At 47.6% G+C, this 66,087-nt stretch overlaps 10 protein-coding genes across 16 annotated transcripts; 4 read left to right on the top strand and 6 right to left on the bottom strand.

Moving 5' to 3' along the window:
* Nucleotides 1-611: 611 nt before the first annotated feature.
* LOC112874248 (tryptophan synthase alpha chain-like) lies at nt 612-4,550 on the bottom strand. Its single transcript, XM_025937469.1, has 9 exons — nt 4,339-4,550; nt 3,423-3,569; nt 3,156-3,330; nt 2,908-2,984; nt 2,398-2,475; nt 1,959-2,036; nt 1,788-1,847; nt 961-1,706; nt 612-866 (listed from the first exon to the last, which is right to left on the bottom strand). Exons 1-8 carry the CDS (start codon nt 4,411-4,413, stop codon nt 1,566-1,568), a joined length of 831 nt encoding a protein of 276 aa, XP_025793254.1. The 5' UTR covers nt 4,414-4,550; the 3' UTR covers nt 612-866; nt 961-1,565.
* Nucleotides 4,551-6,135: 1,585 nt separating this feature from the next.
* LOC112875875 (indole-3-glycerol phosphate lyase, chloroplastic-like) lies at nt 6,136-8,314 on the bottom strand. Of its 2 annotated transcripts, XM_025939876.1 has the most exons (5): nt 7,964-8,314; nt 7,470-7,868; nt 7,245-7,322; nt 7,017-7,154; nt 6,136-6,891 (listed from the first exon to the last, which is right to left on the bottom strand). In XM_025939876.1, exons 1-5 carry the CDS (start codon nt 8,201-8,203, stop codon nt 6,757-6,759), a joined length of 990 nt encoding a protein of 329 aa, XP_025795661.1. In that variant the 5' UTR covers nt 8,204-8,314; the 3' UTR covers nt 6,136-6,756. The 2 variants fall into 2 exon arrangements, with proteins under 2 accessions (XP_025795661.1, XP_025795660.1); XM_025939875.1 differs by having other exon boundaries at nt 7,017-7,322.
* A 2,224-nt stretch (nt 8,315-10,538) lies between these two features.
* Nucleotides 10,539-12,661, bottom strand: LOC112875946 (indole-3-glycerol phosphate lyase, chloroplastic-like). Its single transcript, XM_025939957.1, has 7 exons — nt 12,227-12,661; nt 11,984-12,130; nt 11,627-11,878; nt 11,429-11,506; nt 11,242-11,319; nt 11,051-11,110; nt 10,539-10,924 (listed from the first exon to the last, which is right to left on the bottom strand). Exons 1-7 carry the CDS (start codon nt 12,503-12,505, stop codon nt 10,790-10,792), a joined length of 1,029 nt encoding a protein of 342 aa, XP_025795742.1. The 5' UTR covers nt 12,506-12,661; the 3' UTR covers nt 10,539-10,789.
* A 5,645-nt stretch (nt 12,662-18,306) lies between these two features.
* Nucleotides 18,307-20,217, bottom strand: LOC112876216 (indole-3-glycerol phosphate lyase, chloroplastic-like). The gene is made up of 7 exons (XM_025940273.1): nt 19,972-20,217; nt 19,722-19,868; nt 19,361-19,612; nt 19,164-19,241; nt 18,974-19,051; nt 18,816-18,875; nt 18,307-18,733 (listed from the first exon to the last, which is right to left on the bottom strand). The coding sequence occupies exons 1-7, from the start codon at nt 20,215-20,217 to the stop codon at nt 18,563-18,565; spliced, it is 1,032 nt and encodes a 343-aa protein (XP_025796058.1). The 3' UTR covers nt 18,307-18,562.
* A 3,490-nt stretch (nt 20,218-23,707) lies between these two features.
* LOC112874148 (transcription factor UNE12-like) lies at nt 23,708-27,767 on the top strand. 2 transcript variants are annotated; one of them, XM_025937324.1, is made up of 7 exons: nt 23,708-24,048; nt 24,172-24,264; nt 24,383-24,502; nt 25,180-25,245; nt 25,630-25,695; nt 25,782-25,856; nt 26,874-27,767. In XM_025937324.1, exons 1-7 carry the CDS (start codon nt 23,851-23,853, stop codon nt 27,102-27,104), a joined length of 849 nt encoding a protein of 282 aa, XP_025793109.1. In that variant the 5' UTR covers nt 23,708-23,850; the 3' UTR covers nt 27,105-27,767. The 2 variants fall into 2 exon arrangements, with proteins under 2 accessions (XP_025793109.1, XP_025793108.1); XM_025937323.1 differs by having other exon boundaries at nt 23,708-24,069.
* Nucleotides 27,768-29,771: 2,004 nt separating this feature from the next.
* LOC112874149 (cytochrome b5 domain-containing protein RLF-like) lies at nt 29,772-33,154 on the top strand. 5 transcript variants are annotated; one of them, XM_025937330.1, is made up of 7 exons: nt 29,772-30,427; nt 30,509-30,556; nt 30,697-30,780; nt 31,042-31,352; nt 32,285-32,419; nt 32,565-32,615; nt 32,936-33,154. In XM_025937330.1, exons 3-7 carry the CDS (start codon nt 30,749-30,751, stop codon nt 33,010-33,012), a joined length of 606 nt encoding a protein of 201 aa, XP_025793115.1. In that variant the 5' UTR covers nt 29,772-30,427; nt 30,509-30,556; nt 30,697-30,748; the 3' UTR covers nt 33,013-33,154. The 5 variants fall into 5 exon arrangements, with proteins under 5 accessions (XP_025793115.1, XP_025793113.1, XP_025793114.1 ...); XM_025937328.1 differs by having other exon boundaries at nt 29,773-30,427; nt 31,037-31,352; XM_025937329.1 differs by lacking the exon at nt 30,509-30,556 and having other exon boundaries at nt 29,773-30,427.
* Nucleotides 33,155-33,722: 568 nt separating this feature from the next.
* LOC112874147 (rRNA-processing protein EFG1-like) lies at nt 33,723-36,881 on the top strand. Its single transcript, XM_025937322.1, has 8 exons — nt 33,723-33,982; nt 34,625-34,754; nt 34,857-34,969; nt 35,085-35,223; nt 35,341-35,449; nt 35,645-35,708; nt 35,808-36,047; nt 36,604-36,881. Exons 1-8 carry the CDS (start codon nt 33,824-33,826, stop codon nt 36,607-36,609), a joined length of 960 nt encoding a protein of 319 aa, XP_025793107.1. The 5' UTR covers nt 33,723-33,823; the 3' UTR covers nt 36,610-36,881.
* A 1,035-nt stretch (nt 36,882-37,916) lies between these two features.
* On the bottom strand, nt 37,917-39,339 carry LOC112875855 (auxin-responsive protein IAA14-like). Its single transcript, XM_025939855.1, has 3 exons — nt 39,074-39,339; nt 38,669-38,977; nt 37,917-38,553 (listed from the first exon to the last, which is right to left on the bottom strand). Exons 1-3 carry the CDS (start codon nt 39,235-39,237, stop codon nt 38,496-38,498), a joined length of 531 nt encoding a protein of 176 aa, XP_025795640.1. The 5' UTR covers nt 39,238-39,339; the 3' UTR covers nt 37,917-38,495.
* A 3,603-nt stretch (nt 39,340-42,942) lies between these two features.
* Nucleotides 42,943-45,254, bottom strand: LOC112876199 (transcription factor MYB41-like). Its single transcript, XM_025940253.1, has 3 exons — nt 44,827-45,254; nt 44,587-44,713; nt 42,943-43,695 (listed from the first exon to the last, which is right to left on the bottom strand). Exons 1-3 carry the CDS (start codon nt 45,252-45,254, stop codon nt 42,943-42,945), a joined length of 1,308 nt encoding a protein of 435 aa, XP_025796038.1.
* Nucleotides 45,255-59,335: 14,081 nt separating this feature from the next.
* On the top strand, nt 59,336-61,511 carry LOC112875973 (translation initiation factor IF-2-like). The gene is made up of 7 exons (XM_025939987.1): nt 59,336-59,393; nt 59,465-59,727; nt 59,798-60,136; nt 60,214-60,419; nt 60,481-60,650; nt 60,721-60,868; nt 61,016-61,511. The coding sequence occupies exons 2-7, from the start codon at nt 59,690-59,692 to the stop codon at nt 61,438-61,440; spliced, it is 1,326 nt and encodes a 441-aa protein (XP_025795772.1). The 5' UTR covers nt 59,336-59,393; nt 59,465-59,689; the 3' UTR covers nt 61,441-61,511.
* The last annotated feature ends 4,576 nt before the right edge of the window (nt 61,512-66,087 follow it).

Raw genomic sequence — 66,087 nt, 5'->3', positions numbered from 1 at the left:
CACTCAAAAAAAAAAAGTGCACATACACAGATTCTCGGATGGGCCCTTTCCCGTTTCCGGATGGAGGGATATCCTTGTTATTTGCCGGATTGAGATCGCAGTCTCATCCAAAAAGCCGAGGCCATTGAATTCTTTCCAAGGATAAAAGACTCGCTTATAGTATCCTCCATTTGCACGTGGCCGGATCCTCTCTCTTTTTTTTCTCATTGGTTGGAGTCTCGATATCAGATCAATGTGGAAAATTAAATGCTTATTGATGCATTTTTACTATTTAATCTAAGTATACGTTTTTTTTTATCAGGGGAGTCTTTTGTTCATTACAAAAATAAGTTGGGCTACAACTACCCAAAAGAAATTTGATTCTCTACAAGATTCTTCGGTTTACTTTTTAGGAAAAAAATATTCAATATTTCTCTGTTCTTGCGTGTAAATGCTTCTTGAGCGCCTGCCCAAACATGTGCCACTTTTGAAGCCGTATGTTTTGATACTAACCCAAGGAAAACTTGTACTCATTTTCTCTTTATATATTTTTTATTAAAAAATCCAAGAAAAAACGTCGGAGTCAAACCTCACATGATGATCCACGCTGTTCATCATCCTTTTTTTCTCCCTTTCTAGGCGGAGTTTTGGGATCCACTTGAACGTGAGAAGATTGCGCAGCGTCGCTTCCCCGATGCGTCTTGGCGCACGCAATTGACTTTTCACGGGCCCTAGACCCTTGCCCTCAACTTTGGCTGTGCACTTACATTGCTGCACAAATGCAGGAGCACAAGTCATACGCAGCTACCTGTACATGGGCAGTTCAATATCAACACTGCTTCTTCACATCCAGATATGCTTCATCTCTTTCGTGCCACCATGACAAGCTACAAAACATACATAATCAACTCATCAACATGTTAATAGTAACATGATAAGTGCCAGAAAGGCTTCAATGATATAGATTAAAAAGGTGCCAACCTTCGAGACTGAATTTGCAACTCAGCATCCGGGACTGAATTGACAATAATAGAGATTAAAAGGGTACCGACACAAGAAGAGACCGGAATTGACTCTTCGTTATCCAAAAACCCAACATCTGGGACCAGTGGGATCATTCTCTGCCCCTAATATTCTTCCAGAAGAGAGCAAGAGACATACTCTGAAGGCAATGTCATTTTCAGAGCAGCCCATTATGCTGTCTCATCCATGGACATCAACTGCCGGGTTCAAATCACAAGCCAGCCATATAAATCAGCATGACCTTATCCTCTCTTATTCCTATCCTCTAAGGAGTCAGGGCAGCCTCATTCTAATATTCCATCTTTCAGAGAAAAAGGATCAGCATATGAAATTTTAGAATCCTTTCCCTCAAAACCATGATAAAATATCACAATCTTATACTTCAGACAATTAACGAACTACCACCTTTATTCGAATTAGAATTCTAGGCAGGGATAGAGTTCCAGCACGGCGGAAGCACCAAACAACACTAGCTGAACAATGGGTGCCCTAATCCTTGACCAGACTACCACTGAAACTGGTATTCTGTTGTGTTCTAATCAGCTTGCTCATGATGGGCGTGATCACCTCAATGGCATAGCGGCCTTTATATTCCTGGTGTACTCCTCTAGCCTTTTCAGCCCTTCTTCAGGAGTAGCAGCTTCACATAACTGTCTAACAATTGCGCTCCCAATAATCACACCATCTGCTCCCCAGCCTGCGATCTGTTTAGTACTGAAGATATCAAAAATCTGTAACACAGATAATAGTAGACTCATGTTTAGCAAGAAAGTTATCTAATTCACCTGTTTCACATGCTCTGGAGTTGATACACCAAAGCCAACAGCTACAGGTTTGTCTGTAACCTATAAAGTCAGGAAGATAAACATTCTTGAACACAAATTTCCACAGAGATGTTATTGTGCTAAAACTAATTCACAGTTTACTTTATGATAAACAGGTTGCAGTTTCCTAACCTTCTTGATCTCCCTAAGAAGATGTTCCACACGTAAGTTTACATTTGAGCGTGCACCTGTAACTCCAACAGCACTCACCTGCATAACATACAGGTTAGTAATGCCACTAATCACTAAATCAAATTAGAGAGCAGAGACGAGTATAATGGTGAAATAGAATGACCAGGCGTATGTTCTAGGTGCCATAATTCCCACCTGACCTAAAAAAATTCTACTTTCCATTATATTTTTCTGTACAAACATGTGTGACGAAATGAATTTCATTAATGTATGGATGTGATGTAATAGTTCACAGTTAGTATTCCCTATGCTATATACTTGTATGTCCTACTTCAGGATGTAAACTTTCACCTAGGGCAGATATAAAACATATCCGGAATATATAACGATGTCCAGGACTTCTAGCTAGGAAAACAGCTGGGATCATCTAGACACTCACAAGATAAAGAAATCCTTCTGAAGCTTTTGCAATTTCCATCATCCTCTCTGTTGGCGTGGTTGGTGTTGTAAGCAGCACCTGTGGGCAATCATGCAAAAATATAAATGACAAATGGCTGGTAGTCAAGCTATCTCTTCTTAGTCCACCATCATGACTAATATGCAAAGGTATACTGCTGTCACACCAGCCCGAGTTATCCATAATATACTTTAAAATGGCCTTATCCTTAGCCTATCCTGGATTTCTGAAAGTGAGCTGGACAAACCCACCTGACATGTGTGAGCCAAGTAGACTAGATCTTGCTTCTAGGGCCAGGCTGATACCAAGGCCTAGAAAATCTTTTACAACTGTGTATTTTTGGAGGCCTAAACTGGACCTAGCCCAAGCTGAAGATAGGTAGGTCTCATCTCGAGCGAGAATTTTGTTAGGAACTAGATAGCAATACAACTACGGGAAAATACAACAAATTTTGTGTGAGCAGTATATGAAAAGATGAGAGTGAGGATGAACCAGCTCTATGTTGTGGATAATGGCCTCGCTCCTCAGCAACACTGTCTCCTCCAAAGGAAGATCAGGTACTACAAGTCCTACAACATATAGTGTGAGTCAACAGATCTGACTGACAGAACAACATAATGTCTGAATCAAGTGTAAAACATGTTTACGCCATACAGAAGATGCAAGAACAAGAAACATCTTATAGTAACAAAGTATAAAACAATCATAGTCCATATGACTCACTATGTAAGGAAATTTACCATTTACACCAGCTTGTCTGATAGTAGCCATGAAGTTTCGCACCCCACGCTTCAGAATTGGGTTGTAGTATGTGAAGAGAACTATAGGGCAAGACAGCTCACGTATAACCCCTTTCAGCATCCCTATGACAGAATCAAATGTAGTTCCTTTCTTAAGTGCCCGTGTTGCAGATGCCTGGAAATGATGTGAAGTTAATAAAGCTGTAAAAAGCAATATGAAATCAAATATATTGCGGCTGCTGGAGAAAAAGACCATCACATGCCTACCTGAATGACCGGTCCATCAGCCAGTGGATCCGAGTATGGTACGCCAACCTCAATCACATCCGAACCGCAGGAATCAAGGATCTTCAACGCTTTCGATGTCGTTGCTAAATCAGGATCACCCGCGGTGATGAACGGGATGAATGCAGTCTGAAAATTTCCAAGGTTAGAAAGGCCTCTTAAACTAAATTTCTACTCCGTAAAAGCTAAATGACACACTAAGACACAGCATAAGGCAAGATCATTGCAACTAAAGTTGCCCTCCACTTGGCGTCTGACACACCACCAACTTCCTAATGCAGTTAATTTGCTGAAAACGAGCAGACTACACAAAAAGACACACTGCTTTTGCAGATACTAAGTTCAGTGATGCACATCCAGACAATCTTGCGGGCAAAACCAAACTTTTCACTGAAGATTAAGATAGGTTCAGAGTGCGCCTACAATGGAGAATCACTGCATCTCAACAGATACAGAAGATTATCAACTCTTCCCTACAGTTTTGATGAGCGGCCTACAGTTTGTACTCTGTATGCTTTTTAGTATTTAATTGAATGTGGGCTATAGTTTTCTAGAACAAATTAACATAAATCCCAACAGTTTTATCAAATTGCCAACAACAAAATTCCCTACAAACTCATCGCCCACACTTGTAGTAGTCAGTTAACCAAATATGCTATAAACAGCTGGCCACTTGCAAGGAAACTATGGTGAAATGTTGTTGGTTTTGTAGTGAATGCACAGGTTTGTTTTAAAAAAAAAGGGGGGGGGGGGGGGGCAACATTGGCCTCCGCCATCGCTGCACCACCAATTCAACCTTGCAACTGCAACTTGATCGGAAATATCAAGAGATACAGAGTTGGGCAAATTGCTCCGCAGGGGTTGCGACGAAGCGAAGGGCGAGGTCGAACGCACGCACCTTGCCCTGCTCCCTGAGCCTGGAGAAGGTCTCCGCGATGCTGCGCTTGCCGGTGACCACGCCATAGTAGGTCATGGGCACCGTGACGGCAGCCCTGGCCGAGAACCCTGCCGCGCGCTAACCCCGCTGGGGCAACGGAGCAGCCGGCGACGCGGCGGCGGCAGTGAATCCTTGACTGAGATTTGCAAAGGTCATACGTGACGTGTACCGGTCACCGGTGGGTGGGTGGGTCTATCTTACGGATACGGACACCGCGACTACACGCACAGTTTTTTTTTTAACAAACAACTACACGCACAGGTAGAAGCCCCAAAACCGGCGGCCCACTACTGACTTCGGCCCATTACGCAGAGGTTTTTTCTTTTCCTTTTAAGGAGGTGCCGAAGCCCAAAAGAACGGCCGGTTCATTCCTGATTTCGGCCCATTATAAGATGTTCTAGTTTTATTTTGTTTCTTTCCTTTTATTCTCGTTTCCTATACTTTTCAAAAATTCTGGTTTCCTATCCATTTCATTCTTGCTTTTTGGTTGTCTGTCTTGCACTTCCAGCCTGGTCATCAGCCAGCACCACTCTTCCAGTAATCCAGCTTTCCATCAATGGAAAATCAGAGAATGGCCTGTCGCCGCCGCCCCCGAAATGGCAAGAATGGCCGCGGACGCGGACGACGTCGCAGCTTTGCATGCGCGTGAAACATTCGTGCCGTGCCATTCGTGCTTTGTTGCAGCTTGCAGACCGGCCAGCGGCCAACGCGCCCGCCGCAGGTCCGTCAGCCGCTGGCTGCGGCTGACGAGAAACCACACCTGCAGCTCGGATAGGATACAGTTCCTGATCTGTAGGATTGCTCTCCATGATCTTTTCTCCATGGATTGTCTGCGATCCGCGGCGTCTTTGAAGGCACGGCGCATAGACACACATGCATCTCGCTCCATGATGGATCTAATTTGCCAAGGGGACATGTTGGTCCTTGCATTGTGTGTCCACTCGATGAAGAGAGCAAAGGAGAGGCAGAGCGAGCTCAACAGACAAAGGCCAGTGTCCGTGGGGGAAATACGGTGATATTGTAGGAGTTGAAGAATGAGCTATAGTAATTATCAAGTGGTATGAGATGATTATCCGTCTTCTGGTTTCCTAATCCGTACTACTATCAATTTAGATTTTTGGGGCGACTGGCTGAACCGTACAACTGAATATGGTATTACCAAAACATACCGAAACAGAGATACCTGTGTACCAAATTTCTTGTTACAATTTAGTATCTCTGTTATCTTGAGTAGGATGTGAAAAAATGTTTTCTGTATAACATGCTAATAATATAGTACAGCTAACATTCCACTACAACGATGTAAGAGGCCCTATGGATCCTCTCATTTTTTAGAATTAAAATCTACTTAATAAACTATGCTATTTTACTTAGAATTTGACATCCCACCACTTTCCAACCACTTTTAAAGTTTAGATATAAGTCTATTCTAAATTAATAGGATGGCAGATGGAAATTGATTCTATACACCACCAAGTTATGTTTCTATTCCATAACTTATAGTACGATATTTGCCTCACTCCTTTATAGTAGAAATATAGCACATAAGTATATCCCTTATATGGCCAATAATAGTATATAAATATATTCCGTATATTATCATATTAGCTTAATATATTTGTGTTTAAATTATGATTATTAGAATGAAATTCAATTTCAAGATTCCAAACAAGACCTGACGGTTCTGTACAATAGTTCATTCTGACTAGATCAGGTAGCAGTATACATCTTTCTGCCAAACAAAAAACACCAGTACAGAGATGCTCGTTAGTCCCGGTTGGGAAACCCCACGTAGTCCGGGTTTCCCAACCAGGATAGCCAATCTAGGACTAAAGGTATGAAGATTAAAAGGTCTGCAACGCTAAAAGAAATAATTGGCAAGCACAACCAACCCCTGCAGTCTGCAAGAATCGAAGTAAGACCTCCTGCCTCATGTATAGTTTTCTACCATCCTACCTACACAGCACATGTGACTCTAGATAGAATGCTTTCCTTTCAAACTGACCCGTGAAGAACCCTTTAGTTCCGGTTGGTAACCCTAACCGAGACTAAATAGAGACCTTTAGTCCCAATTGGTAACCCTAATCAAGACTAAATAGGGACTTTTAGTCCCGGTTGGTGGCTCCCTCCCACCAGGACTAAAGGTCCCCCGCCCCCTAGGCGTTAGACCCGGAACCAATGAAAAGTGCTTTCATTGCTTTCATTAGTCGCGGATTCAACCTGGACCGGGACTAAAGGGTAGATGAAAGACTTGTTCTGTACCAGTGGAAAAGGCCGTTTCAGTGGTTTTCCTCGTTACGTGACAATCAAGTTCTATATATATCACGTCATCCGACTAATTTACCTCTCCTGTATCTATGTATACTAATCTACAAATCATCATGGTAGTGCACTCTTCATGCTCCTGGCATATTTCTCCAGCCTCTTCAACCCTTGTTTTGGAGAAGCTGCTTCACCTAGCTGCCTCACCATTGCACTGCCAATGATCACACCATCTGCACCCCACTCTGCAACCTGTGTATCCATGCACAGGGATGAAGGGGAAGCAATTAGTCAATTTATGCTATAAAAACATTATATTGAGAGTCTAGGTGTCGTCGTTCAATAAGAAATGAGAACCTTTTTATTTCTTTAATTACCTGCTTTACATGCTCAGGTGTGGATATGCCAAACCCAACAGCCACAGGCTTGTCAGTGACCTGTTTAACCTCCTGGATGAGAGACTCGACACGTGCGTTCACGTTTGCGCGGGGACCTGTAACTCCATTGACGCTCACCTGCGTGATATATACGATTGTTTGGGAGAAGGAAGCAGGTGTTATCAGGCTGATCCAGGCGCAAGAATTAGGGTTAGTCCTGGCACGTACCAGATAAACAAATCCATCTGAAGCTTCTGTGACCTCCCTCATCCTCTCTTCCGTTGTAGTTGGAGTTGTAAGCAGCACCTGCATGATGCAGCCGCTGTTCATGTCAGCAGGCATAGCTCTCTCATCAAAGCTTTCAGCACTACTAAATTGTCAGAGAGAAACAGAAATGGAATTCTTAATGAGGTAGTTTTATTAGTTAATCTGATGAATGGTGAATGGACCTACCAGCTCGAGGTGGTTCTTCATGGCTTCGCTCCGGAGAGCAGTGGTGGCCACTTGAGGGAGATCAGGCACTAGAAGGCCGTGTGCACCGGATTCTTTGACGGCGGCGGCGAAGTCGGCCATCCCTCGCTCCATGACGGGTTTGAAGTAGGAGAAGAGCACCACCGGGCAGGAGAGCTCGGGCGTCACCTCCTTGAGCATCGCCAGCACGCCGTCGAGGGTCACGCCGCCCGCCAGCGCCCGCACCGTCGAAGCCTGGATGACGGGCCCGTCGGCGTAGGGGTCGGAGCAGGGCACGCCGAGCTCGATGACGTCGGCGCCGCAGGCGTCCAGGACCCGCAGCGCCTCCGACGTCGTCGCCAGGTCGGGGTCGCCGGCGGTGATGTACGGGATGAACGCCGTCTGCTCATCAGTCAGCAAAGCTGCAGTCAGAGTTTGCCCGAACACGTGAACCAAGCAAGACTCCGTACAAGAGACCTACACACGACTGCACGCACCTTGCCCTGCGCCATGAGCCTAGACATGGTCTGCGACACCGGCAGGCATCGCTTGCCGGCGTGCTTGGCCGGCGCTGGCGGGGCGGTCGGAGCCACCACGGCGACCGCCCTGATGGCCGCCACTGCCTTCCTCCGCCCCGGGATTGCCACCGCCAGCCTCGGGTGCGGCGACGACCGAACCGGCGCCGGGGAAGAAGACGACGGCTGGGAGGTCGATGCAACCTTGAGCGCGAAAGCCATGTCGCTAGCAGTAGCAGCTCACTGCGGTCTGTATGTAGCTCTTCGTGGTACTCCTACGTACTGAGCTTCGATCTCGATTCGGTCTTCTCGAGCTCTGCTGGATGCTTGGGTTTTCTGTTGCAAGGATGAGATGCTCCGTGCTTCTGCGCCCTCGTTTATATAGCCACAGCCGCGCCGTCGTAGCAGCAGCAGCAGGAGGCCAGCTGCAAGCTTAAGTCAGCGACGCGGCAAGAAGCTTCCGGCATGGCGATGGCCGATGGGTGGCGCGCGCGCGTGGATTGAGACGTATGCATCGATCGGTTCCGCGTGGAGAAGAACGTGCGTGATATTACGGGTGTTCTGTGAGGCGCAGCAGGTGCTTTCATCATGGTGAAGGGACACCTGCTGCCATTCAGTGGTGAGGCCGCCGTTCGTGTAATGATATTTGAGTTTGAAACCTTGAACGCAACAGACACGGCGATTTTGTTACATATACATCTAGAGTTTCAACCAAATGGACTTCTATCATTAGCTACGTTTCTATACGTACCATCAGTACTTTCATAAAAAAAAATGTACCATCAGTACTACGTTCACTCCATGTTTTTTTCCGGAAGGAAACTTTATTAATAACAAGTAGCACAACAATGCTTGAATAAATGTTCACTCCATGTTAAGTATTATCCTATCAAAAACTTCATTTGAAGGCCAGATATTATACATCTCTCTTATCTAAAATATATCAACACAAGAGAACAACTATGCGGCTGAACGAGCACCTTCTTCAGTGTGGTATATAAGACCTTCGTTCCAAATTATAGTTCATTTTGGCAAATTAAGATACATAATTTTTACTAGACACAATATATATCTAGATATATAATAAAATCTATGTATCTAAATTTGGCAAAACAACATCTAATTTGGGACGGAGGGAGTATATTTTTTATCAGGTGTTGCGGTCAAAGTCAGCCCAAATAATCGTAGGGTAGATACACGGTGACATCAGCATGTATAAAGTACATGTACCCAGCTGCCTTATTTTTTTTCTTTTGCGAGCGAGTAGCGTTAATCCCTCAAACATTTAAGAGTTTAAAATTCCCAGCCGTGTTTTCTTTTCTTTAATTTGGTCCACAAGTGAAAATAATGCTTAATTTAGTATAGCAGCCTATATATAAATTATCAGGATCAGCCGGATCCCTGCTGTTAGCCCCCATAATAGCCGCGTTCGAATTTATAAACTTTGAGTTGACATTTAAGAGTTTATAAATTCCAGTTGTTTTGAGCTAGTCTGGCGGCAGATCTATCTAATTAAAATTTGGAAATAATAATAGCGCTCCAAAGCTGGCGGAGGTGGTGGTTCATGGCGTGCTTTGAGCCTGCGATGGATGCATCTGCTTCACGTGTTTCCAAACGTGCCGAGTCGCAGATTTTCCAGAGAAGGACAGCAGATACGGAGGGCAACGGGGCCACTACAACTTTGAGCAACAGTACACGCTGCCCCTCAGTTTCTGGGGCCCCCAGACAAAGCCTGGTGCATCCTGCCTTTATCTTGGAAGCTAGCCATTCTACGTGCAAATCGTGGGGAGGAGCACAAAACATGCGCCACGCATGCATGATGACGTTGACACAGGGTTCTGAATTTCGGCCCTACCGGTAACCACCGGTAAAGTGACATGCCGGCATTTCTGGGATTTTCCGGGTGCAATTTGAACAGGTTTTCAAATTTCAGCCAAAAGTTTGCTCGAATTTCAAAATTCTCTGCCAGTTTTCAACCTACCGGTCGTATCCGTCCCTATCAATATTTTCCGAGAAAGCTAAATCATATCTAGGTTTTTTTTCCTCTTTCACGTCCTTTTTCTATCCTCTCTCCACCTCTGGTGAGATCTCCAGCGAGGTTAGGGTTCGGGGTTGGGTTTGGAGTTCGGGGTTAGGATCCGGCAATCTCCATTGCCGAGCTTAGTAGGCCGAGGGTGGCAGGCCGACCTGGCGGAGGTTGCGAGTGCGGGGCGGTGGAGGAGGCCAGTTGGGCCAGGCCGGGGCTGGGGCGACAGCGGCCATGGCGGGGGCGGTGGCGCCGTGAGGGGTAGACGGAGCCCCGCTCTGGGCGCGGGAGGGTCGGGCCATGGCGGGGGCTGCCGGCGCAGGGCTCCGGTGAGACTCTCCTGCGACCGCGGCTGGGGAGGCGGGGCGGCGATGCGGGAGGAAGAAGGGAAGGAAGAAGAAGATGATCAGTGCAAGAACGAGGTCTACCGTCAGATTCCTGGATAACCACAATCGTTGTTATCAATTCCTATAGACCACAAGTTACCATTACCATAATTTACTTTAACCACTGATTCCTGGATCATGGAATAATCTTGCACATTTTTTTTGTAATGATACCTCATTGTTAAAATATCTGCAAAGCAATCTAGCTAGCTGCATCGGACTAATATACATGCTAACAACCTGTTATAGTGTTTAACAGTCGTATTGATCAATCATGATTCTGGCTACTAGTAGTGCACTTCTTTCTCAGCCGGAGACCTAAGGAAGAGTCAGCTTCCATTCCATCCAAGCTTCGTTATCCATCGTGCTGGTCTAATCTCAGTTTCTATCATCCCATCATGGTAGTGCCTTCTTCATGCTCCGGGCATATTTCTCTAGCCTCTTTAACCCTTCTTTGGGAGAATCCGCTTCCCCCAACTGCCTCACCATCGCGCTGCCAATGATCACACCATCTGCACCCCACTCTGCAATCTGCTTGTGAACAATTTGCGAGGAGAAAAAAATTAGTCAAATTATGCAATAAAATACGTGAATAAGCTTGTCAGACACTCAGACCTTATTAAAGAATTTGAAGTTGGTAAGTTTTTTTTGCTTTACCTGCTTTACATGCTCTGGTTTCCAGATGCCAAAGCCAACAGCCACAGGTTTGTCAGTGACCTACAAGCATAAACAACAAGCTTAGTGATCGGTAGTACCCGATCGATCTTGACAGTGGAATCATGCTGTTGTCAGCTGGTAACAAAAAATTAGAATGCCATTTATTTCCTTTTTGTTTACAAGATGTATACCTGTTTAACTTCCTGAATGAGAGATTCCACATGTGCGTTTACGTTTGCACGTGGACCTGTAACTCCATTGACGCTCACCTATGATGATTAATAATAAGTAGGATGAGGAAACGTTATCAGCAAGTTCAGCACAAGCTAAATTTTCAAGGTCATTTTGGATTTTAACATTTTATACACCGGTCCTCACCAGATAAACAAATCCTTCTGATGCTTCTGTGATCTCCTTCATCCTATCTGCTGTTGTAGTTGGTGTTGTGAGCAGCACCTGCATGCATCCATACCATATATTGTTCATGTCAGACAAAATTTTCTTATATAATATAAAATAGGAAATCTTCTTCATAAAAGGTCGTCTAAGATTTTTCTGAATAGTGAATGGACCTACCAGCTCGAGGTTGTTCTTCATGGCTTCACTCCTGAGAGCACACGTGGTCCCATACGGGAGGTCAGGTACCAGAAGACCTTGTACACCGGCTTCTTTGGCGGCGGCGGCGAAGTCGGCGAGCCCCCGGTACACGATGGGGTTGAAGTAGGAGAAGAGCACCACCGGGCAGGAGAGCTCCGGCGTCACCTCCTTCAGCATCGCCAGGACACCGTCCGGCGTCGTGCCTCTCGCCAGGGCCCGCGCCGTCGAAGCCTGGAGATCACATTCAGGAGGCGTCAAACTAAAGCTCTGTCGCACCGCGCGCGCACGTGCGTCGCGCAGGTGAGGGGTGGTCATGTCGCTAGCTGTGCGTCGTGCCTGGATGACCGGCCCGTCGGCGTAGGGGTCGGAGAAGGGCACGCCGAGCTCGATGACGTCGGCGCCGCAGGCGTCCAGGAGCCGCAGCGCCTCCGCCGTCGTGGCCAGATCGGGGTCGCCGGCGGTGATGAACGGGATGAACGCCATCTGCGATCATGGCGCACACCAAAGATCCAAATCAGAATCCGTGAGTCCGTACACACAAGCCAAGGCTACATACGGCAGAACTGCAGAAGTACACACCTTGCCCTGCGCCTTGAGCCTGAACATGGTCTGCGACACCGGCAGGCATCGCCCGCCGGCACCGGCGAGCTTGGACGGCGCCGTTGTGGCAGGCTGCCCGGCCGGCGCCGGGGCGGCCCGAGCCACCGCGGCGACCTCCCTCACAGTGGCCACCACAGACCTCCGCCGCCGAGGCATCGTCACCGCCGTCGCCGCGCGCCGCGGGAGCGGCGACGATGGAACCACCGGGGACGAAGCAGACGACCGGGAGGCCGATGCAGCCTGGAGCGCGAAAGCCATGTCGCTAGCAACTACCGCGATCGATGGGGGACTCGAGACTGTTGCTCGATGGAGCGATCGGTTTCAAGCTGTCCGCTCGTGTTTGTGAAGCAAGTCACTGTCGTATGTGTGGTACTGAGCTCCTTGCTCGAACTGTGTGGGGTGCTGGGTTTGGGAGGATGAGTCGATGATGAGGATGCTTCTGCCCGGCCAGTTTATATAGCCACAACAGCAGGAGGCCACCTGCAAGCTAGCCACTTAGCCAGCGACATGCATGGCAAGAAGTTGCCGGCTTGGAAGTCACGGTGCTTGCCTCTTTTGAATGCAAAAAACGTGTGTGGTACAGCGGATCAATAGTGAAGCTACTGATGTTCTTGGAGCAAAGAAAAGGTTGGGGGTGCGATTCGATACATGCGACCGTGAAGTATTTTTACATAAAACATGCAAGTGTATATTTGAATTTTTTTTATATGTCTTTTCGAGTAAAGGAGTGGATATCTATCCTCGTTTTATCCAAATGTTGCGGTTGGTTGTAAATCGCAGTCGTAGGATTGGAGTCTGCACATCGCTATCTGCGGCACTCACTGCTGATTGCTGAAGAATACTGAGAGGTGAGCACTCAAAAATAAAATAAAACACTTCTGAAAAGGTGAGCACCATCAGCATTTTCTGAAGAATATAGCTAATGATTCATTCTCCACGAACAAAGCATACATGCAGCTTCTCATCATAAGGATTGGTTGCTGTAACACCAGCATGATACAACGCTCGTTTGTCAAATCACAGCTGAAGTGTCGCCACACGCCTTAGCTATGCAAGATCTATCTTGCAAATGTATGGATCCCGCTGCAAGGTGAGATGAGAACCAAACACTCGTCGAAGCATCAAACTATGGCACATGCCTAACGTTTGGCATGACGATTATATTCTTAGGGTTGGTGCAAATCCGGGTGGTAATAACGATTATTTGTCACATGACATGATACTTTCAGAAATTAGCAAATCTTGGGTACATGCCAGCCGAAACATCTGATCGATGATAGTGATACAGAGTTACAGACCAGCTCGGTGCAGTGACATCGTGTGCAATCTACAGTATGCAAACGCTAGCACCACTTGCTTAAATTTTTGGAATCAGGTTTGCAATCTACAGGTTTGAACGCTCACCTGATCATAGATGGCAGCACACTATTATATAGACGTAAAGTACTTATTAAAATTGCGACACAGGCAGCAGTAAGAGCTCGAGACAAGTCTCCTTCTCTTTGTTTGGTCAACACATGTAAAATTCTTATAATTAGTACTAGCTAAATCGTCAGCGTCAGCCAGATCCGCGAGCTGCATGCGTTCGAATCTCCCAACGGAAAGATGATCGAGTACACTTTAACTGAGTTGCCAATACAATTTTTGTAAAACTCCCAGTTGGCTTACCTTCAGTTTCAAGGACACGGCGCGGGCGCCGCAGTTTCGGCTTCTTTATGTATGTTGTTAAAATTCTACCTAGAAAACAGCACTATAAAAAAGTCATCAACAAAAAGTATTTTATTTGATGCCAGATTATTGCCAGGTGACATGCGTGTGTACTCGCGCTCCGTTCTACTAATGTTCTTGGCGCCGCATAAAACAAGTTCTTAATTCGTTCTCCGTGTTCTTAGCGAGTTTCGTGTGTTTTCCAGATTGATGTGCACAGATAATTTTTTTCGCCGTCAGGAGATTGTATTCAGTCACGAGGACAGTGAATACATGTCTCTGACCTCAGCCGGCTGGCTCTCCTTCTCGGACCAGAAAACACTAGTATGATTTGCAGTTCAAAAAAAGAAAAGAAAAAACACACGTCTGCGTGGGGTTCTCTTTCGCGCGGACCAGGAACCTACCTCACTCGTCAAACACCAGTGGAGCTGGAGAGCTAGCACATCCGATCCGGCCTCCCTGCCACTCCAGCTCGAAGGAGGCAGCGCAAGGTGTAGGCCCGGCCGGTTACGGCCGCCAGTCCAGGTGCGCATCGTTCTCCAAGCTGGTGGTATGCATGCTCGTGTACCATGTGCACATACTGTCCCATTCCGATTGGATCGGGCTCAGCCCTCAGCGCTCAGGGCTCTCTCCTCTCCCTATCCGACGACCATTCCTAGAACTAGAATGTTGGCGGTTGATTCCTCTCTGACAGCTGCTGGCTGAAGAAAATCCGGAGCTGAGGAGAGCACGTATACGTATCCCGTTTAGAACATGCAGCGGATGGGCCGGGGTTTGGATCTATTCATGGACTGCTGGCAACTGCTGGCATCTTTTTTTTTCTTTTCTTTTGGTGGTATCTCCAATTAGCACAGGGCAATAATGGTACTCTGCTTCAATAATGACCGGAGGTTACACGGGAGATAACAAGTAGAACTTTAAGTGACAGACAGACAGACAGACACTGCTGTCTGATTGCGATTTGACTGTGTAGTGTAATGCATGGAGGCATTGCATTGGAAGGAACCGCGAGGAAGGAAACAATAAAGCACGCGCGATGCACGCGTGTAAGGGTGTGCATGTGCCGCAGCTATCATCGGTGGACGACGACTTTTCAGCAGAAGGCTGCAACTGTAGCACAGTATTCCAGATACAACCACTATATTCCAGATACATGCTACTTCTCTCGTTGATCATTTGTATATCAGCGCTGAGATTCGGGATAGCTAGGGTCTAGAGATAGAGCACTGTAGCTGTAGCTAGGGGTGGCACGACGGATCACAGCACCAATGCTTTCTTCACGATCTAATTTGGTACTATATTTTTATATTTTTAGCTTAAAATTGTATAAGATTTTTTTTGAAAAAGGCCGCAAGAGAGTTGCCGCAGAGTTTTATTAGAAGAAAAAAGTAAAAATAATAAAAAAGCAACTTTACAACCAGCGTGGGACCGTGGAAGTCACTCCTTGCAAAAAAATACATGAAGCCACAACTTTGCTCAACACCAAAACGCGCAATAAAATATCACTCAAAAAATTATATAAGATTAGAGTTTGATCTTTTTAAAACTCGACCCTAAATTCTCTAGACTAAAATTTAAAACCTTTACCACCTTGGCCACCCCTGGTTGTGGCCCCTCCTGCTCGCTCCTCCAAGGCAGGCAGGCAGCAGATCGGGTTGGCTGCATGATCGGTGCAACATGTGCATGCACATCGTCCCAAAAATATGACATGAATCTGGCTGGCATACATGCAGTAGCAGCAGTAGGCTTTCCACGGCGCCAAGGGGCAGTGCCCGTCCGTCCTTCTCCAAACAGCACGGAGCTGCAGACGCTTTCGCGTGCAACATATGCGATGCGACTATGCGAGTGCGAGGGTTGCTCCGCCGCGTCATGACTTTTCCACACAACATGCCGTTTGGAGGCAACGGACATCCCCATCAGTCTCTGTGCCAGTGTGCCGCAAGCCACGCAGCCATGTGTGGATTGCGACTGGTTCCAAACCGATGCGGTGCAGTGGCAGTTAACTCCATGGAAGCACGCGGCTGGGTTGAAGATGACCCCCCAGACGCTGATGCGGCCGTTTCTTCCGTTTGGAACGTGGGAGCCTCGTTCGGCTTCGGCGGTAACACTCTGCTACTCAACGATAGCACGAGAGAGCCGTCCGGTCGAGCTTAACCGACGAGGACTGGTGCTGGATTGAAGATGGTGATGGTCTGTGTGCATTCATGGTGAGGGTTTGAGCGAGGCACGGGCGTAGTAGCTGCAGCTAGCTAGTGACCGACCACACATGGAAATTTGCAGCATCATGTAATATAATCCTTCAGATTTCAGTACTGGCATTTCGCGACATATGGTACAAATCTGTTTACTACAACTTCGTTCTACAACCGTAAAAGTTTGAAACGAAACCGTAATATATGGTACAAACTTACTTACAGCAAATATATAAATTCCCTTGTCCCTTCCCTCTTTTATTTTGACGTCTCTTTTCTTCCTCATCGCGTTGACCGCGGCTGAGATCGAGAACCTATCACACATGGTGAGCCCCAAATTCCCTCCAGGCCTGGCGATTGCCCACGGTTCCTCCTCGCTGCAACCTAGATTCCCCAGCGATGGGCAGTGCTAGAGCTTTGGCGAGCGCGCGGTCCAGTCCCTTTGGCGTGCGCAATGGATCAGATCCTCCTAGCGGCAGCCCGGTTCCTTATCTGGTGTGTGCAATGGAGGTTCTCTTGGCGGAAGCAATGGGATCAGAGCACGGGGAGTCCCTGTTGCGGTTGGGTCCCTAGATGGAGGTGTTCTATGGTACATTGCAAGATGAGCAACTACATCGGCAGTTGATGATTCAAGTATTCAAGATGCATGCGTTTGCAAAGTTTGAAGGAGCTTGCAATCTTGTTTTGTGTATCACTGTACTCCAGCATGCCATTTTTGTATTCTTACATTTGTTTTTTTTCTTTCATCCAAATGATGTCTTTTTCTAGTTGCAAATCAGTTTCTGTTTGAAAAATCACTCTTTTCAACTGAAAAAAAGAACTCCTCACAGATGGAAAAAGGTTCTTCTCTTGTCATCGGTTGAAAAATACTCTAGTCAATTGAAAATACTCCTAACATTTGGGGGGGAAGGCTCCTGGCAATTGGGGAAAAAATACTCCTCTACTTGGTTGAAAATACTCTTGTCAATTGAAGAATAACTCTTGTCAATTGAAAAATACTCTTGAAATTTGAAAAATACTCAAGACAGACATTTGGCAAAAAAAATATTATTGTGAATTGAAAAAATACTCCTGCTATTAGAAAAAAAATACTTCAATCATTTCAAATGCTCCTAACATTTGAAATACTCCTCTAGCCAACATGAAAAATTACTCCTAACATAATAAAATATACTCCCTCCGTCCCATGAAGAGTGCAATTCTAGTTATTTTCGGATATATTAATGGTGGCGTGAAAAGATTCAAATATCCTTATTTGTTTGCCACATGCGGTTAGTTTTGACATGCAAATCAAATCTGAGCACTTAATTAGGCAGGATATTAAGGTCCAATCTCTAGAATTGCACTTTTTGTGGGATTTTTTTTTAAACGCGGAATTGCATTTTTCATGGGATGGAGTGAGTACTCTCATCTAATATGGAATGTTGCGCATGTGTTTTAACATGTGATTATTATCCTCTAGGTTTATCCCAAATTAGAGAAGTATTCTGTCCATCTTTGAGTAGTATTTTTTACTATTTAGAGTAATAATTTTCACAATTTAGAGCAATACTTTTGCGCTTTAATAATTATCTTGAAATTACGAGTTTAAATGTGGAGAGTTGGTTTAGAGAAGTTTAAATTAGGAGTCATTTTTGACATATAGTTACCACCCCGGAGTCATTTTTCAAATTACATGGATGCATGGCTGTCTCCCTCACGCTAGCATGCGCACATGCAGGTGCTAACTGCTACCTCACCTCAATTCGCAAGCGTGATTGCAGGCAAGATGCAAGGAGCGATCCAAACATACGGTGCTGGCCTCACCCAACGCCAACGACGCCCGTAATTTTGCTTGCTCATCTTCTGGTAATGGCCTTACTATGGCAATGGCTGCCGGATCTGGAGACGTCAACCAGCGGGGATCCATGGCATGAGAAAAAGATGCTGCTGCCTTAGCTCGGCCTCCGCGGCCAAGGCGACAAGAAACCTAGTAGCTACGATGATAAGATTTACAGGATCTTGGACTCCATAGACTCCATGGTCATGGCAGAAGAGAGATTTAATGTGCATGTGCTATCTGGTCAAAGATTAGATCCAACTAACTAACAACAAAAATCAGCCTCATATTGAACGTGCAGCTCATTTTTACTGCTTGCGGGATGGATTTGTTGACGAATTACAGTCACAAGACCTCCCTGGAGTTCCAGGAACCTTGCTGCTTCGATTTTTACCGTTGCGGCACAAAACAAGTGGATTTTACTACCGTGGAGGCTTGCCAGACCTCCGGCTGCAACCGCCGCCAGAGCGCTGAATATTATTCAGCTCGCAGCTACAGTATTTGCCATGTATTTGCCTAACGACGACCAAGAGGAAAGGCAGCTACAGTAGTGCTTCCATTCAGTTTACTGACCACTAGGCTTTATTACGTCATAACTTACTTGCTATCCGCCTGGGGCCCTATACTAGTCTTCATGGCAATGCCGTTCTTCATGCTCCTGGCGTAATCCTCCAGCCGTTTCAGTCCTTCTTGGGGAGATACTCCTTCGCCTAACTGTCTCACCATTGCACTGCCAATGATCACCCCATCTGCACCCCACTCCGCAATCTGTCCAGCGGAAAAGGCGAGTCAAATTCTGCGACGAAATTATTCTCATTTCTTACTGATGGTGACGGTTACTTTTCTTTACCTGCTTTACATGCTCAGGTTTCGATATGCCAAATCCAACAGCCACAGGCTTGTCAGTGACCTGCAACGAACAAAACATGTTCAGAGCGAGGTTGGCAGTGTTGGCCAAAATAAAAAAGGGGCAGACTTTACATATTTCCTTTTGCAATATATGTATACCTGTTTAACCTCTTGAATGAGAGATTCGACACGTGTGCTCACGTTTGCGCGGGGACCTGTAACGCCATTGACGCTCACCTGTGACGATTATTGAATAGGACGAGGAAATGTTAATTATCAGCAAATGCAGGCACATGATCGAGCTAAACTTTCAGGAAACAAGTGTGGTTTTAGACGGGCATGCACTTACAAGGTAGATAAAACCTTCTGAAGCTCTTGTGATTTCCTTCATCCTCTCTTCCGGTGTAGCTGGTGCTGTGAGCAGCACCTGCATGCATGCAACCATTGTTCAGATCAGACAACAAAAGCTTCCTTGGTCTCAGTCTCAGCATCGCGATGGCAAGAAGGAATAGGAATGAAAAATCGATGAATGGCGAATGGACCTACCAGCTCGAGGTTGTTCTTCATGGCTTCACTCCTGAGGGCACACGTGGCGGCATAAGGGAGGTCGGGGACTATCAGACCGTGTACACCGGCTTCTTTGGCGGCGGCGGCGAAGTCGGCCAGCCCCCACCGGACGACGGGCTTGAAGTAGGAGAAGAGCACCACCGGGCACGACAGCTCCGGCGTCACCTCCTTGAGCATCGCCAGCACGCCGTCCGGCGTCGTGCCGCTCGCCAGCGCCCGCGCCGTCGATGCCTGGAGAGATCATGTGCGCGAGGCGTCAGACAAAGCTCTAGCGCGCGCATGTGCGGGGGTGGGATACTGGGATCGCGTCGCCTGCTAGCTAGTTGTGCCTTGTGCGTGCCTGGATGACGGGCCCGTCGGCGTAGGGGTCGGAGCATGGCACGCCGAGCTCGATGACGTCGACGCCGCAGGCGTCCAGGAGCCGCAGCGCCTCCGCCGTCGTCGCCAGGTCGGGGTCGCCGGCGGTGATGTACGGGATGAACGCCGTCTGCGACCACGCACACAGCACACCAAAGCTCATTAAGAATCCGTACACGCAAGCCGAGGCTACAAATCTATGTATGGCAGGAGTAGACAGTTAGACACTGCACCTTGCCCTGCGCCTTGAGCCTGGACATGGTCTGCGACACCGAAAGGCATCGCTTGCCCGCTGGCCTGGCCGGCGCCGGGGCAGGCGGAGCCGCCGCGGCGACCGCCCTGACGACCGCCGGAGCCTTCCTCCGCCCCGACGACATTTTCGCCGCCGCCGCCCGCCTCGAGAGCGACGACGACGACTGATAAACCGCCGGCGAAAAGGTGGAGTGGGAGGTAGATGCAGGCTTGATCGCGAAAGCCATGTCGCTAGCTACGAGTTTGGTGGCACGGGACGCTTGATCGATCGATGGGTTGATATGAAGCCTATCCACTCGTGTGTGGGGAGCAGCCGATCGAGCAGGAGAAGATCACCGTGGCTTGCTGCTGGTGGCTAGTAGCGGTGGTGCTGTGCTGTGCTTGTTTCTTGAACGCTGGAAAGCTCGGGGCTTCGTGGTGGTGGGAGAGGATGAGATGCTTGTGCCCACGTTTATATAGCCGCAGCCAGCAGGTGCCAGTCGTCGGCGACGCGGCGGCGGCAAGGATGTGCCGCCGTGCACGTAATGGGGCGCGCGTCGATTGGGATGATGTGCTATATATCATGTATGCATTCATCGGTCGAGCATATGATATTCGCGTGCAGAAAACTTGTGTGGTTTGCTGGTCGCATGTTTCTGTCCGGGTGCATATTTCGATGACTCGTTTGAAAATTGCTCCGATTACACTCTTTATGACGAAATTTAGGTAATTTCAATAGAAGTCCTGACTCAGCTCGGCTCATTAGTCATTAGTCTCGGTCGAAAGATAGGTCTTCAAATAATAGAGAAGATATAAGAAATAAACGCCATATAATTTTTTTCGAAAAGGAAAAAATCGAAAAGAAATTAAATGGTCCCATTTTATTGAAACCGGAGCTCGGAGAAAAGGAAAGAAATGGTGATATCCTTTGTAGGGGAGACGCCATTTTTTCCCTTCCCAGAAATACGGGGGAATGCTATTTCTCTAGCAATGGAAACAGATACTCTTCGACGACCATTTGATATGCTCATCCACAACGATGGCTACGAAGCAGTACGCACAACTTGTTCACCTTGACGTACACTTCCAAATATAATGGATCAGTAAACTTATCTTTCTTTCGCATTCGGCCGAGAGATGTGCAAACATCTTGCAAACATCTGAGCTGTAATACACGGGTCTATTGACTTGACTACTTCCCCGACGAGATGAAAAAAGTCACTTTCATACAAGGTCAGTCTTAATGAAGTTTCATAGAGAATTTCATAGCATTAAATTTTATGCCACATCATCAATAATTTGATACGGTAAGAAGAGAGAAGGAGGGAGTTTCATCAGATGTGAGTGGAGTTTCATCCTCGTAACACTCAGCAGAGTGAGTCGCATTTATTTACTTCTCAGTCTTGATAATAATGCTATAAAACTGTGCACTGGTACTGGCACGAGACTAGCCTAACTGGGTCGGCCCCGGCCGGAATTGAATGAAATTACCACACGTTTGTTTCTAGTACGAGTTGAAAAGGATTAATGGATCGATATCAATCGTAGACTATTACATACTTCCTCCTGTCACAAATAAGCTAACGTTTTTTATTTATCTGAAATCGACCATTCAAAACTAGCTGAGCAACGATACGAGATCAGCTCGTCGTCAGCAACAACAAGCACATGCATGATGCCCAAACGATAAGATGAGTGGCGGCGACCGGCGACCGGAAGCTGATGACTACCACCTAGGGGGAGAGATTGATCAGAACACGTCTTAGTGTAGGGAGAACCTGTTGTAGTAATGTTTTTGCTGATGCTACCGCTCATTACATCATTTGTGTCTGCTATACATGCTAGTTCAATTGCATATCCCTCACGGCGTAAACTTTGAAGGATTCATGTGAATATTCGAGGATTATTCAGCCGGTAAGAGGGCGAGAAAAAACTAGTGGTTTTAATTTGCCAAGTAAAAGTTGGCATTTCAAGTCGGCGTTCAAACTTCCCAGCTCATTTTAAAATTGCTAATGAGTATACAATTCATGTTGCTGACTACAACTTTAAAATTTCAGTGACATTATCTACGTGTACTCCATTTTGTACACGTAAGATGACTGTCAGGCTGTCGTGAGTGTCCTAATTCTCGAGGAGGCTGCCAACTGCGAGCGATGATACCGACCATGGTTTGGCAATTACTGCGGGGTTAAAGACGGCCAGAATAGCTTTTGACGCTAGGCGACAATGGCAGAAATGTATTCCGCGTGTTTTTAAACGAGTTTCCTGCTCGCTGGTGCATCAGTGCTGGCCAATTCGAGCCCGACTTTGAAGAGTTGTCGCCGTCGCGGCGGGATCGCGGTCGATTAATCACGGGGAGTCGGGGACCCTGGGCCTTGGGCTCTGTATCTCGGACCAAAAAAGTTCTTCGCATTAACATTGGCAGCCCATTAGGCTCATGATCCCGTGTTCCTTAAGCAACATCCGACCATGTCGCCGGCAACAGAGAAGTTTTTTTTTCTTGGTGGTCGGATTGGAATAACTTCAGAAACAGTTTTTCTGATGATTCAGTTTTTCATCAATTTTTCTGATGGATCAGTTTTTCTGATGAAGTTAAAGTTATTTTGAAAAATATTTGGCGGAATAGCTTACTTCAAGGTTAAAGCTACGTTTTGTGACTCCACCCTAACAGTAGAAGCTAAAATAAGCTCATGGACGGCTTCACGCACGAAGCCGATCAAAAATACTCGTTTAGTACAGCTTCAAGTGAAGCTCCTCGCAAAGCTCTTCGAAAAGCTACGCCAAAGGGCTAAATACTCGCGCCCACACTCTCTTTTTTTTCTTGGTGGGCACGCGAGGGTTTACACGGTGGAAAGAGAGGCATATTACTCATAAACACGTACGCGTACGTGTAACCGAACGTCACTAAATCTGCGATGAGAGCAGCGGGATATTAAACGTTGGACGCATCATGCGCATGTATGTACGCACGAACCACTCCGATTTAATCATTTGCCTTCGCTTCCGCGTTAACATGCTATCGCTCCTTTGGATTGGTAGGTAGACACCGACAGTTTTGTTTGGCTTTAATTAGTCTGCCAAATTTTTTCATCACTTGTTTATGAAACCTAGACAAATTATAACAATGCTACCACAAAACTACTATTAAGAAGAATATACTTGTATTAATTACGCTTCCAAATCTTCAAACTCCATGTAGCCATGTAGGCCATCACTTATTTTTGAATGGAGAGAGTAGATGCTGCACTAACCGGCTAAGAAACAATGAAAATATAGTCATACCTAATCATTCCTTACAAAATAATATTTCTTGTAAAATTAGCTCTCGCTCTAACACTTAAAACCCTATATTGTTGGGTTCAATGTACCAATGCTTGCTACTAGAAAACACAGATATCAAGGAAGAAAAGTTCATGCACATTTTTTTTCTCTGGCCGACACGTTAATGCTTATTGTAACAATAAGCTTAGTTTAAGAAAATGGGATGGTCACGAGAACCACGATGACAGTGACACATCTCATATTGGGCCTCCATTCTTACCCTGGATCGTACCACAGTTGTCTTTTTTTGCTGACTGGATCAGTTTCTGCTAAACGAAGCCCATCGTCACAAATAGACATCATCCTACCTCGCTCGGCCTTGGACTCGCACTTTCAGCACACATATGGCTCAGGCCCATCTCGCTAGGAGCCTATGACACGACCGGGAGAGAGTGAATAAAAGGCGAGGGAGCGACCCACCCACCACCACTCCTCGATCCCCACTTCACTCGCCGACGACCAAGCGGCCTCCGTTTCGGGTCGTCGTCGGCAGCCGGAGAGCGAGGCCGGGCAACCAATTGTACCGTCGCCAGCGGGCGCAGTGGGCCCGTCGTCGGGACATGGCCGGGCAGCCGCCGCAGGGCCCGGAGGACGACTTCCTCGACCAGTTCTTCTCCATGGCCGGCGGCTCCTACTCCGCCACGGCCGCGGGGGGCGGCCGCGCCGCGGGGGACCAGCCCTTCTCCCTCGCGCTCAGCCTAGACGCAGCGGCCGCCGAGGCTTCCGGGAGCGGGAAGCACGAGGAGGGCGGCAAGGCGGTGAGAGCCCCTCCCTCGTCGGTACTCAGTCATCTCCGCTTTCCCCTTTTGTGGCTTTCGCCTTTGCACCAACCAAACTAGCGCGTGTGCGCTGTGTGCTAAGCTTCTCGCTCGCCTCTGCAGGATCGGGAGGCGGTGCAGCTCCCCGGGCTTTTCCCGCCGGTATTCGGCGGTGGTGTGCAGCCGCCCCACCTCCGCCCCAGCCCGCCTACCCAGGTACTATGCACGCTGCAGCGGAGGTGTGGAAATCATGCGTGTTTTCATGGCTAATTGGTGATTTTTCCCCCGCCTAACCATGCCATTGTTTTTGTTTTGTTTTCTGGTTGGGTTTTAGGTGTTCCACGCGCAGCAGCCGAAGCAAGGCGGGGCTGTCGGGCCTCAGCCGCCGGCACCAAGGCCGAAGGTGCGGGCGCGGCGTGGGCAGGCAACTGATCCCCACAGCATCGCAGAGAGGGTACTGAAACGATCTCTAAAGTCAAATCGTGTGGCTGGGTCTTCGGTTCCAGAATTATTTTGTTAGTGCGATCTGTATAAGGCATAACCTGACATTGGTAAGGGGATGAAGGGTTAGATTTCGGTTTAGTGTTTCTCATGGTTTAGAATTGGGTTGCCGAGTGCTTACTCCTAGGCAGTGGTTGTTCAAAGTGCGCAGGCAATCATTTGTCCCATGTGCCACTTTGAACTTTGTGATTGAGTAATCAGCTCTGAATTGTCCCATGTCCTGTTTTGTGTGCTCTGCATTTTCTTTCGGTGCAAGCAATCAGTATCACATGTTTAAAGAGAGCTGTTGTGTTCGCTAGATTATGGGCTGCGGTTTGGCAGGGGCATGTGGTCTTTTTTCCTGAAGCCTCGCAACTGCTATGGCATTGTATTGTATTATAAGTTGGATGATTCATATGTCATGGTGCAGTTGTGTAGCATATGCTTCTTCTTCAAGGTAGCCTGCTTGCTTTGAACTTCAGTAATAACATGCTTCTATTATCAGGAGAATTATGCCTGCTGGTTGTGCTTATACTTATGGATGTCCATCTACTTTAAGCTATGCGTCCTTTTCACTTTTCACTCGTTTTCATTTTACAGTACTCTATCTGCTCATTCAGCAGTATATTGAACCATGCTTGTTCTATGCAGCTACGAAGAGAGAGAATAGCAGAAAGGATGAGGGCCCTACAGGAACTGGTGCCCAATACAAACAAGGTAATATTGTTATCATACTCGTAGGTGTTATTATAATAGTGAAGACCCTATGGTTCTATGGTTCACATGCCTGCCCTTCACAGAATTTCAGCAAGTGGTCTAGGCTCATGATGTGCTGACAATATTTTACTACCATTGTGCTTCGTGTCGTTTTGACAATTAAGTCTCGCGCTTTTGAAGAACATGTTGTTATCTCACTGGTACTATGCTAGATGAGCGTAGTATGCCTTTTATTGAGATAAGCAAGCATGTATCCTCAGGATTATGTAAATATTTGGGACAACACTTGATTTTGAATTCCCAGATCCAGAGTTTCTTTCACCTAGTAATATGAAAAGATGTCACAGACAATTCTGATGTTATGTTTCATTTTAAACTATGCAGACAGATAGGGCAGCTATGCTAGATGAGATCCTCGATTATGTGAAGTTTCTGAGGCTTCAAGTCAAGGTGCAACTCATTATGCTAATATATTTGAGGCGCTAAACACCAATTGTGTTATTTGTTTGATGGAACCTTGTATTCTGTAATGTTAGGTACTAAGCATGAGCAGGCTGGGCGGTGCTGGTGCTGTTGCGCAACTGGTTGCTGATATCCCTCTTTCAGTTAAGGTAAATTGTGATTTGTGACTAATGCAGGATTATGGAGTATTGCCTTCTGATAACTTCACTTTACTGCCATGTGCATAGATTATTATGGGATTGTCAGCACAAGTTGCTCTTGATTTTTTGTTCTGCTGTATCAAAATCAAGGCATCATCAGATGACCATAATTATGACAAAAGTGTTGCTCTTTTGTGCGATTTTGTAAATCTTAGTTACAACTTTTAACCCTTCATCATTTCCACTTGCTTGTCTATTTTTTCAGTTTGTGAATTGATGATTGTTCAGCTGATTGGGAATACATTATACATAGCCTTGTTCGGCAGCTCAGTGTTCAAATTCAAAACGTTTATGATCTTAATTTTCGTACTGACGCTTAATAATTATTAGATTTGCAACTAAAATTAGGTTAGGTTCAAATATGTTAGGTATCTTGTTATCAGGATACTACATACATTTGTTTTTTTTCTTACGAGGACAATTCCAGTTCCAATTCAAAATGGCTTAGTAAATTTGTCATTGACATATATATTTCTATTGTTGAAGTTTCTCTCTTGCTCTTTTCTAGGCAATGGTGTTAAAAGTGGAGTCCATTCATCATCCTGTATTAATCATGCTTTTTATACATTTTACGATTTTTTAATGTTACTGGAAACTATTTCTACTCTTGCTTTCAGTGACAACCACTGTAGGCCTACCAGTTTAAACCAATGAATCATTTCATCTTTACTATACAACAGCTAGACGAAGCATATCAGCCATACTTTCTTGATTTGCTATCACTATCTCTGTGTCGTCTGGTTTTTCTTATCAGTATGCTTCATCATAGATTTGTAGGCATATGCCCTGCTTCAAAGCTCGATTTCTGCACCTCGCATATCCTCAGATTGCTATTAATATAATGAGATTCCTTTCTTTCTCGAATGATCATGTCATGAATTGAAAAACAAACTTGAGTGTCGTTTTCCATCTCTATATTTTCGTATCTGTTGGTTATTGAATTGGATCTTGCTTTGATTTCGTTAGGGGGAAGCAAGTGATAGTGGGAGCAAACAGCAGATTTGGGAAAAGTGGTCAACGGATGGCACAGAAAGACAGGTCGCAAAGCTGATGGAAGAAGACATTGGGGCAGCGATGCAATTTCTCCAGTCCAAAGCACTCTGCATGATGCCAATCTCGCTTGCCATGGCAATCTATGACACACAACATTCTCAGGATGACCAACCAGTGAAGCCAGAACCCAACACCCCTTCCTAGTACAGTAGCAGCAACATAGCATGCATCCTTACAACTACTAGCAGGCGTCAATCTATCAAAGTGAAAGATAAACTGCTGGTTTAGATTCACTAACAAGGAGGCAAGAAAAGACCTAAAAGATCCTCTCCACTTGAGGTTGTACCAATGGTATATGATATCACCTTCCCTTTCCAATCTTTTTTTCAAAGGTGCTTTAATTGCAAGGATATGGTAAGCAATAACCTGCTCATGCTCCTACATCTTTCAATGCCCCCTATGAGTGTGAGTGATGGAGAGAGCTACTAAAGAGTCTGGCATGCTCTCATAATGTTTCTTTCCGGGTCTGTAGTGCACTAGCCATACACTTTGTGGTGGGGACTGCTTTTTCGGTAGTGGGTGTATGGACTAATCAAAAGGGATTGATGTATGAGTGTGTCTGCTGCCTGCACAAATGGTTGACAAAATTTGAATACAAGATGAAATGGAAGATGGTGTTGATAGTGATGTCCATTCTTCTCCATTTTTTCAAAGTGGAGGGCCGAGGCTTTGGTCAATGGAGGCTGAGCATGCATTTTGGCGTGCTAGTGGGTCTGCTATCTACATGCGATACTTTTATTTCTATCGATGCACACTCTTGATAAGAACATTCATATAAAGTTGGGATGAGATTAATCCTTAAAAGTATTGGCATCCTCTGTCATGAGTTATCTTCTGCAGTGTTATTGTTTCGCATACTAATTTGTGGACAGCAGCTGTTTTGCACTGCTCACTGCCAGTAACGGCATGTTTACTTAGTTTGTGGACGGGCGGACCTACGTACAGGTGAGTGGGGGGACAGGCCGTTGCTCAAAATTTTGATGCTAAAGGAGACAACAAATTTCCACCATGTTTAAAGTTTGATAATCTACTTTCTCTTAAGGTGTGCCCCCGCTCAAGATTTACTCTAGGTGTGGACTTTGATGGTTTGTGTCATGATACTGTAAATAGTTCACTGACTTGTGTGTTTTCTTCTTGTCAATTATTCATGTGCTCTATTAATGACTACGTGTCCCTCAGATTTTTCCATGAAGCACTTTATCCTTAGATGCTTCTTTTTGAAGTTAGGTTGTTTGGTGGAATTGCCTCTGCAATCTGGGGGCGTTTTGGGCTGCCAAACTTTTATGTTTACTGGTTTGAAGTGTTTGTTTTCAAGAAAGAGTGTTGCCCTCATGTCCGCTTGAGGTGCTGTATTTTCCTGCCCTTGTTTGATCTGTGTTTCTGTTTGATCGGTGTTGTTAAAAACTGTTTCTAGTTAGTTCTTTTCTTCTCCCAAATGGTGTGTTATACTAGAATCCTGGAGTTATGCTAGAATCGTTTCCCGCAACTTATTTTGTGTTTATCTGTTGTGACATAAGCACAGTCAGTAGTACCAAAGTATCACATTTTGTCTGCCCAAGATAGTGTGAAACGAACTTATGTTGAAATAGCTTCACACACACATAAAATACCTGTTATGGTGGTTGGTAACAGTTGTACATTTCTTTGGTTCCTTTGTGTGTGCGAAACCTGATACTGTTACATATCAACACAGCTTAAAATGTCCCTGGAGCTGATGTTGCTTTGTAATATCGTGTTCTTTTTAGCGTTAGCGAATGAGCGATCAGACTGTTTCACACGTAATGCTGTCCGATTGTGCCTCTGTTTCCTCGCATCATTTTGGCAGAAGGGATGTTTCCATGTTGAGCTCTGAAACTGCTGAACCCGTTGCTGATCGGGAACTGCAAGGTAGGGGTGGGAAATTGGGGCTGATCATGCCAAATCAAATGTTTGCTAGCCTGTTTCTCTGATGCGTCGTGGGTGGCAAAAGGACGGAATAGATGTGGTGTGGTGTAAGGTGTTCATGCAGTCGCTTTGATGAGGTTGCCGGTGAGTTTCTGAATTATGACCTTCGCCAAGATGGATGAGTGCAAAATTAGGGAGGTTCGTGAGCTCCGAAAATATAGGCAAAATAGCCAATTTCGTTCCTGAACTATCACGCTTGGCTCAATTTCGCCCCTCGACTATGAAAACGTCCAATTCATCCATTCGCTGATGTGGCTCGCCATGCTGCTTGTCTCGTCACCTGCCTAATCAACTAGGGCTTCAATTCAGTTGAATAGACCATTTTATCCTATTTTCTTTTCACTTTAGAGTAGCACCACTTTTCTCCTCCTCCTCCTCCTCATGGCGGCTGCACAGGAGCAGTAGCTCCGCGTCCCAACCAGCAGCCCGCCAGCCACCCAGATAGTGCTATATTAGTTCTGTAGAGCAGCCCTGCCTGATCTCTGACATTTTATTGTCATAAATAAAATTATGATCTGATATGGCGATTTTCAAGTCAGATACCAGGCTGCCATTTGGCTAGCAAAGTACGCTCAGGCCGTCGAGTACTCAAAGTTAGTTGTTTGACTATGCATTAAGCTAAAGCGATGTAATTCTGGAACCAATGTGCATGTTGCTCTAGATCATAAAAAAATAACCATATATTTTAAAAAATACACATAAGTTTGGATGCATGTCGTAGGGGCCGACCTAGGTGGCCGGCGAGCTGCCTGGTTGGGGCTGCCCAGCCAGCGCTCCTGTGCAGCCGCTATGGGAGGAGGAGAAAAGATGTGGTGCTACTTTAATGTGAAAGGAAAATGGTGGAAAAATGCTGTATTTAATTGAATAGAAGCTCTAGCTGACTGGACAGGTGACGAGGTAAGCTAGCGTAGTGAGTCACGTCAGCGAAAGGATGAAATTGAGCCGGTTTGGATAGTTGGAGAATCGATTTGAATTTTTTTCATAGTTGAGCCAAGCTGCTGAAAATGGACCGCGAGTGAGAGGGAACCGGATCCTCTGAGAGACCATGGCTCCCTGGGTAGCCCTAGCCGACAGGCTAGCGGGGTCCATCCTTCGTTCTGGGTTTCCATGGGGGCCCAGTTCGGCCCAACAGAATCGCGGCGCGCTGAAGAAGCTGAACATCCCGAGGCCACGACCGCGTCGAGAGCATCGCCCTCTGCCGTCGAACCTCCTCGCCGTGCACAGCACCGGCGTCTGTCCTGTCCGCCGGCCAGCCGCCCACCCCACCGCCTCCGCGCCTATCGCCTCCCGCATCCCGCCTCCCCGCCACGCCACGGGAAGCCCGGGCAACGCCGACCCGATCGCCGCCTTCCTGGCAGCCAGCGCGCCGCCCCGTGAGCCCACCCGACGGGGCCTCGCATTCTTCACGGACCTCGCGCTCGCCACGGTGCTCGGCGGGCGGAGAGGCGTCCGTCGTGCTGCTCCGAGCGAAGGGGCCACGATCTCTAGGACGGTCCCGGGTGCGCGCTCCGGCAGCACCTCAGGTGAGTTGCTTCCTGCTGGCTGTAGTGGGTTTCTTCGATTTTTCCCTCACATTTGACTCTCCGGCTACATCTGAATTTCAGGGATTGATAGACAATTGATTGTGTCCCACCTAGGTGCATTGGATCTAGGTCAATTCTATTTTGTTTAGAACTGAAACTGCTGTTGATGCGATAGGAAAGCATATAATTTGCTTTAGTGCCTGTAATCCAATATCCGAATGAGGGTCGTTTAACATAACTTCTGATTGTATTGTGATGCAATATTACAGTTGCTGGCTAGGAAGTACACTAGGACAGATTACTTTGTCTCGGAGATGTCTGATGGGGATTCATCTGATTTCACCTTCTACAAGGTATGCCTACTGCTTTGTTTGTTTTTTATGCTTCATCCTTCCTTATATTAGTTTTTCCTGATCCCAAGATTCTCGTGCTTAATTAAACCTGATTTGTTAGAGGTGATAAAGTATTGTGAACATATGGGCACCACCACTTAGTTATTGTTGGATTAACAAATGAATTGTGATTATATTGGTCAGTTTTGCTTTTGTTTTGCTTGCTTCCGGTTTACTTCCGATATGGCTTAACTTTTGTGCTATATCTGTCCTCTAGTTTAGTTCTGCAGAAAATAGTGGACAATTAGGATCTTCTACAGCCATTCCTGTGCCAAGCATTGAAAAGAAGAATGGCATGGAAACTAATGATTCACATAAAGATAGAAGGGCTGATAGCAGCATCAGTGCGTCGACACAAGACTATAACATGAAAGAGCCAGTTACACAAACAAGTAGTGAAGAAGAATCAAATGTTCCATCTCAGGGAGAATCTTCATCGAAGAAACCTGTAGCGCGAGCAAAGGTTCCTTTCGAGAAGGGCTATAGCCAAATGAATTGGCTAAAGCTGACACGTACGCATCCTGATCTAGCTGGTAAGCTGTACAGAATGTGTTGGTACTCTTTGATACTTTGATCATCTTTGGTACTTTGGCACATTTTGTTATTAGTGTTTTGGCTTGACACTGCTGCATAATTAATGCCTGTTGTGGGGTCTAGGAATGACAGTCAAGGGGGTTGTTGCCTAAACTCATGTCTTTTTACTTCAAATCAAGTTAATGTGCTATATTTTTCTAGTGTGTACTTCTGTCTGAGAGAGGTCCTTAGATGTTCCATCAGTATAGAAGATACCATAGCCAGGTTTAGAGATTTAATGTTTACCTTGTTGGTTGGGATCTATTCATTTATTTCTTTGATTACCTTTTCCTGGAGAAATTGCCTTTTTCTAATTGAACATTTGTATGATGCAGCCTTCATCCTTGGTATATGTTGCATCAGTTAGACTCTTCTGAACCTGAATTGGATAGCTGATGGCTCTACTGGAAAACTAGCTAAGCCTGATGCCACTGGGTTCAAAGGTTCTGAGGCTGTCATTGCGCTCAAGGCACAGTGATATGTCTCCTAGTGATCACATAATTCATGAAAAAGCCAATGAGATTATTTTTATTTTGTAATTTTACTAGCGGGCATATTAATCATGAAACCTACATGTATTATCGCCCAGTGATTTTCTGAGACAAGTTGGTACTTGAATATCTTCCCTGCGTAAACGATAAAATGTTTACTCACAGGGTAAAATTATAAACAGGGTAATGTTAGGCAGCTAGACTACGTCCATCATGTAAAAGCTTTTAAAGGTTAGCTCATGATTTTTAATCGTGTAGATCGCTGAGTATCAGTGAGGTTGATCAGAATTTTATGCTCACATTGTAGCTTATTTCCTTGTTTTCCTTCCCTGCTAGCGTTTTCCCCTCAATTGATTATAGTGGTAATTGATGAAACAATTTTGTTTTCTTTTCTATTATAGGGCTTAAGGGGCACTCAAACCGAAGGTTAATTTCTTTGGAAGAAGTTAAGCAGCATAAAACTGGAGACTGTATTTGGACAGTTCTTAAAGGTCGTGTATACAATATTGCTCCATACATGAAATTTCACCCTGGAGGTAATCATTTTAAGTCCATATAGAGTTGTTCTATTACAGTTTCAGAATCACCAACCTCCCTTTACATACTTTTCTGTTGGTCCTTCATAGTGCTGTGGATGATGTGTTTTTTCTAACCTGCAGCATATTTTGATCATGTTTGCAGGAGTTGATATGCTTATGAAAGCTGCTGGAAAGGACTCCGCTGCTATGTTCAGTATCCTTCTACTATTAGTTTTGTTACTGTCACTGAAAATATCTTGCTGCTTGTTGCTTGCTGTGGACTCATTCTGGAACAGTGTTCTTTTCATGCAAGTTGGTGAAACCTCATGGCATACTCATATGATCACTCGCGAGCTTTGACTGCTTTAGTTCAGTCATCTCTTAGTGATTGGTCTGTTAATTATTCTGATCGTTTAGTATCTAATTGTGATTGTTGTCTTGTTGATTGTGCATGTTCACATTATTCTTGATGAATCCTTGACTTTGCTATTGCATGTTCACATTATTCTTGATGAATCCTTGACTTTGCTATAGATAAATACCATGCTTGGGTAAATGCAGAGTTCCTTTTAGAGAAGTGCCTTGTCGGATTCGTTGATCCCAACGAGTAGATCTGCACAGTTCGGGCCAGAATGGCATTCTAGTATCATTTTTGTACTCTTGATCATCCTCTGGTGACTGGTGCTTATGTGCATTGGCCGATGAATTAAAGAATGTATATACTCTTGCTTCACGATGGGAATATGATGATTATTTTTTGTCTCAAAAACGAGAGTCAGAAATAAATTTGGTTACGTGTACAATTTCACTATCATTGGTCCTGGAGATGAGAGAAAATCCATCCATATAGTGTAACCATAATATACAAGGTAAACTACAACGCCTGATGGAGTATATGCATGGCACAGCAACAGCATTGTCAAATTGATGGCCAAACTTCATTCCCGTTGAATTCTATGTTAAGGTCGAATGCATATGTTCATAAAAAAAGGATTTAAATCCTTTTGAGCATTTGTGCAAATGTTATTACACTACTAAAACTTTTTTTGGCCATGTATTAAACTCCATCAAATAGAGTTTAGCCATGTATTAGAAATATTTATGCTTAAGCTATTATTATATCATTACAAATACCATCAGCCACGCTACACTAATTTGTTTTTTTGAGTGTGGCTACGCTACACTAATGAGTCCCTCAGTCTCCTGTCCCTGCTCCATTTACTTATTTTGGGTGCATTAAATATGCAGGCAGGCCCAACATTTCTGAGGTGGGCATTGGCATTTGGCAATTGCACTTTTGTGGCGAAACGCGCGAAAGCGCACGACCCACCCGGACACGGCCCAATCCAAGCCCCACCTCGCGCACACGCCACGCGAGCGAAACGCTCCTGGTCTCCTCCGTCTCCGCCTAGGGTTCCGGCGATGGCGCACGGCGGCTACCCACGCCGCGGCGCCGCCGTCCGCCGGCCCAAGTCCTCGGCCTCCGCCGGCGTAGCCGACCGCAAGCGGAAGCGAACCGCCTCCGCCAAGACCGCCTCGCTCAAGAACCAGATCCGCTCCACCGAGCGCTTCCTGCGCAAGGTACCCTCTCGCTGCTCGTTGCCCCATGGATGGGTTTTAGCTGTTGCGTGTGGAGCAGTAGGTGTTTGGCTGCGAGCCTCGGTTTTCTAGTTAACTGAGACATTTTGCCAACCGTAGAGTTGGACTTTAACTGAACATGGTAGTTTGGCTGCGATGATTAATTGCTCGATTGCTAGTTATTTTCACTGATTGCTAGGGTAGAGGCGTATTGATGTTTCGACTGAGGCCTCCCTTTGTTGCATTCAACTCAGTAGACTAGTTCATGGTGTAGCTGGATTACTGTTAGTTCAGGCAGCTTCTAAAGGTGCCATTCAGCATCAAATATTGATTGAAAAAACTAACATATGATATGTGCTGCTCAAGCTGATTGATCGAAAAAGGTTATGAAAGGTCTGCATTTGTTCTTGTCAAAGGAGTCTGCATTTGTTCCTGTCAGAGGAGAAGTGAGGGAGCGTAATTGAACTTGTTTTAGAAGAGTTTAAGGCATGACTATGCTCATGCCAAGGAGGTGCCTTGTCTGTTTCTTTTTTCATGGATCGAGATTCTTTCTTGTACTCCCAATTACGGCAATGAACCATAGAGCCTTTTTTGTCTAACCAATTACGGCAATTCCTTTTTTATGCTATGTGTTTTAATTTTCAGGACCTTCCTGATGACATTAGAATTGCTCAAGAGAAGAAACTTGAAGAACTGAAGAGGCAGCAAGAGCTTCAGAATCAACTGGCTGTTCAACGGACAGTTCAGTTGAGAGATAGGAAGATAAAATTCTTTGGTCTGTTATTACTCAGCTAATTTACTCCTATGCATATCTGGTGCCTTTTTTCTGCGTGTCTGTACTTACAATTTTCTTGATGTTGGTGTTCAAACTACAAAGAGAGGCGAAAGGTTGAGAGGATGATACGGCGCCTTGAGAAGCAGCAACGCTCAAATGGTGATGATGTTAGCAATAAGCTGTCAAAATTGCGAGAAGACCTTGAATATGTTAGAGTAAGCTTCCTACACTACTGCTCTGATGAACCTGCTTGTATCTTTCTCCCATTGTTTATCTGAACCTGCTTGAATTTTCAGCTAAAGCTTATATATATGCTTTCCTCGTGTGTAGTTTTTCCCAAAGAATGAGAAATATGTCTCTCTGTTTGCTGGAGGGAATACTTCAGATGCGGTTGAAGAGAGGAACAAGTGGCGTAAACAGATCAAAGAGAATCTCATGGCTGCTGCAGCGAATGGAAAAGATTTAGAAGGTGCATGTTTGTGTTACTACTTACTAGTTCTCTTGATGACCTTTGAAATTTGTACTGTCCATTTGACTGGATATCTAGTACATAAATTACTAAACTCTATTCTTGACCATTCAACAGAGACAGCAAGCGATGACGATGCCTTGGATGTGAGTGATGACGACTTCTTTATGTCTGGAAGTTCAAGTGATGAAGAGGCTGATGATGAGTGGACTGACAAAAGTGCTAAGTATGATTCACAAACCACAGCTCTTGGCCATTGCAGTTGCACCATGCTATCATGCTATCACTTATTTATATGAAATTCTAAATCTAATAAAATTAAATGAACTGTTCTTGTGTGAGCATTACTACTGCTGTGCTAATGTGTTCTTATTTCTTTATTACTTGGTGTGCTAATGTTACTAGTACTAACCTTCTGCAGGGAACCAGCTTCCAGTGCTTCAGGTAGGGCAGCATCTGGCATGTCAAGCGATGAAAAGAACCAGGTACTTTTGTAAGGGGCTGTTTTAATTTTCTTCTGAGTTCTGACAAGCTGGTGCAATTTGCATTTCCTTGTACTTAATCCCACCTATTCTGTTTTGTAGCGTCAGAGAGATGCCCGGGTTCTTATGCCACCACCTCGCTCATTAGCGCCAAATAGAGCCAGATCTGCAGATAAACGTGTGATATCCAGCTCAAGCAATACTTCAAACAGCACAAGCGGCGAATCATTTAAGAATAGAAGAGTACCAAATCATCCTGGAGATCATAACAGCAATCTGAGTTCAAATTCTGATGCTCATAAACCACGTCGCAAGAGGAGGCATAAGAAGAAAAAGAAGCTGGTATAAATTTGCATCTACACTGTAGATCTTTTTATGTATCTTTTTAATGAGGTCATATTTTACAAAACAGAAGATAAATTGGTTCTAAAACCTGGCATCCATCCTGTTTTTTTCCAACAGCACTATGAGGTTCTATCTCTGTTGTCCCTTGGATGCTTCTGTGAAATCTGCATTTTGTTATCATCGTATTTGTATGCCCAAATAATCATAGTCTAGCTGTTGTGTGTGAGCGCTCATAAGGCTTGGAAAAGGATTGTTCATGTATCACACAATTCACAAGTGGGGATATACACAAACATTAATTGTAATAAAATACCAATAGTTTGGACATTTTTTATAAGATCATAGGAAGGGAAATCTTGCCACATGATGTTTGTGTGGCTGGGTACCTATTTTTAGACAAGCTGATGATGGTATCTGCCCAGTTGGTTTTGCCTTGTACCATTTGTCTGCCATAAAGAACAGTTTGTGTGATTAAATATCTCTTGTACTTGATGTTATTAATCGATATATGCTATATATGCTGTCTCACGATGCTACTTCTGTACCTCAACAGGCATGAATATTCCCGAAGCGAGTGAATCGTGGGGGTGGAAACTGAGATTCCCAGCAATGTTTGACTTTGAGCCTGGTCAATTTGGAAAGGAAACAAACACAGAATGTGTGGTGTGCCTGAGCAAGTTGATGATTTTGTATGCTCTCCTGATGTAAAACGACTCTGCATCCATTTGTTCACGGATGTCACTTACAGTGCCTAGACCGTGGCAGTCTACCGATCACAGAATGCGTGTTGGGTTTCCTTGCGAAATTACGTTTTCCATGATCCCACATTAACTCATGGTACTGGAATGGTGGAACAGGGACAGCTCCATGGCTTCAGGACACCCTGTGTCTAGGTCTGAAAGGGGGTGCTTTTATCCTTGCTAGGCTGTGAATCGGTTGTCTGCTGGCTGCTCCCATCTCTCTGAGATCTCATGACCTGTATGCATGATACGTATGTTGCATTGTCCCCCAGCTGTCTGATTCGCATCTACTGCGTGGTGTGGGTCTGCTGCTGCGCGTTGTCCGTTGCTGAAGCGTTTTCGCCGTCAGTTGCAAGGGGGCTTTTACTGTTGCTCTATAGTGCTCTGATTTCCCCCTTTACCGAGTGATGTTTTACAGTGCCAGTAACATTTCGTTGTCGCCTGACTCGCTGCCTGAATTTCTCTTGCAGCCATGCGTCTGCATGGCCCATGGAGGCTGGAGGTCCCGGCTGTGGTGGCCGCTGCGCTGCAGTGACATTCTGGCTGCAGGTCTCCTGGTGACGTCGTCATCGCCCATCACTTGTCCAGGGATTCCTCTGCGTCTTCTGCTGTGCTCGATGCTACGTGTCGTCACTCTCAAGTGTTCATGTGGTAAGCATGTATGCATCTGTGTGTTGCACGGGAACTCTTACTGTTTGGACGCTTCTGTTGTGATTTGCGTATATCCATCATCCTGCGTAACAGAACGAAAAATCGTAGGGGATCGGGGCAGGGATGCGTGCGTGTTCCTTTTTGGAGATTTGAATGCGTGTTTGCCAATTTTTGGCACGAATCTTTGGTATTATGAGTACAGAGATGGTTGCGGCGATGCACGGTTGTCTTGTGCCTGGCCATCTATGGCGCAGCCTTAACGGCAATCTCCATGCTGTACCAAATTAGTTGCAAACGATGGTCATTGATGGCTATCGGTTACCAGAAGAAAGGACTTTGTCGAGTTTACTCAGATCTGATGCCTTGCAAGTCGCGATTTTTTTTCTTTTTGAATAAGTAACTCGCGATTTTTCCCGTTACCACTTTTCTCTCGTGAACTTCGACGATACGCACTGCGAATGGGAAGACATGAAGAGACGATGAAAAAGAAGCAGCTTTATTACCAGACAGAACAGTTGGCACAAAAGAACCTTGATACAATTTTATTTGAAATCAAATTTCCCTCTCTTTTCTTGCACATATTTCGCTCACCATCAAACTTGTTCACTCATACAAAAAGGGAAATTACAAATGAAACAGCTTCAGCTTATGTACACAGATCCTAGCTAGTTATTCATCCCCTCCAATACTTGGTTGAATGTGTGTGATCTGCAGACGAACACGGCACTGCCCATCTGCCGATGCACGGGACAGCATGAGTACTCCGCTGTAATCCGTGGACCATCACATTCATGTGTGTGTGTGTGTGTTCGTGTATGGGCAACCTGGCCGTAGAACACGATGCACCTAGGCATGCACGTATGGGCTGGCCGCCCTCCCCATGCAGGTATCCGGCCGACGCCTTCAATCCCATGTCCATAGATCGATGGAGCACCATGCGCATCCATCGGGTGATCGATAGATCTCTCTTGTGAGTCTGACCAGATGACCATATACATCTGATCCACGCGTCCAAGAAACTCTCTCATGCTCGCGATGGACGTTGACACTCGGATCATCTTGCTTCAGAGCCCCTCATGATCCTCAGCTTCTTGCAAGAACAGATGAACATCCTGCAAAATCCACAGAAAATTGCAATTCGTCAGATCGGCTTGATTCCTCCTGTGATCCATATTTATGCATGGATCGGAGCCATGGAGCTAGGAATATTCAGATCTTGGTACTTACTCCCATGGCACGTCGCCGGCGAGCATGAGGTCGCCGTCCTTGTCCTCGTAGGCGATGGCGAACTGGCAGCCGCCGTCGACGGCCGAGGAGGAGAAGCAGCCGAAGAGCGCGTCCAGAGCGTCCCTCAGCTCCCTGTACCCGCCGTACGTCCGCAGGTCCACCTTCCGGAGGTAGGGCGCCCCGTCCATGCTCACCTTCACGTACAGACCTCCCTGCTCGCCCTTCGTCCTCGCCGACGCCGCCTCCGCAGTCGCATGGAACGCGTTCTTCCGGTACGCCCTGACCGGCGGCCACCCCACCACCTGCACCCTGCGCGTTCACAAGGTCAGCTCAACTGCTGCTGACGAAATTCAGACGAACTCGCCGGCCATCATGGGCGTGCAATCAACAAGTTAAGGCACTTACTTGGAGGCCGGCGCGGCGTCGTCGTCATGGCCACCGGTCCCGGAGGCCTCGCTCTTCACCGCCGACGACGACCGTTTCGCCGCCGCCGGCTTCCTCGCCGGCTGCACGACCGTAACCTCGCCGCCGGGCGGACCGAGACGCAGCTCCGCGTCGATCATCTCCATGGCCGAAACCACAGAAAGAACTCGGATGCAGGGACGACGAGCTCGCCGAGAAGATAGAGGGGGATCGAGAGCCTGAGTAGAATGCTTGGCTTGCACTGCTCGTCGTTCGGTTGCGTGCCTTGGAGGCTCGCATATATAGAGGCGGTTGGTTAGCAAGCAGCTAGCAGTTGCGTGCACTAGTCCAAAGCCCACTCCAAGCAGGGCAGCTAGCAAGCTCGTGCCAGGACACGTCGCTAGCAGTATGGCAGGTGGGGCCAGGAGAGGGACACGGATCGCGGGCCGCGGGGCCGGGGCCCGGCCGACAGGCGGGGCCGAGGAGGCGGGCCCAGGTCGGGGGTAGATTCCTTGCGACGGGCGCCCGTTGCCGCGGGCCGGCAGCGCATGTGGGTGCGGCTGGGGGCCCGGCGGTCGGTGGGCCAGGCGCTGCCAACCAGGCGGGGCTCACACGTGTCGCGGCTCGGCCAGTCTGGTCTCGCTTGGATGGGCCGGGGGCGCATGCAGCGCCCAGCTCACGGGCCACGTCGGCGCGCCGTCCGCGGTGGAGTATACACGACGGACGGAGCGACGGCCGACGGCACAGTAGATTCCTGGCGCCCCCGCAGGAGAGTACCAGACTGAGCCTGCCAGCCTGGAGATTTAAATCCTCCGCAACCTTGTTAAAATCTAATCTGAAATACGTTACTTTTCAAAACAAAAGTCTCAAAAAAAATTTAAATAAACTGATCATAAGATTTGTTCGAACAAAATCCTTAGATCCCTGACGCTGCTGCCAATTTGATTTAGCTGCTCCTGCACAATCAAGGAATTCAGAACAAAATCAAATATCCCGGCCGGCCGGGGACCAAGCAGGCAGATCAATGGATAAACCATGCAGGGGGGCAACCAGCCGCGCACGATACACGGAGCAAGCGAACAGAAGCAGCAGCAGCTCCTCGTATCTCGCCCGTATGCCCGCGGCCTGCCCAACGATCGACGGATCGGCCCGGCACCATGCGCGCGCGCGGATCTCATGCGTTGCTGCCTTGGTGGCATCGGGCATGGCCCAACGGCGAGCATGCAACAACCAGGCAAGCAACGCACGCAAAGAGGAAATCATGCGGCGCACGCGCCCAGACACATGCGTGCCGGCGCGGCAGCTGGGGGAGAGCAGGAGGAGGAGGAGGAAGGAGGATATTGAGGAGCGCACCAACCCACACCCACCCAGAGGAGAGAGCAGCGGCACCGGACCAGACATGCTTTCGCCTGCCCGGTTGGTGCCTGTCCCCCTCTTGACAAGGAGCCAACAGCACGCGCGCGCACGCATCTCCTCCTCGCGTCCCCCGGCCGGCCGCCGTCGCCTTGCGCCACCCATGCAATGCAGATCAAATCCCCCCCACTGGTGTCCACAGCTCCGGCCATGGCCGCCCGGGCATGATGGGTCTGTTGGCTTGCCAGTAGGTGCGCGCAGCGCCTGGAACGATCGACCGATCTCGCTGTCATGCCCGCCCGCACGTACGCGCTGCGCAGCAGCGGCGGCGACGTTGATTGTTCGGCCGGTGGGTCACGGCATGTGCAGTAGCTAGACGGTATCGGTGGATGCGGGAGGGATGCGCGCGATCTGTCCATCACGCCCGGTCGTCGATCGCGAGGGCCGAGGGGTTGGGGCCGGGCAGAGTGCGCAGCTCCTACCGGCCGGCACGGCGCTGTGCAGAGATTATGGTGCCGAGTTGCCCGGGGCGCCGGGTCGACAATAATAGGGGAGCAACTTGCGTTCGACGCAACAGTTCCTGCAACTTGGAGAGGGTTCGTTGCGCGATCGAGCGCGTCCGTGCCGGTCGTCGTCTCGTCTCCGGTGGCAATGGCATCATCGCGAGGCTGTACTGTGCGCCGGGCAAGCTATTACTGAACAGTGCCGGGGATTCTGAAAGAAGCTTCGATCCAAGTTCTTTTTTTTTTGAAGAAATGCTTCGATCCAGGTTCTCCGAAACGAAAATAAAAGAAGCTTCTTCGATCTAGCTAGTAGCTAGCTGGGGAGCATAATTGGCTCGCAAAGCACGTCCAGCGATACGGCATGGAGGCACAGGGGCGCCAGGCCGGATCGACGCATCCGGGCCCTGCCGGCCGGGGCAGGCAAGCGCACTTGACCGTTCATGGCCAGCAGCCCCCACCACCATCCCTTGTGCTCCACGGCCGCGGGAGGAGAGGCTGATCACTCAATGCAAGCCGCCGCTGCCGCCGCCAGCAGTTCGTCCCTAGGGAGCTAGCGCGTCACGCCACGCAGCCGGGCCGTACGTGCGCCCGCGCCGTGTACATACGTGCATGCGCTTGCCTAGGCGCGCCGCACCTGCCCGCTCTCTTTACTCGCCTGCCGGCTGCTTGCCCCCGACCAACCAGCCCCGCACCCCACCACCGGGCCACGGGCAGAACACGCGTGGCGCGCGCGCCGGCCACCACCGCGACCGCGCGGGGCGCGTACGTGCCGCGCGGGCGCGCACCCGCCGGCGGGCGGGCTCCCTCACCGGCGTGGGCGCGCGTGCCGTGACCCCCTTCCGGGCGTACAGCTGCATGAGTCCTTGCCGAGCTACGTGGTCGTAGAACGCCGCCTCCGCGTACGCAGGTTCCACGAACCGTATCCTTACCTGTTGATTCTCTGAAACCTTTTGCATAGTTGCATTGGCGATCCCTGCCCCTGATCCCATACGTCTTCAGCCAACGCGCACTGGCTCTGAGCGGACGCCAAGCTACAGCTTTATTTGTCACTAGTGTTCAGAACTGGCTCACAATCGCACGACCGATACATTGATCCTGTTTCGCACAGCTGAAACTTGCACAGAAGCCAGCTGGTGGCTAGTTGGCTAGAGAAACAGCTTGTTAAAGAAGCAGCTGGTCACAGGCCCTGTTTGGCACAGCTGAAACTTGATCATAAATTATTAACAATTAATATATCATACAATTAATCATAAATTACTCTTAAATAAGATAATGATAACTTAATTATAAATTAGATAACATAATTTATGATATGCCCGGCGCGGGGGGCGGGGGCCGGCGCGGGCGGAGGGCGCGGGGGGCCGGCGCAGGGCGCGGGGGCGGAGGGCGCGGGGCCCGGGGGCCGGCACCGGGGGCGGAGGGCGCGGGGGGCCGGCGCAGGGGGGCGGAGGCAGCCGGCGCGGGGGGCGGAGGCCGATAAGCTGCAGAAGCTGATCCGCTCCCGCTGCTCACCGTACGCGCGTTTTGTGAAGGAGGTGCGAAGCGCTGGTGGGGGAAGCGGTTAAGAAGTCTAGCGTTTGGCCAGCCTGCAGCTTAAAATTGAGGAGAAGCCGGTTCACAAGCTGTGCCAAACAGGACCATTGTTAGGAACACAGCTGGACAGATATAGCTGAACCTTCACCTTCGGTCCTGATCATGGAGCTGCGGCAAAGACGTACATCTAAACTTATAAACCAACAGCAATAACGAAGCAAAAATACAATTAAGCACGTTACAGGCAACAAATCAACAGCTGCAATGTATAAGCATCAGACAGCGGATCAAGTGCTTCACTTGAAGCTTTATTTACTGATAGCAGGGATCATCCCCACTGGGAAATAAAGGTCGTGCAGTTTTTGTTTCAAAGAAAGGAAGAAAAAAAGGTCGTGCAGTTTCTATAATACTAGCTTGTGTATATAGTTACATCTTCAGGTCGTGCAGTTATTATCTTTAAGTACCATATGTCCAATCACCTCTCTAGTTCTTTTCAGCCTCGCAGCACTTCTGCTTCTGCGTGACCGCCACCATCTCCATCAGGTCCATCTCCTCCTTCACATGCACAGTCTCCATCTGCGCCGATCCGGCACCGTCAGGCTCACCGCATACGAGGGCGTCGTCGTCCCACATCATCTCCATGTCAATCTCAGGATCGACCTTGATCGCGTGATCGAGATGGTTGAAGATGTAGCTCATGTCGACGTCGTCGCCCACCGTGAAGACTTGGAAGCAGCTGGCGTCCTCCGTCGTGTCAAACAGGCCTTCACACATGTCAACTACTGAGAAGTCACCACAACAGATCGGGGCTAGGAGTTCTTCACAGGACTGATCAGTCTCGCTGCAGTTGTACTCGTGCACGGCGAGCATCCCCTGGGAGTCCAGTATGTCGGACGGGCTGTGCTCTAGCATCTCGTGGACCTTCGCTGACTTCGCTCCGGGAGTTGCAGGTGACGACGGTGGCAGAGTGGGCTGAGCAGGAGGCGCAACGTTCTTGCTTGGGCCGATGCCAAGGCCTTTGATGTAGTTCTGAAGAAGGGTGCCTGACTTGGGGCCCTTGGAGCTAGTGCGGCTACGCCTTCGCGCAAACTGCCTTCTCTTTGTTGCATTCCAGTGGTTCTTTATAGAGTTCTCTGTTCTACCGGGCAAGCGCTTAGCTATCTCTGCCCATTTGTTGCCCACTTCCTTGTGTGCTTGTATCAGGACCATGTCTTCCTCCTCACTCCAAATTTCTTTCTGCATTTGTGGTTCCATAAAAAAAAGAGGTTAATCCGGGCATGAATGGTATTATTGAGATATTATAATGATGTCATCAACTTTTCTAATAACAAAAAAAATACCTCTAAAAATGTAAAAACCTGAATAGTTTCTTGTGTTTTTCACTTTTTTCTTTTTATCTTTATATAACTTTCGAATGGTGATTAACTAAGTCCGATACATTTTATTTTTTTCTTTTTTTGGGGGTTTTCCTCATTGTGATGACTATCTATCATTCATTTTTCGAACTTATTACATGTTTGTTTTCACCATGTGAAGCTAAAGGGAAATTTTCTTCTGCTATTACTACTGGACCAATAAAAATACATATAACTGATGCTCCCAAATTAAAGAAAAATGCATTTTAAGGTGAATTACATGCTAAGAGTCAGTTATCTGCCGATTTGAGTGTGTACAAACAAAATGTAGTAGCATGTGACTGCATATAATACTCTCTGTTTTCCACAAAAATAAAATAATTCTCTCTTGTGTCCCTATCTCTCTGGTCTTTATATTTCTCCCCTCAAGGCACTAAATTATCTAATACGCAACCAAAAAAATTACTAAGGTTGACTAGTAACTCCAAGCATTTAGTGCGCCCATAATGCATCGCATGTTTGACCGTATGACCTTTGCCAAATATAAAGTGAATGTGTTGAGATCAAATTTTCATAGAAGAAGGCCAATAATTTCTTTAAAAAAATTTCAAGCACTGCAATGCAGAAAATACTAGTATTACTGATAAGAATACTCCCCTTTTACTTCGCTACAGATTGAGAAGCAACAGAATAATATTGGTTTTGTCCCAGCAACAACAAACCAACGGATGTGCTCAACATGAAAAACATTGAACTGGAGAAAGAGGTGCACCTTGATGTTCGGCCTCAAATGGTTGTGCCATCTTTCTCTGCACTGCTTTCCCACTCTTCCTGGTAGCATTTGTGCTATGTAAGACCACTTCCTCAGTCCAAACTGTTCCACTAATTTTACCAGCTTCCTGTTAAAATTTCCAAGAATGAACCGATTGATAGACAAGAAAGAACAAGTCGTGACTTGCAGTAGAGTTTTTTACTTTTCGGAGGATAGAAAGTAAGCATCGATAAATTTTACCTATCCTCCTCTGGTGTCCATTGCCCTTTGACAACATTGGGTTTCTTCACAGAATTACTAGAGGTTTTCTTTCTTGGCACAAACCTGTCACTCATCTCATAAGCCTTATATGATCCGAGGCCACTTTCTATGAGATGAGAAACCTCGGTTTTGGGAGTCAGCAGAGGCAGCTGAGGTCCAAATCTATGACCGATCGATGAAGCATGGTTGAAGATGGGCTTCTTGATTTCTCTTTCTTCAAAGTACTGGTGTCCAAGGTCGTTGAAGGTTGCAGGGGGTACCATAGAGCCACCAGATATATAGTCCCCAATAGCTTCAAATGGATGATCAACAGGATGGAAGTCATAGTGTCCATTCTGCTGCATGTACGAATCAAATGGCAAGTAATTACAAATCCCTGCGTTGGGCTGAAAGCAACTGAAATCCATTGGGGATTTCAGAAGCTATGCAAGGTAGGGGGAGAGAGAGAGATTGAGTAGCAATTTTGTTATCTGCCTACACCTCTCAGGAAAGAGAACTGTACGGGGTGTCGTAATATATAGAGTCCTAAACAAGACTTGTTCCCTTCAACACAACAACTTAATGAAACTTAATATTTTATCACTTATTGCGAGTTAATGACCTTATTTACTGTCACTAATACCAAACGACTTCTTGCATTCCATGGAAGGGGTAATAAAGTGCCCTTTAATCTCAAACTTGGCATACACACATCTTACTGCTGGAGACATCACTAGTGGTACGGCATCTGATCGAGTGCATGGCTGCGTGCCATCTAATGACACAATGCAATTCAGTCTGTTCAGATCTAGCATACGGTATGCGCAACAGAATACACAATCCAATTACAGTATGCTAGTTCAGGCTTCGGGGGCATTCACACAAGGAAAAGAGAAAAAAAAAAGTGCTGTACGAATTGAACTTTAGTGATCAAGAAACATGTGGAACCGGTTGAGGGTTGGTGGTCAAACCTGGAGACGAGGAGGGGCAGAGTCACCAGTGCAGCCGTGTGTAGGTGACAGGTTTAGGATTGCGCTTGCCTGATCATGTGGTTACAGAAGGAACGTTTCTTAGCCCGTGAACTCCGGAGTTAATCGAGCCCCACATGCACCAATCTGATCGGATAGAGTGACAGAAACGAGCAAACCTGGGCTCAAGTCTTTGCCGCCACCGCCGGCGGCTACGGCTGCGGATCGCAGTGAGCGTCAGGCGCCCGGAGGAGAGGAGCAGCGTCACCGATACGGAGGCATAAAGGAGAGGCTTAGGGCGGCGGCCGGCGGCGAGAAGAGGCAGAGAGGACAGAGGAGACGAGAAGCCAAACCGTTTGGATGTCGGGACGCAAGTGCGTACCATAATCATAATTACATATAATACTATCTTAATTTATTTTATTAAATTTTTGGTCGATCTATCGACGATCCCTATTTGCATCGGAACAAGGATGCCCGGCGGATGCGATTAGATATCATTTGAGGTGATGGTTTGACCGACCATCACCTGAAGTACGATTAATTTTTCTCCTCGGGCTGGGACAGCATTTTAGGCCTTCATGTACTAAATAATAAATAACAAATGAATACATGAAGATGGAGATAAATCGATGACATCACCCACATGCAAAGGGAGTTCATATAAAAAATAATATAACATTACGTTTGGATATAGATATTAAGCTTTAAAATTTGGAATTGGTATTGGTAGCTCCGAATATCGGCTGTTTAGATGTCTAGTATTTGAGATTAGAAATGCACCTCAATACCAAATAGCGTTCACCCCACCATCGCCCCTTCACTTCCGATACCGAGCCAACCCCCTCTATGTTGGTTGGAATTGTTCTCCCATCACCTCCCCCACATCTTCTTTCTTTCTCCTCTGCACCACCCCCTCCCCTTACTGCGGGCCGTGCCGCCCCTCGACGGGGCCGGGGCGGAGAAGCGGCGGCCGGCGAGTGCCCCTCCTTGACTGGGCCAGGGCGGAGAAGCGGGGGCCGGCGCGTGCGCCTCCTTGATGGGGCCAGGGCGTAGGAGCAGCGGCCTGCACGCCTCCTCGATGGGCGTCGCCGCGGCCCTCCTCTGCCTCCCCGAACCCCTACGCCGTCGCGAGCCTCATCCGCCGCACCCCTCCTCCGCCACCTCCCTTCTCTCGAATCCCCGTCGGCCTTATGCTCCTCCGCCACGAGGCCCACCAGCTTGTGGGCTCGACCTCCGCGTGAGGAGAGGCTATCATGGTGGCGGCGGCTGCCCGGAGGCTTCTTGCACATGGAGGAGAGCGGTGGAGAGGAGACGATGAGGATGGATCATCCAATTTTATGGTTGACACATCCAAACGCGAATCGATGTTGGCTCCCAGTTGAGTAATTTCATCAACATCCAAATAATAGCTTTAATATTAATACTTATTTTCAAAGCTAGTCTGATTTAGTATTGCTCCCAATTCAATACCAAGGTCTTCAATATCGAGCATTAAACCGTGCATCCAAATTAAATTCCGATCGCACCATTATCTTTCTTATGACAAGATCTTTAAAATAAGACCACACTTGCCTATGTTTGCATGATATTTTTCAATACTAAATAATTATTTTTGGCTACTGGGAACAAATATTTTAACAACACGAACAAATGATTATTTTATAAAAAATTAAAAATGATGAATAAATAATAATATACTACAAATAAAATATTAAACATCGCGAACATTTGATGCATATAATAAATATGGAAAGTGGACATCGCGAACAAATGAGTCAGCATCATCGAACAATTTAGTCTACAATGAGAACAAATAATTTGGCATTATGAATAAATTAGTTACATGGGATTTACATAAAAATTACAAGCATATACGTGTACCAAATGAGTCAGTATAGAAAATAAATATGTCAGCTCTTTTCACGTAGAGCATATGATTCAGGAGAAAAGTTTTTAATCACACATGCGATGTGTAATTATTCTATAAGAGTGCATGTGTAATTATTCTATAAGAGTGATCAAAATGTATTCAAATATAACTAAATCAAATAAAAATAAAATATTTTGAGAAAAGTATTCCAAATAAAAAAAATTCATATAAGTTAAAAAATATATTTTGGAATAATAACCATACTCTATTCATGTATGGATATGGAGAATTATAAGAAAAAAATAAAGTTTAAAATTAGAAGGAAACAAAATATAATAGAAAAATTAATATAAGAAAGGACAAAAGTTTAAGAATACAAAATGAATATAGAAAAAAGAAGAAGAAAGTTGCGAGGGTTCAAAAAGAAAAGAAAAAAAGAGTATGAAATCTATCAGCGGACTGAGTCAAATAAAACTTGACTAACAAGATTAGCAAAATGGAAAGGAAAAAAAAGAGAAAGTAACGGAAGAGAAAAAGAAGAAAAGAAAGCACGGAAGAAGACAAAAGAAACAACAAAAACAAAACACGAATAAAAAAGGAAAAAAACAGCCGAGCCACCCATCGCAAGTTTGCAACAAGGCCTGCAGCGGCGGCAGGGAATCAGATGCTGCTAGTTACCGGTAACATCCTAGGCTGGTACACCATGTTTTGGGCCGCGAGAAATAGAACACCGAACTGAAAAAGGAGACGATAACAGATCGGATTGTGATATTGAGCTAAATTCACACCATCAGCCTATGTAGGATTTCTTCATATGATGGATATGAATTTTGTAGCCTAGGCGATATATAGTCCCTGCCATGCCCGGCGGCCCGGCGTGTCAGAGTGAAGTCGGCTGCCGGCCCAAAAAAACAGCCCAGGTCATGAACTTTTCGGCTTAGATGTGTTCGTTTCCTCCCCTCTAAACTTTAGATCAATCACATCAAAGAGAATCTTATCATTTAGAAGTATTAAATAAAATCTGTTTATAAAACTTTTTGCACAGATGGGTGCTAATTCACGAGACAAATTTAATGAGCCTAATTAATCCATAATTTGCCACAGTGATGCTACAGTAATCATCCACTAATCATGGACTAATATACCTCATTAGATTCGTCTCGCGAATTAGCCCTGTGGTTCTGCAATTAGTTTTGTAATTAGATTTTATTTAATACTTCTAAATGATAAGATTCTCTTTGATGTGACCCCTCTAAAATTTAAACCCCAGAAAACGAACACACCCTTAGCCGTTATTGTCAAGTCATTCACCATTCAGAGAGTAAGAAAAAACTATTTTTTTGAGGGAAAAAAACTATTGTCCTCCTATCCTAAACAATAGGACACGAGCACAGGGAAACAGCAAATCAGACCTGCTGCAGGACGGGGTTCTTCGTCGACCTTCCTCCCATCGCGTGAACTATGCTTTCTTTGGAGGAAATCGGAAGGGACGATGACAGGATCACTGAAACGGTAGTCGCGAACAAGCCCGTTCCACAGGAGTCACCGAGTCAGAAGCCTCTAGCCGAGTTGCCTGCCGGCCAGATGGTGACCCCGCCACCACCGCGGCGGCCACCTCCACCACGAGCAACGGCCTGGAGATCCGCCTCTCCGCCTGCGCCCCCCCCCCCCCCCCCCCTCCCTCCCTCCCTCCCTCCCCGCGACTTCCTGTGCGCATGCGCACCGACGAGCGGCCGGTCAGGGTTCCCCGCGTCGTGGCGGCCCACGGCGATCTCCTCCTCATCCAAATGGCCATCCCGTGCGCCGGTTCCTTCTACTGCTCGGTTGACTGGTTCGTCTACAGGGCCGACCCCGAGCGCCCATGGCTCCGTCGCATTCCCTGCGACCGCAGTCTAACGCGCCCCGCTGGCGTCGTCTCCCTCGGCGACAAGTTCATCGTTGCGGAACTGCAGCTAATTCGTACCTACGAAGGCATCGATCGGGCGGCGCTCGCTGAAGGCCGCTCCGTGGACGTCACGGGCCTGCCCAGGCTGGAAGTGCCCTACCTCTTCCGCTACTCGTCAGCCACCGACCTGTGCGAGCACAAGCCGCTCGCCATGCCCTACGACGGCGACGCTCTCTCAAGCCCTTCGAGTGGTTCACGGACAAAGTGCTAGCCGCCGACGGATCGGTGATGTACTGGGTCGACCTCCACCGCGGCATACTGCATTGCGATGTCGCTGCCGACTGCCCTGAAGCTCATCCACCTGCCGCAGATCGAAATCTGGAAGGACATCGTGGATCAACGACGCACGTTCCCGGAGGTAAAAAGCACGGTTGGCGCGTGCAAGGGCCTCGTCAAGTTCGTCGATGTCGACAATGGCCGCTTCGAAACCCGAAGACTGAAGACCAGGTTCACGGTCACCACCTGGGTTCTCAATAAGATAAAGACGCCGGCGGAGTGGGTGAAGGTCGGTGTCCTCCGGGTGAACGATGAGCTCTGGACGCTCCCGAACTTCCGGGACTCGCCGCTGCCTCGGTCGGCACCGCTGTGCCCAATGGTGAGCGCCAAGGATGTTGGTGTCAGCCACTTCATTCTGCAGAGGTTAAGTACTGTCGTTTTGAGGACTGGATGATCACATTCAACATGCATCAGATGCAGCTGCTGTCGTACGAGTGCCGGTACAATCCTCCAGCTCCAGGTGATGATCATTGTTATCTGTCTGTAGTCCCTGCCAATCCTTCAGCAAGGTAACATCAAGCAAGGTAGGGGAGAAGATAGTGTCAAGTCAGATAAGATCCGCCAGAAAACCAACATTTGTTGCAAGCAAAAGGTTGTTTCCTCATGGTAACAAAATTGAATTACTGCCGATGCACAATTGAGCCAATTTTCAGGTAGTGTCGCCACTATTGGCTCGTTGTCCCAGTTTCTCCAATGGAATATTTGCCAAGTTAATAACTTTTCTGTTTCTATGATATACGACATGCTTGGTTCCTAGCCACGGGAAGACACGCCACATGGTTGTGGCGCCGATTCTGAGCTCCACACCCGCCACGCTACAATGGCGTGGTGAGTTGTGGCCAGGAACCAAATAACCTCTTAGTCTTCTAGGTTTATGGCAAGATCTATGAATGCCTCAACATATGCAAGTGTAGACAATTTTCATTTTATTTAACATCTTGGGTGATATCTTTGGTTTAAACTTTATTTGCTTGCTCTTTGGGTGAATGTTTGCGTCCCAAGATGTAGCTGGGTGTGAATCTCCCATGGTTATAGTAGCTGCCTGGATTAACTGTTAAGTTAAGCATGGTGCATGGACCCATGGTGCAAGTACCTCGTCCTTGTACCTCTGTTCGTCCACACACACTCTATTCCAGATGGGTACGGTGGTGATGCTGGTTCGAGTCGGTCACGGACTCATGGTGCACGATGTACCGACTGTACTCTTGCTGGGCCCAACGAGCTTTTTGTTTCTTTTTGGGCCACTGGACTGGACTCACCAGTGTATTTCTTTTGGTCCACCGGACTCGTAGTGAGTGTGTGGACCCATACCGTGTTTCTGTCTTACTAGGTCCAGGTTGTGGGCCAATTTCTTACCCCGATCATGATCCGTACTCGGTATGGGCCAAAAGCAAAAGGCCCTGCAGGAACAGCACAGCCCGAGATAGATGGCACGAATCATGCAGAGATCTCTAGCGTCCATTTCCGACTGAGCGCTGAGATAAAAAAATAAAGAGTAAATTGTACTTCAGATCCCTAAACTTGTCCCGCAGTTTTACCTAAATGCCTAAACTCTCAAATCGTCCGCTTGGATCCCTAAACGGTGGTAAGTGGTCCATCTAGATCCCAAACGCGCCACGTGAGCATCCAAAACAAACGTGGCATCCAAAACCGACATGGAATGCCACGTGGTGCCACACTGGCGAATATTTAAAAAATCCCACAGTAAAGTTCCATCTTCTCGCTCCTCTCTCCCTCTAAATGCTGAGTCGAGGGCTAGCTACCGCCGGTGGCTTGACCCACCCGTGGGCCGACAGCGTCGAGCCTGATGGCGACAGAGCGGAGCGGCACCACAGCCATCATGCCAAGGCGCAGCTGCGGCATGGCACAGGGCCACGCGGAGGCGGCCTGTGACACGCGGAGCGGCCGTAGGTCGGCCGCGGCGGTGCGAGAGGCTGTGGGAAAAAGGGTTGGGGAGGACGAGTGCGGTGGCGCGGTGCTCACCATGGGCTCGGCTCGGACAAAGGAAGGTCGGAGGCGGTTCGTCGGCGTCTGCTCGGAGCTCCGGCAGACTTCAATGGCAATCAGTCGGCGGAGGCGATTCCTGCCAGGAAACGGCTGGAACGGATGGGGAAAGTGGCGGGAAAGGTAAGAAGAGGAGGTAGGGGAGGCTCTCGCGCAGGGAATCAGAGAGGGAGGGAGTGCGGCCGGCGTATTGCGGGCGGCGACAGAGGGAGCTCAGCTCGCCCCAAGCTGGGAGAAGAGAGAAATGGGGAGATGGAGGGGAATAGCACTGGGGACAGCTGTTGCCGCGACGAGGCTACCGACGTCAGCGGCGGCGGTGTCGTCATGCGTGACGTGGTGGTGAGTGACGAGAGCATCAACGACGGTTGCGGCAAGAGCCCGGCAAAGCCACCCGACGGCCGCCCGAAGAAACCCAAGCCCCGCGAGGCCGCCGTCACCAGCACGCCCCCGATGTCTACCGTGCGGCCTGCGCATGCGCCACGACGCATAGGTAGAGCGCCTGCTGCCACCGCTCCACCTGGTCTAGGCTCCTCTTCAGCACCCCACCGGTCGCCACGGCCGTCCGGTGGAGCGTCCGTCGAGAGTGTCCAACATGGACAAGGTACTGACCTCACTGCGAATCCTGTAGTCCTTCCCCTGCACCAATCTGAGCTCATCATGCGATGTGAGGACCTTCAAACGACTAATTTGATTTGGGGGAGGAGATGAACAGAGAAGAAATGGAGAGGGGTAAATGCAAGGAGGAGCAAATGGGAGAAGATATAACTATATAAGGGGATTTTTGTAAATATTCGCCAGCGTGGCACCACGTGGCATGCCACGTCGGCGTTGGATGCTCGCGTGGTGTGTTTGGATTCTGGGATGGACCACTTAACACGGTTTAGGGACTCAAATGTGAGAGTTTGGGGATCTAGGTGAAACTGCGGTACAAGTTTGGGGATTTGGAGGATTTGGAGTGCAATTTACTCAAAAATAAAATAGCCGGCTATCATATTGAGAATGCGTTTTAAAAAATCTCAGCAAATTTGCATGAATTTCTACAAATATCAATCTTTCTACAATCTTGGTCATATATGGTGTTTATATTAGCAAGTATCAATCTTTCTACAATCTTATTATAAAGATGTTGATTTGAACTAGAAGTAGATTCATTCAAAGATAATGGTTCAAGTCACAAGCTCAAGAAAGTTGTACTCAAGTTATAGAAACCAAGTTCGCTGCACTACTTAGATTAAAAATGATCAAGGTACGACATGGTACACTTTTGAGAAACTCGAATGATTAAAATGTAATCTATCTTTGATCTTGAGTATAGGTGTGCAGTATTATCAAGAAGGATGCATCATATTGTATTTTGATTTTATCTCAGTGCTCAAGTAATCCAAGTAAGTTGAGAGAGACACAAAAGACTCGAGTGCATATTAGGTGGAATTAACAAAGGCAACCTGGAAGTTTCGGGTTTCCCAACCAGAAGTTTCGGGTTTTGCATATGTGGCACTAACAGCTAGTAGGTTTGAAAACTCGGAAGTTCCGGGTATGAAAATCCAAGAGTTCCGGGTTCTAACTGTCACATAATGGCTAGTTTCTTTAGACCCAGCTATTTATACTCTTGAGCCCCCTCCTTGGTGTGTTGATGTTCCAGCCATTACTCTGCTGCTTGCTGGTCGTCCTAAGAAAGCTTCATAGCCTTGTTGAGCTCTCCCCAACCTCTCTTTATGACATTGTGTGATTCGTGTAATATCTTAGCTTTGGCTCCTAGACGGTTAGGTGTTGCCCGGCGAGCTCCCAATCGTGTAGTGAACCGCGAGAAGTTTGCGCACGTTGCGCTTCGTCTCCGCAAGGAAAGAAGCAAGCTTAGTGAATTGGGGAAGTGGTTGGAAGAAGACCCGGCTCGGTGGAAGCGAGGTGAAATAGACTCACATCTTAAAGAGTTTCTCTAAAGAGTTTCTCAATGGAGAGTAGGATTTACTGTGCTTTAGTAGCAGTTTTGGTAGCAAGCAGTGAATTCGAACTTCGGTAAAAATAAATCTTTGTGTCCCCCACATTTTTGCCTCCCATTGCACTCTTTGTGATATTTGTTATATTGGTTGATCTACTTGGTTGGTAGTGTTTCTGTGTGCAGAAACTGTGTGGATCTATTTCAGAAACTTCACTAAGCATACTCTGCATTTGGGGGGTTTGAACTTACTCGCTCTAAATTTATTGTGTTCACTCTGCTATGTGTGAACTTGGAAGTTCTGATTTCCATAATCCGGAAGTTCCGAGTTCATCTACTGCCCTGCTCAAATCCGGAAGTTCCGGATTCACTAACCCGGAGGTTTCGGATTTGGCGGGAAGTGAATTTTATCCGTTGCCTTGGAGTGAGATGCGCTTATTCATTCTCCTCTTGGCGACATCACGGTCCTTTCATAAGCACACAGCACATGCAGACGACAGATGTGGAGCCGCTTGAGCGATCAACGGCATGGAGGGCACGTATAGCTCCCACTTCCCGGCAGATAGTGTGATGCGAAATGACCTGGGATGATGCGACATGACCTGGGAGGGGATGCTCCCTTTGTTCTCGTTGCCACGCCGTCTGAGAGCATGTTCCCTAGTAATCATGTTGTTTTACGGGGAAGGCGCACTGCCCACAGGTCTTATCCGGTTGTAGCAGGACGGGCGCATTAAATGCGCCATGAGGCGATCCCTTCTCCACGAAGGAACCGCCCCGTTCCGGGGAGGTGCTTAGTCTCCCACAGTCTCGGGTCCTATAGGAGACGCCTCAGTTTGGCCCATTACTGCTACTGCTAATGGGTTAGCAGAGCTTTTTAACCCATTTATCCTTGATTTGTCCAAAGCCGGGGGACCCTCGTTCCCTTATGATGAGGACATCTCTCATTTGCATACAATGCAAGGACCGATCACTAGAGCACGTGTGCGTCAGTTGGATCTCCAGGTACGTTCTAACCTTATCAATTATTTTTCAGAACTTACGCTTGGTTCCATGCATGTGTTATTGATTAGGAACGATGGAGAGGACCAGCAAGGACTTGGAGAAGGCGAAGGAGTCAAGGAGGAGGAGCTAGGACGTCCACACCAAGGAGGAGTCCATGTCCAACTCGACTTCGAATCCACCTCGGATTTCAGAACCTGACTTCACCAAAACTGACGCCCTGGCCACATACGGAGTCGGATTTAGACGTTCTATATGGTTGGAACCAGAATTTCATAGAGCTTCCAATGGTACCGGTCCCACCTCAAAATTCCTTCTGAGTTGATGGGAATCGTCGACACAAGTGGGCGTCCAAAATCTGTCGGGGTGCTGTGTCACCGTCTGTTGGGCCGTTGGCCTGTGTACCGTGTTGGAGCTCGTTAGGGTTGCGTCCAGGGGACTTGCACGCCCCTAACTCCCTTTTATTCAGTAGCCGTCGCCACTTTAGGGTTTGGATTTTGCTTAGATTCAATCTATCATCAAACAGTGTCGTCGTTCGTCGGTTTGTGAGACCCCATCTCATAATCAAGTTTGTTTGATTGCATCTCCTGTTCTTGCTTGTGTTCTTGATTGCGCTTGCAGGGATAAGCCTTCGTGGTGAGGTCATTCGTATGACACGGGTGATAACCAACGGAGCAGTGGTGCAGTGATTGCGAGGTTCTGTTCGTTCGGAGCTTTGGTTCATCAACGTCGAGTTCTCCACCAATCAAATTTACCGTAGGAAGATCGGGACTCATCCTCCTATCACCTTGCGCCGACACATGGCTATGGGAAGAAAGAAGGTGTACATATCGTAAGTTTAGGGATTTAAATGTGTAATTAACAAGTTCGGGGATCGGGACGACACTCGAAGATAAGTTTAGAAAGTTAAATATACAATTTGCGAGTTTAAAGATTGCAACACGAAGCTAAGTTTATGAAGCTAAATGTGCATTTTAAAGTTTGGGGATCGAAATGATATAACGTGGCAAATTTGAGGGCCGCTTGTGTAATTTACTCTTACAGAAAACCACGCCCAGTAAACCGATACGCCTACGCGTTGTCACTCTCGTTGTCTCGCGTCGTCTCCGCTCGTCCCCACCCAAACCACCCAAAGCGCACGGCTAGCTGCGCTGTCCGCGGCCGGGCCGAGGAAATCGAAGCTTCGTGCGAGCGCGACGCGGGGGAGAGCCGGGAGGGGAGAAGCCCCGAAACCGTCCCTACGGCGCCTCTCGGGCTCTTCCGGCCGGCGGCATGGAGAGCGCCGTGCTCGCTTGCGAGGCGACAGGTTCGGCGGCCGCGCCTGGGGCGGGAGGGGACGGAGGAGTCGGGGACGTGGTGAGGTTGAAGCGGTCGGCGCTCGCGGCGTGCCTCACGTGCCCACTCTGCGACCGCCTCCTCCGCGACGCCGCCACCATCACCGAGTGCCTCCACACCTGTGAGTACTCATCCGGTGCCGCCAACCTTCCGTAACTGCCGTGCGTGTAGGTCTGCTTGGGTTCTGTGGCTCAAAGCCCTTTTTGGGGGCTGCTGCGTCGTGAGACGTGGAAGGTGGTCCCGGCGATCGTCCCGCGCTTCAGATTTGAACTTTTTGCAGCTTAGGTCGTTGCAAGCTTTGAGAATTTCATGAGCCATTTTTGGTGTGTGAAATTCACATACTGTGTAAGTTTGTTGTGGAGAGGCTACGCGCTAATGCTCCGTTCCGGGATGGAAGGTTGGATTCACCTTTTTGCACTGTTTTTATTAGGGAATTGAGGTGATATGAGCGATCGATTGCATGAACAGTGGCGGGTTCTACCTATATACGCCGTGGTCCATGAGAAATCACATGGCTTCTGCTTTTACCAGGAGGATGTACTAGCTTTAATGTTCAATTAAATGTTTCTTATTCATGAAGGGTACTTAATATTTTCATTGGGGATTTGTGGTGATGGAGGCTTGCATTAACATCATAAACATGGGGAAGGGTTTTTTTCTAGATTGCTCCCGCTTATACGGCAAGATTTGTTGCGAGCCTTTCTACGAACGTGTTAGGAATAGGTGTATGTTCTTGGAGCTTTGTCGAGTGGGCTTGTTTTAAATAGTAACTATATGATTGTGTGGTTTGATGATTTTATAGTTCGCACCCAAGGTAAAAGTTAACATGGTAATCTTTTGATGCTTGCCATCTGAAATTAGTAAATGTTAGGAAGCGAGGGGCAACCTGTACCTTTAGAGGTCCTGTGAGTGTTCCAGTGTCTTTGTAAAGTTGGCCTTCTTGGTTAATGTACACTCTGCAATATGTTAAGCTGATACCTATGTGTGAATTATAAGGTTTTATACGGCAAAAATGTTTTTTTTTTGTTTATCCTGCTCTGGAGATTCTGCAATAACCTCCGAGAAATATTCTGTGTTACGTTCCTTGGTGAGGAAACGACTTATTTGTGGCGTGGTGCTATAGCATGTGGCCAAAGGGACTAAGGGAGAGCTGGAGAGGGGGAAGGACTTCTGTTAATGTTTTATAACTAATCAATGTGCTTAGCCTTAACAGTAAGATATGCTAACTAATTTGTAATCGCTGAATTTTTTTTTCTCATCAAGCCATGCAACCTTTCCCCTTTGGATGTGCCAGCTGTGTGATCTATATCTATATTAGATTTGTAACTTCCAAAAAATAAGGACTTCTATATCTATATTAGATTTGAACTTCCAAAAATTTTCTCTGTAAATCATAGTTGTGCCTCTGCCATTAATTTTATAAGTACTTTTAATCAGTTTGCAGGAAGTGCATATCGGAAGAGTTCATAAATAAGGAAGTCTGCTGCTGCCCTATTTGTAGCATTGATTTGGGCTGTGCTCCGTTGGAGAAACTCAGGTTTTGTTTCTATTTTCTTGAAATATTCACACTCATTTCATTCTATACTATTGCATTATCTTAGACTTTTCAACAAACTTAAGGCATTATTCAATTTAATTTTCTATCACTGCAAATTTACCTCTTTTGAGTTATGGCATCAGTATTGCTTAAGCTAGTGTGAGTGTGCAACATTGCACAACACATGCACCAAATCTGGGAGAATATTTTTCCAACACCTCCCCTCCCTGGTATTCAGAAGTGAGGTAGCCGGCCCTTAGCGATCTACTGTAGCATGTGCCGCACTGGCTTTTGACATTTTCTTGCATGAAACAACATGCCATGTTGGGTCATCTTGCTTTGACAATGCCATCATTTCGCTGTATTAGTTGCATGATTTCATCACTTAAATTGTTACCATTCCATGTAATCTCCTTCTGTACAACCTTGGCTACTGGATGGTCATAACATGCTATATGTATGTTTTCTGTCTTATGTGGTTATATTAGTTTTCTGGTTCCTCCGACCACAATAATGTGAAGATGATTAATTTTTAATTTCTGAAGTGCCTAGATTGCCCCATTAATTTTAACTCCAATAAATCATCCCTTTTTAGTTTCCAAGCAGCATATAATATATAGCATGTTAGGTTTTCTTGAAAGGTACTTGATCGATTTTATAATTTATGGCTCATGTCAACTAATTTGCTGTACAGAATTGATCATAGCCTACAATATGTAATGTCAAAGATATTTCCTAAGAAGCAAAAGGTTGAGGGCCCAGAAGTCACATCATCAGTTACATCACCTATCAAGTGGACTTACTCTCCGGAGTCGCTGGTGCTCCCGAGGGGAATCAAGGCCCTGTGTGCCGGGCCCGGATGCCAGGACATCATCAACACCAATTTGATGGATGACCCGAGACTGACAGCCGAGAACATAAAGGGCTTCAGAAAAGCCTACAATGAACTGTATGACTTTACCATGGTAAGTCCCGTGTACTTGTCTGCTTGTATGCGCTGTCGAATAGTTTTGACTCGATCTCTTCTCTTATGCAGGATGTGATCACTAACTCCCAGAAGAAATCAGAAAAACTGCGGGAAGTTGCGAGTGATCACCAAGAACTCGCTGCTTTGGAAAAGCGCGTCGACGACAAGAGGACGAAAAACTTGTGTCTCGAGAGAGCCAACTCCGAGCTCCAACGACAACTCGAGGAACAGAAGAGGGCGCTCGAGGCACAAAAGAGCATGCACCAGGAGCAGCTCAGAGAGCAAAAGAAAGCGCACCAAGGTAAGCCATTGCTCCCCTCGAGTACTTGTACTTATCAATTTATACTGGATTCTGAAAAAGCTCTTCACCACAGAACTTAGGAAAATGTTAATATATAAAGAAGAGCTGCTTACTGACGTGAACAACCTGCTGTATCGGCGTACAGATGACGTCGAGAGGTTGCAGAAGGTGATCGGCGACACTGAACGACAGTTCGTCGACTGTCTTCAGCAAATCAAGGCGCTGGGCGAGAAGGACGAGCAGCGGCAGAAGGAGCTAGAAGACCTCAGGGGGGCCGCCCGGGGGCTGGTGGAAGACCCATCCCGTATGTGCGCAGAAGAGCTTGGAGATGATGCTGCGCTTGGTCGCGTCAAGCGAATTCTGCTGGATGTGGATGCCGTCCCTTATGTTCCAGCGGGATTTACAGCCCAGAATCGACCACCATCGGTGAGTGTTTCGACTTCTCGACTTCCCCTTTTGATATGAAGAGTTAAGATAGATTAATTATCTTAACATAGGATGTAACGGCGTTGTATCGAAGTTACCCGCCGCAACCCGATCTGCCTCGAGCTTATCACCTGTTGCCCAGCGCTGCAGCCAAAGCACAGAAAGAAAAAATTGCTGGCAGCGAGTCGACCGCGGGTAACCAGGCAACCGGGGAGAGGGTGCAAGCAAACGACTCCTCCGGATCATCCGTGGAATTATCTGACGACGCACCTCTAATTCCCCAGCCGCGCCGGGAAATGCGGAAACGCAAAGCCAGCACCGCTGACCTCGCCGGGTAAGTTCTTGTCAAACTATAAAGGTATCGAGTTGTTTTGCTGAATACTGATAACAACACTGTTTTGCAGTCCTTCGTCTTCTTTGCCCAGCCCCCAGCGCCAGAGGGTAGCCGAAGTGCCCCCCACCGGGAATGATGCACCAGAAATCAGACCCACAGAAGCTGATAGGGCGGACCCGTCGCCTTCTCATACAGATGATGTAACAATCGCCGTGGCGGGCACTGTATCGGGGCAGCTCGCGCCCTCGACTGAAACAGCTCCACCGCCAGCAGTGGGTGCTGCGGCGATCGCCACGCCAGCGCTGCCAGTCCCCTCGACTTGTACACCTGCACCTCCGGCCACGAGTAGTGTGGTGAGGAAACCCCTGAAGCTGGTGTTGAGGAAACCAACAATGATCCGATCCCAAGTGTAAGTAACGCTCTGGACCCGGCCCTTGGCCATGTGTGGAAATCACAGTAAAGGTGTTGTGCTGCTGTTCTAAACAGATCAACAGCTGCGGTTACGCCGGAACTCGAGTTGGCTTCACCAGCCCCCGAGCCTTCGCCCGAGCAAGCCAACGCGCCGGAGCCAGCAGAGAGGGCAGATGTAGCCCTGCCAGGCTCACCGCTGCCCGAGCTCCAGCACGCGGAACTCGAAGCCGCTGGTGATGAGCAAGTCGAGGCCGCCGTTACCATACCCGCCGAAGTTGCCGGTAAAGGATCCAGCTGCCTTTTGCCGTAATCGTCGCTTTGTTAAACACTTGTCCTTTGCAGAAATCACACCGCCGTCAGTCTTGGAGGGTGCGGGTGCTTCTAACGAAGCAACCGTGCTGCCAACTCCTGGAGGAGAGAACGATGACACACTCCAAATGATGCACCTCCCAAGGGACGACCTGAGCCGCATGCGTCAAATAATCAACATTGCGATCGATAAGTTTGCCCTGGTAAATCTTGTCTAAATCGCTGGTAACTGTATGCTCAAGTTGTCTGTTCCTGACGTCCGGAATCGTGCAGGATATGAGCCAAAAAGCTGATGAGCGGGCAGTGAAGCTGGAGGAGTCCACCAGGCGTATCAACGAGCTAATGCAGGAGCGGGTCGGCTTCGAGCAAACCATCACCGAGCTCCAAGGCCGACTCAAGGAGCAGCGGAAAGCCCATCAAGGTACGAGGAATTCGATTCTCGAAATCGTACCCGCAGTCGATAACTCCATGGTCTGAAACCTGTTTATCATCGCAGAACTTAAAAAACTCGTAAATTATAAAGAGGAATTGCTTACTGATTTGAAGAACATGCTGTATCGCCGCGCAGATGAAGTCGAGAACCTGCGGAAAGTGATGGCCGACACGGAGAAGCAGTTCGTCGACTGTCTCCAGCAGATCAAGACTTTGGGCGAAGAAAGAGAGCAGCACCAGAAAGAACTCGATGATTTGAAGATGGCGGCCCAGGAACTTGTAGAGATGGTGGACCCTCGGGAAGACGGCACTGAAGACGGGCCACCACTACTAGATCGACTTCGCGGGGCGCCGCAAAAGATCCTCAACTTTATCACCGAGTCGGCCACATCATACGTGGGTCATGCTCTGGGCCTTGTGAAGTCCTTCTGGCCAAAGGCTCGGCTAGAAGTACTCGCGGAGGGTGTAGCTGCTGATTGTACTGACGAAAACTTCCGCGAGTATTTGCTAGAGGTCCGGCCGGTGGCTGAAAAAATTGTGGGAGACATGGTCCAGGATTGAACCGTTAGTGTACATGACTTTGTAATATAAGAAACTACCTTTGTTCTCTTGTAGACGTATATGAAGTCTAAGAGCCCTGTCTGCTTTATAGTAGGGACATGCTACCTCTGAGTGCAGCGACTCAGAGAGTAGTTGGTATAGCCCTTCACGAGAGCTCATCGGGTGAACTAGATAAGATCCAAGCGAAGGGATCCAATCGTGCCCGGAACGCGCGGTTTGTGGCGCGATGACTGGGATGCCCGTGGCAAACAGTCGAAAAACTACCCTGAAGTGTAACAACCGCAGGAGTAGCTTATCATGCGGACATGTCAAACAAGTTAGAGAGAACCCAAGCCAGACGGGCCTAACCATTTTGAAAAAACACGATTATCATCGCGACGACCCATGTGCCACTTAGCACGTAGTCGATTTGTATAAAGCTTGAGCGTGGCAAACGCCGCCGCATTGTATTCAAGAATTGACATTTCGAGTCATGTGGCACAAAGCCGCCATACTGACCCAGAAAAGAAAAAACTTGCCCTTGACGCATGCAGGAATTGAAAACGAGTCTGCTTAGGGGTAGAACCGTCGCAGGTGCTGGATATTCCACGAATTGGGTACATCCTGACCATCGGGGTGTTGTAGTCGATAAGATCCTGGTCTTGTAACCCTCTTGACGATGAACGATCCCTCCCATCTTGAGTTAAGCTTGTGCAAACCCGACTCATCCTGAACGCGACGAAGGACGAGGTCGCCTACGCTAAACGACCGTTCCTTAATGTTGCGATCATGATATCGTCGGATTCCCTGTAGGTAACGGGCTGACTGAATGAGAGCAGAGCAGCGAGCCTCTTCGACAGAATCCAGCTCGAGCTGTCGTGCTTCGTCCGCCTCGCCTTCTTTATACATCTCGACCCTTGGGGATTTCCACATGATGTCTGCTGGGAGAATTGCTTCGGAGCCGTAGACAAGAAAGAACGGGGTCTGCCCTGTGGCTTTGGACGGTTGAGTCCTGAGCCCCCAGATGACATGTGGCAACTCGTGAATCCACTTCCCTCCCTTCTTGCTGTTGGCATCGTAGAGTCTCTTCTTGAGGCCATCAATGATCAAGCCATTTGCCCGCTCGACTTGCCCATTTGCCCTTGGGTGTGCCACCGAAACATACTTGACCTCGATGGATGAATTTTCACAGAATTCCCAGAATTGATTGGCCGTGAAATTTGAACCCAAATCGGTGTTAATAGTGTTGGGGAAGCCGAACCGATGCAAGATATCGGAGATGAAGTCGACCACGCTGTCTGGAGTAAGCTTGGCGATCGGTTTGAACTCGATCCACTTGGTGAACTTGTCGATAGCCACCAAAACGTGAGTAAACCCTCTTGGCGCCGTTGTGAAGGGCCCAATCATATCAAGGCTCCAGCAAGCGAACGGCCAGGAAGGCGGTATAGTAATGAGGGTGTGGGCCGGGACATGAGTTTGCTTGCCAAAGAACTGGCAGTTCTGACATCTTCGCACCAAATCCTCGGCATCAGACACGGCGGTGGGCCACCAGAAGCCAGCTCGAAACGCTTTGCCTACTAGCGTGCGTGACGCTGCATGGTTACCGCATACTCCCTCGTGTATCTCTCGCAAAATATCCGGGCCTTCTTCTGTTGTGACGCACTTCATGAGTACTCCAGTTCGTGCGCCGCGCCGATAAAGTTTGTCTTCGATTAGGGCAAACCCCTTGCTCCGTCGCATGACGTGGGCGGCAGCAGCGCTCTTGGGGTCCACCCCTGCCGGTAATAGGAGATCTCGGATGAAGTCGATAAAGGGTCCTCTCCAGTCCTCGCCAACCAGCATAACCTCCCGTTCTGGCCATACAGAGCCAGTACCGGTGGAGATCTGTGGTGAAGGGCTGATGGATGGTTGCTTCAACTCTTGTACGAATACCCCGGCTGGGACTTGTGCTCGGGTTGATCCCAGCTTAGATAAGGCATCCGCGGCAACATTGTGCTCCCGTAGCACATGAAGAATTTCTAGGCCAGAAAATTTATTTTCTAGCTTGCGTACCTCTTGTACATAGGCTTCCATGGTCTCCTTGTTGCAGTCCCATTCCTTGTTGACTTGCTAAACGACCAAAAGTGAGTCGCTTGATCCCTAGTGATATCGCCAAACGAAGCCCGTGAAGCAAGGCTTCATACTCGGCTTCATTGTTGGATACCTCCCAGAGGATTTGGAGGACGTACTTGAGTTGTTCGCCTCTTGGGGAAATGAATAAAACTCCAGCGCCGCCGCCATCGAGCTTGAGAGAACCATCGAAGTACATGGTCCAATGCTCTGGCTTGTCAACTGGATTTGAAACTTGATTTTCACGCCACTCTGCCATGAAGTCGACTAGAGCTTGGGACTTGATTGCGGTACGTGGCTTGAAATCGATCGATAAAGCCCCCAGTTCTACTGCCCACTTTGAAATATGACCCGTGGCGTCCTGGTTGTGTAGGATATCCGCCAGTGGGTAGTCTGTGATCACGGTGATCTGGTACTCTTCAAAGTAGTGGCGTAATTTCCTTGAAGTAATCAGTATGCCATAGAGAAGCTTTTGGACCGCCGGGTACCGCACCTTGGATTCCGAGAGTACCTCACTGACAAAGTACACGGGCCTCTGCACGCCAAAAGCATGGCCCTCCTCGGATTGTTCGACGACAATGGCACTGCTAATAACATGGGTAGTTGCCGCAATGTAAAGTAAAAGGGTCTCACCCGGCAATGGAGCTGTGAGGATCGGGGGCGACTGTAGGTGTTGCTTGAGATCCTGCAGGGCCCGCTCGGCTTACTCTGTCCAGTGAAACTTGTCTTGACGCTTTAAGAGTCTGAAAAAAGGTAGTCCTCTCTCCCCGAGCCGGGAGATGAATCTGTTGAGAGCTGCCATGCACCCTGTAAGTTTCTGCACATCTTTGATTGTGGCAGGTGCCTCCATATCAGTGATGGCGGTAATCTTTTCAGGATTGGCCTCGATGCCCCGGTTACTGACTATGAACCCGAGCAATTTGCCTGATGGAACACCGAAAACGCACTTGGTCGGATTGAGCTTCCATCGGTACCTCCTTAGGCTGGCGAAAGTTTCCTCCAGATCCGCGATCAGGCCCTCGGGACTTCTGGTCTTCACGACCACGTCGTCCACGTAGGCCTCCACGTTCCGGTGTAACTGATCAGCGAAACACGTCTGAATTGCGCGCTGATAGGTGGCGCATGCGTTCTTCAACCCGAAGGACATGGTTTTATATGCATAAGTTCCAAACGAGGTGATAAACGCGGTCTTGATCTGGTCTTCCTCCTTGAGAGCAATCTGGTGGTACCCTGAATAACAATCAAGGAAACATAACAGTACGCAACCCGCGGTTGAGTCGACTACCTGATCGATGCGAGGGAGCCCAAAGTGATCTTTTGGGCAATGCTTGTTGAGATCGGTATAATCGACACACATTCTCCATTCTTTATTCTTTTTTAATACAAGAACCGGGTTAGCTACCCACTCTGGGTGGATTACCTCTTTAATGAATCCAGCCGCGAGGTGTTTAGCTATTTCCCGTTTGATAGCCTCCCGTTTATCAGGGGCAAAACGACGAAGTCGTTGCTTCTTTGGTACAGCTTGCGGATATACATTAAGACTATGCTCGATCAGCTCCTTGGTCACCCCTGGCATATCCGATGGTTTCCATGCGAATATGTCTCGGTTAGCCCGCAGGAAACTGATGAGCGCGAGTTCCTATTTGTCACCCAAGCCTGCGCCGATAATGGCTGTCTTGGATGAATCGCCTTCTCGGAGCTGGATCGTCTTGAGAGCCACATCGCCTGTCGACTTGACGCCTGATTGGCTCGCCTTCTTCGTCGGGATTTCCAGCTCGGCTTGAGAAAGTTGCTGTGCGGCCGCGAGTACTTCTTCGGAAGCATCTGGCACGCAGGAAGTCGATGCATACTGAATGGCCTCTTGATTGCAATCATAGGACTTCTTCAAGTCGCCTCGGAGCGTGAGCACGCCGCTGCGTCCTGGCATCTTGAGAAGTAAATAGATGTAATGTGGCACCGCCATGAACTTAGCGAGCGCCGACCTCCCCAGTATAGCATGGTAGGAAGATTCGAAGTTGGCCACCTCGAACTTGATGAACTCGGTTCGGTAATTCTCTCTCGTCCCAAAAGTGACTGGGAGAACGACCGTTCCAAGCGGGTCCGCGGCATTGCCAGGGACAATACCGTAAAAAGGAGCCTTGCTCGGTGTAAGCTTGTTGGTCAGGTCCAGACCCATCTTCTTCAGTGTACTGGCGAAGATAAGATTAAGTCCGCTCCCACCATCAATAAGAACCCGAGTGAGCTTAACTTCTGCGACCATGGGATCCAGCACCAGCGGAAACTTCCCAGGCTCAGAAAAGCTGGTCTACTGGTCAGCACGGGAAAACGAAATGGGGACCTCCGACCATCGGAGTGGTCGTGGTACCACCGACTCAATGGATAGAATTTCCCGTAGCAGCAACTTCTGTTCTCGCCTGGAGCAAAAATCTTCATCGCCACCAAAGATGACATGGACGGTTTTGGAGGCATCCTGGAACTTGGGCATCTCATATTTATCGTCTTGATCCTCGTCTTCGGGCTCTTTGCCCGTTGACTTGTTCTTCTTGCCGTTTCCAGGGA

The sequence above is a fragment of the Panicum hallii genome, chromosome 9 (assembly GCF_002211085.1).
Source record: "Panicum hallii strain FIL2 chromosome 9, PHallii_v3.1, whole genome shotgun sequence".
In the NCBI taxonomy this organism is placed as follows: domain Eukaryota; kingdom Viridiplantae; phylum Streptophyta; class Magnoliopsida; order Poales; family Poaceae; genus Panicum; species Panicum hallii.
Note: the sequence above shows the minus strand (reverse complement) of the source record. Positions and strands in the feature narration are given on the sequence as shown.

Bases quoted from the DNA above. Each gene is read 5' to 3' on its own strand.
- LOC112874148 (XM_025937323.1), top strand. From the start codon at position 23,851: ATGGCCGGGCAGCCGCCGCAGGGCCCGGAGGACGACTTCCTCGACCAG. The intron at 24,503-25,179 runs GTACTGAAACGA...TGTTCTATGCAG, and splicing joins CCCACAGCATCGCAGAGAGG to CTACGAAGAGAGAGAATAGC. The intron at 25,246-25,629 runs GTAATATTGTTA...TAAACTATGCAG, and splicing joins TGGTGCCCAATACAAACAAG to ACAGATAGGGCAGCTATGCT.
- LOC112876216 (XM_025940273.1), bottom strand. From the start codon at position 20,217: ATGGCTTTCGCGATCAAGCCTGCATCTACCTCCCACTCCACCTTTTCG. The intron at 18,876-18,973 runs GTATACATATAT...TGTTCGTTGCAG, and splicing joins TCATTCAAGAGGTTAAACAG to GTCACTGACAAGCCTGTGGC. The intron at 18,734-18,815 runs GTAAAGAAAAGT...TCCGCTGGACAG, and splicing joins AACCTGAGCATGTAAAGCAG to ATTGCGGAGTGGGGTGCAGA.
- LOC112875855 (XM_025939855.1), bottom strand. From the start codon at position 39,237: ATGGAGATGATCGACGCGGAGCTGCGTCTCGGTCCGCCCGGCGGCGAG. The intron at 38,978-39,073 runs GTAAGTGCCTTA...GTGAACGCGCAG, and splicing joins GACGCCGCGCCGGCCTCCAA to GGTGCAGGTGGTGGGGTGGC. The intron at 38,554-38,668 runs GTAAGTACCAAG...TGGATTTTGCAG, and splicing joins GCCGGCGACGTGCCATGGGA to GATGTTCATCTGTTCTTGCA.
- LOC112875973 (XM_025939987.1), top strand. From the start codon at position 59,690: ATGCGGAAACGCAAAGCCAGCACCGCTGACCTCGCCGG. The intron at 60,420-60,480 runs GTAAAGGATCCA...TGTCCTTTGCAG, and splicing joins CATACCCGCCGAAGTTGCCG to AAATCACACCGCCGTCAGTC. The intron at 60,869-61,015 runs GTACGAGGAATT...ATCGCCGCGCAG, and splicing joins GCAGCGGAAAGCCCATCAAG to ATGAAGTCGAGAACCTGCGG.
- LOC112874147 (XM_025937322.1), top strand. From the start codon at position 33,824: ATGGCGCACGGCGGCTACCCACGCCGCGGCGCCGCCGTCCGCCGGCCC. The intron at 33,983-34,624 runs GTACCCTCTCGC...TTTAATTTTCAG, and splicing joins CCGAGCGCTTCCTGCGCAAG to GACCTTCCTGATGACATTAG. The intron at 34,755-34,856 runs GTCTGTTATTAC...CAAACTACAAAG, and splicing joins TAGGAAGATAAAATTCTTTG to AGAGGCGAAAGGTTGAGAGG.
- LOC112874149 (XM_025937326.1), top strand. From the start codon at position 30,683: ATGCAATATTACAGTTGCTGGCTAGGAAGTACACTAGGACAGATTACT. The intron at 31,353-32,284 runs GTAAGCTGTACA...TTTCTATTATAG, and splicing joins TACGCATCCTGATCTAGCTG to GGCTTAAGGGGCACTCAAAC. The intron at 32,420-32,564 runs GTAATCATTTTA...TCATGTTTGCAG, and splicing joins CATGAAATTTCACCCTGGAG to GAGTTGATATGCTTATGAAA.
- LOC112876199 (XM_025940253.1), bottom strand. From the start codon at position 45,254: ATGGATTTCAGTTGCTTTCAGCCCAACGCAGGGATTTGTAATTACTTG. The intron at 44,714-44,826 runs GTAAAATTTATC...AAATTTTAACAG, and splicing joins TGGACACCAGAGGAGGATAG to GAAGCTGGTAAAATTAGTGG. The intron at 43,696-44,586 runs GTGCACCTCTTT...CCACAAATGCAG, and splicing joins ATTTGAGGCCGAACATCAAG to AAAGAAATTTGGAGTGAGGA.
- LOC112875875 (XM_025939875.1), bottom strand. From the start codon at position 8,203: ATGGCTTTCGCGCTCAAGGTTGCATCGACCTCCCAGCCGTCGTCTTCT. The intron at 7,869-7,963 runs GTGCGTGCAGTC...ACTGATGAGCAG, and splicing joins GGCTCATGGCGCAGGGCAAG to ACGGCGTTCATCCCGTACAT. The intron at 6,892-7,016 runs GTAATTAAAGAA...ATGGATACACAG, and splicing joins CACCTGAGCATGTAAAGCAG to GTTGCAGAGTGGGGTGCAGA.
- LOC112875946 (XM_025939957.1), bottom strand. From the start codon at position 12,505: ATGGCTTTCGCGCTCCAGGCTGCATCGGCCTCCCGGTCGTCTGCTTCG. The intron at 12,131-12,226 runs GTGTGTACTTCT...CCATGATCGCAG, and splicing joins GGCTCAAGGCGCAGGGCAAG to ATGGCGTTCATCCCGTTCAT. The intron at 11,111-11,241 runs GTATACATCTTG...TTATGCTTGTAG, and splicing joins TCATTCAGGAAGTTAAACAG to GTCACTGACAAACCTGTGGC.
- LOC112874248 (XM_025937469.1), bottom strand. From the start codon at position 4,413: ATGACCTACTATGGCGTGGTCACCGGCAAGCGCAGCATCGCGGAGACC. The intron at 3,331-3,422 runs GTAGGCATGTGA...CATCATTTCCAG, and splicing joins CTGATGGACCGGTCATTCAG to GCATCTGCAACACGGGCACT. The intron at 2,476-2,907 runs GTTCATCCTCAC...GATTGCCCACAG, and splicing joins TTATCCACAACATAGAGCTG to GTGCTGCTTACAACACCAAC.